The 70,665-nt window shown below is 33.2% G+C and overlaps 7 protein-coding genes across 11 annotated transcripts in view; 4 read left to right on the top strand and 3 right to left on the bottom strand.

Annotated features, from left to right (window-relative positions):
• Positions 1 to 627, top strand: part of LOC147395839 (NAC domain-containing protein 6-like) — a 1,872-nt gene extending 1,245 nt beyond the window's left edge. The window contains exon 3 of the mRNA XM_086451138.1: positions 244 to 627. Coding sequence (XP_086307264.1) covers positions 244 to 393 — 150 coding nt within the window. The 3' untranslated portion in view covers positions 394 to 627. The remainder of the gene's footprint in view (positions 1 to 243) is intronic.
• Positions 628 to 9,707: 9,080 nt separating this feature from the next.
• LOC147395838 (NAC domain-containing protein JA2L-like) lies at positions 9,708 to 10,945 on the top strand. Its single transcript, XM_086451304.1, has 3 exons — positions 9,708 to 9,918; positions 10,199 to 10,452; positions 10,552 to 10,945. The coding sequence occupies exons 1-3, from the start codon at positions 9,762 to 9,764 to the stop codon at positions 10,765 to 10,767; spliced, it is 627 nt and encodes a 208-aa protein (XP_086307430.1). The 5' UTR covers positions 9,708 to 9,761; the 3' UTR covers positions 10,768 to 10,945.
• A 7,102-nt stretch (positions 10,946 to 18,047) lies between these two features.
• Positions 18,048 to 25,200, bottom strand: LOC147395837 (cinnamyl alcohol dehydrogenase 1-like). The gene is made up of 8 exons (XM_086450782.1): positions 24,973 to 25,200; positions 20,952 to 21,037; positions 20,815 to 20,866; positions 20,630 to 20,713; positions 20,503 to 20,549; positions 18,963 to 19,091; positions 18,445 to 18,884; positions 18,048 to 18,300 (listed from the first exon to the last, which is right to left on the bottom strand). The coding sequence occupies exons 2-8, from the start codon at positions 20,978 to 20,980 to the stop codon at positions 18,212 to 18,214; spliced, it is 870 nt and encodes a 289-aa protein (XP_086306908.1). The 5' UTR covers positions 20,981 to 21,037; positions 24,973 to 25,200; the 3' UTR covers positions 18,048 to 18,211.
• A 12,317-nt stretch (positions 25,201 to 37,517) lies between these two features.
• On the top strand, positions 37,518 to 38,805 carry LOC147395836 (NAC domain-containing protein 76-like). Its single transcript, XM_086449429.1, has 3 exons — positions 37,518 to 37,794; positions 38,187 to 38,443; positions 38,545 to 38,805. Exons 1-3 carry the CDS (start codon positions 37,638 to 37,640, stop codon positions 38,803 to 38,805), a joined length of 675 nt encoding a protein of 224 aa, XP_086305555.1. The 5' UTR covers positions 37,518 to 37,637.
• Positions 38,806 to 39,881: 1,076 nt separating this feature from the next.
• LOC147395835 (heat shock protein 90-6, mitochondrial-like) lies at positions 39,882 to 45,816 on the bottom strand. Of its 4 annotated transcripts, XM_086451300.1 has the most exons (8): positions 45,387 to 45,816; positions 43,414 to 43,509; positions 42,382 to 42,484; positions 42,110 to 42,284; positions 41,915 to 42,020; positions 41,719 to 41,827; positions 41,098 to 41,190; positions 39,882 to 40,039 (listed from the first exon to the last, which is right to left on the bottom strand). In XM_086451300.1, the coding sequence occupies exons 2-8, from the start codon at positions 43,453 to 43,455 to the stop codon at positions 39,999 to 40,001; spliced, it is 669 nt and encodes a 222-aa protein (XP_086307426.1). In that variant the 5' UTR covers positions 43,456 to 43,509; positions 45,387 to 45,816; the 3' UTR covers positions 39,882 to 39,998. The 4 variants fall into 4 exon arrangements, with proteins under 4 accessions (XP_086307426.1, XP_086307429.1, XP_086307427.1 ...); XM_086451303.1 differs by lacking the exon at positions 39,882 to 40,039 and adding an exon at positions 40,167 to 40,502 and having other exon boundaries at positions 41,136 to 41,190; positions 43,414 to 45,816; XM_086451301.1 differs by lacking the exon at positions 39,882 to 40,039 and adding an exon at positions 40,167 to 40,502 and having other exon boundaries at positions 43,414 to 45,814.
• Positions 45,817 to 56,016: 10,200 nt separating this feature from the next.
• Positions 56,017 to 57,592, top strand: LOC147395834 (uncharacterized). The gene has a single exon (XM_086451540.1). It carries the CDS (start codon positions 56,088 to 56,090, stop codon positions 57,405 to 57,407), a length of 1,320 nt encoding a protein of 439 aa, XP_086307666.1. The 5' UTR covers positions 56,017 to 56,087; the 3' UTR covers positions 57,408 to 57,592.
• A 4,046-nt stretch (positions 57,593 to 61,638) lies between these two features.
• LOC147395833 (RNA demethylase ALKBH10B-like) lies at positions 61,639 to 65,690 on the bottom strand. 2 transcript variants are annotated; one of them, XM_086451688.1, is made up of 7 exons: positions 65,086 to 65,690; positions 64,195 to 64,325; positions 63,998 to 64,115; positions 63,039 to 63,152; positions 62,778 to 62,893; positions 62,525 to 62,679; positions 61,639 to 62,355 (listed from the first exon to the last, which is right to left on the bottom strand). In XM_086451688.1, the coding sequence occupies exons 1-7, from the start codon at positions 65,561 to 65,563 to the stop codon at positions 61,875 to 61,877; spliced, it is 1,593 nt and encodes a 530-aa protein (XP_086307814.1). In that variant the 5' UTR covers positions 65,564 to 65,690; the 3' UTR covers positions 61,639 to 61,874. The 2 variants fall into 2 exon arrangements, with proteins under 2 accessions (XP_086307814.1, XP_086307815.1); XM_086451689.1 differs by having other exon boundaries at positions 65,104 to 65,690.
• Positions 65,691 to 70,665: the final 4,975 nt, after the last annotated feature.

Raw genomic sequence — 70,665 nt, 5'->3', positions numbered from 1 at the left:
TTTAAAAGTAAATTTAACATTTTTTCTATACAAGTTAGAGTCATTTTTATGTAGTATGTAGACCTATTCATAGTAATTTCAAACAACATTCCCTATTTGATAAAAGAGATTCTGAAACTATGTAGACCTATTCATAATAAATTGACCCCAAAAAGGGTATCCATTCAAATTATTAGAAAGACTAAGAATTACATCCTTTTTTCTAACTTTTTGTTTTGTTTTGTTTTATGTTTGGTATTTTAGGGGATATTTGAAGAGCTGGTGCTGTGTAGAATTACAAATAATGGGCGAGCAAAGTGGCCTGAAGACGCAAACAACAAATCTGATTGGATCCAAAAACTAGATGAAGCTTTTGAGTATTTCGGGAATTGGAAATTTGATGTATTGGATTGAATCCAGTATGACATGGGAGTACATCCCTAATTTACAATATTACCCTTAATAGGTTTGACGTGGCAAGTGACCTTCTAAGTGCTGTTAAGTGAAAAAAGTTAAAAAGTAGTCACATTTAAAAATATTAATATAATGAGGTGTTCTTAGCTAGTAAAGTCTTTTACAATGTTGTGGAGTAATGTACTTTTTGAAATATTAATGGATTTTATTTTGATGATAAATTTTTTCTTACTCTGCCAAATCTTGAACCGGGTTGAAGTGAACTGGCTTGCACTTTGGTCCGCAATGGGTTTGTTATTTGCCCCAATTTTGTTCAATGGGTTTACTATATCCCACAAACCCAGTTAAATGAACCTAATGCACTAAACACTTTGTAGAAAAAGATAAGGACGAAAAATAACATAAAGGGGTAATTTAATTTTGGCTTCGTTTTCTTAATCACCTAAGTGAATTATTAATGAATTTATCAATTATTGTTGTTAACCAAGTTCTACATGTTAATTTACTATAGGAAATTCCAAGCATCTAATGTAATTGGAATACACATCAGATCAAGGAATTTTATAAGTAAATTACTTTGATCGAAAAATTTAATCAACAATAAAATAATAAATTCAAGAACATCAAAACACTAATTTATAATTAAAAAATCCATTTATAATTATGTGGGTGCCTTTCTCTCCTTAATAGTGATTTTAGTCGATCATTTTAAAATTTAACTTCTTTCTATCGATTAAAACAAATAACAAAAATAAATGGAAAGTTGAAAGCATACAAAAATAACTCAATTGTCTTGTTCGAAATTATTCGACTCAACCTGAATCAAATAATTTAGGATTGTTGGATTCTGATTAAGTGAAATCAAAATGATTCAGATATGATTCTATCTAGTAGGATCCAAGGCGAATTTGGATATAGATAAAAAAAAATTGATCTGAATATGGAAATACTCAGATCTGGCTCGGGTCCGACCAATTTAAGCCCTAGTCGTACGGCTAGGAAGGTGCATTGAGCTTGGTACATAGCTCAAGCTCTACCCAAGTCGGTGGGACTAGGGCTTGAGCAATTCAAGCCCAATAGATGTTTAGGGCTACAATAGATTTCAGTGTCTCTTTAGAGTGGGCTTGTGCCAAGCCCACAACAATCGATAGTGTTGGATATAATGATTCCAATCTTAAGGAAAGCCAACAGTCTGACACTTGGTATATTTTGAATCATTGTTTTAAGATGGAGTTTGAGTTGTGTTTGCTGATGTCTTTTTATGAAAGTTCAAGATTTCCAAAAGTGAACTTTGAATGTGTTCAGATCAATGTCTGCCAATCATGTGGGAAGCTGATGTTCTTAAGTGCAACTTGGATTTGGAGATCCAATAAAGTAGTAATTTATTATCAATCAAACTTATCAGATATAAAAGATGGAGTTAGAGTTCTTAACTTTAATTTGAAGAGTGAGAAAAGAAAGTAGTGGTTTACGATCAATCAAACTTATTTGGACATATATATAAGCTTGAATTAGAGTTTGACATTTGGGTTTGTCGGGGAGATGCTTTTCAAGGGCAAAACTTTAATTTGGAGAGTGAAAAAAAAAGAAAAAAATAGTGATTTATGATCAACCAAATTTATTGGACATGCATATAAGATGGAGTTGGAGTTTGAAATTTGGGTTTGTTGGGAGATGTTTTTCAAGTGCAAAACTTTAATTTGGAGAGTGAAAAAAAAAAAAAAAAAAAAAAGTAGTGATTTATGATCAACCAAGCTTATTGGACATAAGATAGAGTAGGAGTTTGAAGTTTGGATTTGTGGGGAGTTGCTTTTTAAGTGCAAAACTTGGATTTGGAGACTTAAAAAGTAACAGTTTATGACCAAACAAACTTATTTGGAGATTCCCCTTTTAGGCTTTTAGCACTCTATTCATTATAATTGAAATTATTTTTTTTTTTTTACCAACTACAAAAAAAAACCAAGTTAAATTTAAAAATATCCTTCCCAAAAATGTAATGTTATAGTAAAATATTAAAGGGGGTATTTTAGTGATTTCGAAAAGTATTTTCTTTTTGGTAAAAAAAATTGACAATGACACTTTGCCTACTCTGTAGATATATTCATTATAGATTGACCCCCAAAGTAGCATATTAAAATTATTAGAAATCCAATGATTTTTATTTTTATTTTTTATTATCGATAATTTCTCTTTAAATTTGATATCCATGTATTTTTTGGTTTTGACTTTCCTTTATGTTTGGTATTTTAGAAGCAATTCCAATAATGGGTGTTGTGTAGAATTAGAATGAGTGAGCATTCAAAATGTTCTGAAGAGAATGAAGTGGTGAATCATTTGGAAGAAAGAGATGGAAAACGACAGAGGCGATTCAACAAAGCAAACAAATTTGAGCAACCAAAAGAACAACAACAACATCATACTGATGATCAAGGCTACATCGAATCAAGCCAGTCCTCTAGATTATTTTGACGATGAAGAAGAATGTTTGAATCCGGAACTCATATCAATCTTGCAAAACAATAATTATTATAACTTTTCGAGGCACGGCAAATCTATTACCCTGGACCACCTTGTAGGGTCCATTCTAAATTTCTGATCCAACAAATATTTGTTTGCATGTTATTTTTGTTTTGGTCAACATTTCTCACTTTGTAATTAATCAATTTTGGATTCAGAATCATTAGGTAGGGTTTAATTTGAGTAAATATATTCTAGATAATTTCATAACAAATTTGGGAAATTTTTAAAAAATATACAAATTATATTTTTAAATTTCTTATCAAAATCCATCATCTTCAACCTCCTTAAAAAATCGTAAAGAAAATAAATTTTTTGAGTGTGGGGGATAAAAATGTAACCATATTTGATTATTCATAATTATTCATTGGGACTATAAATCTCTCTCCAGTTGTGTTGATGAATTGGATCACAACTAAAATCTGATCCATTTGTGATCCAATAACTTGAGTCCATGACTCTAGTCAAGGATTTGGATTCCAATAAGGATCCAAACCGTCTAGAATCTGCTAGGGACCCTATGTAATATGGGTTCTGATTAGAGCCTTGAAGTAAGTCAAGGGGACTGACTCTATTGAATTTTAAGTTGACTCTGTATGTATACCGGTAGGTGTGCAACTTGGTTTGGTTTAAATCGATAACCGAACCAAACCGATAGTTTAGGGGTACTTTGATTTGATTTGGAACAAGTTGTAGTTCTGTTCGGGGTTACAAAAATGGAGAATTGATCAATTTGATTTGGTTCTTGGATCAAGCTTGTATAAAATCAAATCAAACCGAGAATCGAATCCTTATACAATAAATAAGTATATATCTATATAACAATTATTATGAATTATTTTAGGAATTGGAACATAGATTAATGATCTTTTATGGATAAACTAATAACTTTTTATGGATAGATTAGTGATTTATTGTATGAAATTTTATGTTTATTACATGTTTGTTTCGTTCATGAAAAAATATTTCTTACAAATTATAGAATATTGCAACCCACGTACCAAAACTCATAGTGTTTGATAACTTGTATCCATTAGATCTAAGCTCTTGAAAAGAAAAATTAAATGCGACGATTATAAATCACTCTTAAGACAATACTATAACTAATGGATGCACATCACCAATCAAACTAATCTTTTCAGTGTATATTCACCAAGGGATGGACCACAAATCCAGTAGGTCAGTGGGTCACCAAAAATGCCGCGTGGCATAGGGGTGCAAACTAACCTTAGCTAGGAGTGGGACGCCGTTCTAGATCCCTACTCTAAATCTAAATGTAAATCTAAATCAAAATCATTGTTCTTGACCCATAATTTTAGAACGGGACATTGTTCTTAACCCGTAATTTAAGATGGAGTTATAAATTTGGGTTCTAAGATGGAGTTATGCTGGAAATTTGGGTTTGGTGGAGCATTGTAGGGGTCCATTGGGTTACTACATGTGCCAGCCATTTCTAACTTGTTACATGTGGGTCCCATGCATTTGATATACAGCTTCTAAAAGCAAAATGTGGAAAATAACTACGAGTCATAAATAAAGTTGATTGATTGCTTGCGTCACAAGGAATCTTGAAGGGGGATGATGACAATTCTAGAACTTTAAAATATCTTAAAAAAGATTTGGGATAGAGGAATTATAAAATATTTTAAAATGATTTCTCTCTATTTTTGGAGAGAAAGAAAACTCACATTTTCTCCTCTTTTAATTCTTTTCTCTTCTCTGACCACTTAACAATTCAAACAAGAGAAATGGAGAGAAACTCATTATTTTCTCTCCTCTTCTCACTTTTTCTTTTAATTCAAACACAATGTAAAAGTCTTGCTTACCAAAAAACATTAAAGCATGAAGTTTGTGGATATGGATTCTTGATTTTAATGATTATTATGAATATTCAAAAATCCAATACGGGCTTGTTCTTAAATATAAAAGAAAGAGACTTACCAAGTTCTGTTTCATCAAATCCTTAAAGCAGTTTAAATTGCCATCGTTGAATAAAAAAGATCATCCAATAATCATATAATAATATCATAATCAGATAAAATGAAAAGAAAAGTCTTATTTATTATAGTCTCGGCAAGAAGAAAGCTAAGAGGAGATTATCTTGTATCTAATTGTTTGAGTTGTTATGTTAGTGCAGTTATTATGGCAATAAGTTGTTCCACTCGGGGCTTGAGCTCAATTACATCGACCCTTCGCTACACTCGATTGAAAGTGCCGAAAGGGAGTCCACAAGCCTTCTTCCTTGAATCCATAATAAGGAGTTGCCTCTACTTCATATCCTCAGGGTATTAAAGCCGTTCCGGTTGGTGCCCTCTACAAAGAATGACCCTACCTTACACTTGACTTAAACAACCTTTGGCATATGAATTTAACCCACACCGGGTCATGGCCTGGAAAACTAAGGCTTTCATCTAAGATAATTAGTTTCTCGGAGAGTGGTCTACCACCAAAAATATTACTAACATCATCGGGAATTATACTTTGATGACATGAAATGTAAATAAAGCAAAACATAACTGAACTAAATAATCTGAATATATATAAGTATAAGAAAAAGAAAACTTTTATCTTTGTAAATCTAATCAAAGAAAAAATGTCCTTGTCGTGAATTGATCCGATAATAACAACTAAATGAATAGATCTAGTTTCTTTCGAATAAGGGATCCCGAAGGAGCTCAATTAAATAGATCCTCAACCCCTTAGGTGTTGATCACTCAACCTTGACCGGTCAATCTCCTGTCATTGTTATCTTGTGTGCAAAGGATTGCCCATGCTCCTAATTAAGTCCATCCGGGTCTTCCATTTTTCAATTCAGGTTATAACTTTAAGCTATCTAAAAAATTGAACATTTGTAAATAAGGTCAGATATACATTAGTTGGTATATTTCAACAAATTACCGGACTGGGTTATCGGATTGGAAGGATCCAAAAATATGAATCAAAAGTTCTCTTGGTAGAAAATATAAATCTTTTGAGATCCATTTTTTAGATATTACACTTATAATGACTTTTAAAATCAACTCCTAATAATGACTCATTAAAAAACACATGATCCCAACCCTTTAAATGCAAAATCCATCGTTGAGATTTATCCTCGGGATAAATATCTTCGAGATTTGTGTTATCAAGATACTCATAAATCTCAACCATTGGATTTTGTGTTTGAAGGATTGGGATTATGTGTTTTTTTTTCATGAGTCATTATTAAGAGTCAACGGATCCCAACCTTTTATTAAATTGCCTAAAACGACTCTTAAAGCACTAGTGGTTCCTTTCCATAACTTGTGGCTCCACCTTGTTTTGGTGGATAATATAAATATGTCTTAAAACTGAGACCATGCCCTTAATCTCAGTCTTCTCTTATAGACAAATTAAAAATCATCATCATCACCGTCACTATCATGATCATCATCTAAGAGATTGAAGATGATTGGTTTAGGCAAGAAAAATCAAGGTTTTTATATCATTTTCCATATCTCAATAAGAGAAGGCCAAGGTCAAGGGGCATGTCATCAATTTTAAAACATTAGGGTATCTCAAATATTCATCAAAATGTCTTTAAAGCTTTAAAACAGTATATTAGGCATTTTACAAATTGTGTTTTAAAAGGTACAATGTTTTAAAAAATGAGTCTCAAATGGTCTGAATTTTCTATAGGGACACATTTTGGTCATTATTTAAATAAATAAATAAATAATCTTTGAGAATTGAGACTACTTTTCCTTTTTTTTCTACTTCTCCTTCTTTCAAGTTTTTATCAACCTTCAATGTATTGTACTGATTTTAGGATTTGAAAGCATGGAAGTAGAGATTAAAGAACAATACTACTATGTTTCGAGATAAATGGGTCCAGACCCAATCGACTAGTCAAAGAAAGAGGTTGGTGGAATACTAATGGTAATATTCATGATGAAGAACAAAAGTTGATTGGATGCATGCAAGGGCTAGTGTTTTATCACTACAAAAATGACGATAAAACATCTAGAAATGACATGAAAACCAAATGGATGATGCACAAGTACCCTTTACTGCCAGTTATAGACCAATACAATAAGGTTGGTGCAATTTCCCTTTCTTTTTCTTTTTTTTTTTTAAAGATAACTTGGACATATTTTTTTTATAAACATTTTGTATTTTGTATTTTAGGTGCAATTTCAAGAAAGGGCGGTGTGTAGAATTAGAAAAAATGGGTGGGGACGACATTTCAAAGAGAATAAAGACCCCTTAGTTTCAATATGAAAAAGCCCAAATTTGACAGCCCTAGGCCGTCAAATTTCATAATATTCAACAGACCAAGGGATCGAATTGGCATCGAATTTTTCATTGTCAATTTCTTTTTTGACGAGTCGAAACTGTCAATAATATAGATCATTTGAGACTTTTTACGTAACTTGTTGTATGTTGCAAAGTGTAAATTTATAAGTTGTGACATGTAATACAAGTCGACTTTGACTCAGCTGTACTTCAAAATTTTGGAGGAATCTACTTTTTTACATGACAAATGTCCTTTTTCTACTTAAAAAAATATTGACATGACACTCTAAATTTATTTGAGATTACACATTAATTTTTCAACGAGTCATGATAATATAATGCTCTTCTCTGATATACACCCCCCTATCACAGAATCGTTGGCGCTACTTTGGCAAATTTTAATTGACCCAAAATTACTATGCCCAAGTTTAAAGCCTAAAATACAGTTGTCCTCAATCTTCTTATTCTTCTTTACCCGAGTGAGAGAGCATCAACAAAATAGCTAAGCGCAATCCAACACCTCCTTGGTTTCCAGTTACTTCCCTTCACATCCCAACAATGCGAATTCGTTAAGATTAGATTCCAAGATGTAGTTTCAAAATTTTGCAAAATAAACAAAATAAAGATTAATGAACTAGAAGCATATTAAATCAAGGATTTTATTTGATTTATTAACGTGTGCCCTTAGGCCTTAGGGCATGTGTAAAAATGCAATAAATAAACTTTGGAAATTGGACTTGTAACAAAAATGACCTTAAAAAAATTATTTTTTACAAAAATACCCTCACATTCCAATTTTCAGAGTGTATTTATTGCATTTTACTGTGTGCCCTTAGGGTACATGTTAACAAGACCCTTAAATCAATTGAGATATAGAAGAGATTAAAAAAAACAAAAAAACAAAAAAACAAAAAACAAAAAACAACAACATAACTAGGATTAAAGTTAACCAATTGTAGATATGTTTCTTGGCTTTGAACTTTTGGTATTTATAGTGTTCCAAGACTCCCAAGTTGTCAAAAGTAGATCGAGAACCGAACCAAACCAATAGCTTTGAGATGGTTTGGTTCGGTTGGGAAAAAGTTGCAGTTCAGTTCTAGGGTTATAAAAATGGAGAACTGATCAATTTGGTTCAGTTTTCGAATCAAGCTTGTATAGAACCGAACCAAATCGAGAACCGAACCCTTATGCAATATATATATATATATATATATATATATATATATATATATTTGTTATGAATTATTTTAGTAGTTAGAACATAGTTTAATGATCTTTTATGCATAAACTAATGATTTTCTATGAATAGATTAGTGATTTATTTTATGTTTATTTTTTCATTAAAAAATGTAACTTACAATTTATAGAATTTTGGCAACTCATAGAACCGAATAGAACCAAATCGACTTCAGTTCGATTTGGGTTGGTTTGGTTCCGATGGATCTGGTTCGGAACCCAGAACGGACAAAGTGGCGTTTTTAGAAACGCCATTTCAATTGGCATTTTCTTTATTATTTTTCAATTAAATACCGAGATTGCCCCTTCACCAAAACCGCTTATTTGAGTGGTGTTTTTTATGGTGTTTCTTTAAACCAAAATAAAAAATAAAAAAATCTATCATTTTTCTTATATTGTTAGTTTTATGGTTCATTTAATATTTTTTTAGTTTTAAAAGTTGTTAAACATATTATTTATTATAGATTTTTATTTAAAATTGTCCCCTAAGATAAATAATAAAATTAAAAAAAAAAAAATAACAATAACAAACGCGGTTTTGGTGAAGGGGGTAATCTTGGGATTTAATTTGAAAATAACCAAAACCTAATGGCGTTTTCCAAACAGCACTTGCCAGTTCTGAGTTCATTTTGACAGGTTTTTATTGAATACTTCCCCTTTAATTAATTGGTGATCCCTAGATTTCTTTAATATAAATTTTGCTAATCCCTAGAATTTTATTACTAATACTAATCCCTATGATTTCGTTACTATTTCTTATGCTGTACCAATCCCTTGAAGTTTGGTACTGATTTTTAGAAATTCTGTTTTTATTTTTTTCGGTCCCTCTTATCTCAAGATCTCAACCTAGTAGAGTAATTCGTTGTCCCACTTTCTTTGGGCCCAATATATAGTTTTGATTTCTGAGTTCAGACTTTATAACTCGTTGAGTCTACTTGGATTTTGAACACTCAGTCCCTCAAACTCGCTGAAACCATTTGACTAAGTCAACTTGATAAAATTTATTGTAGATTATAACTCTAAGTTATCTACCAAATTGAACATTTGTAAATAAGGTTAGATTTGCATTAGTTGGTATATTTCAACACATTACCGGATTGGGTTATGGGATCGGAAGGATTCAAAATTGGTTCAATAAGTTATTGAGAATATTGGGCCCTTATTAGAATCTAAGTTTGTGATCCAGATCCATCAAACTCTAACTCTAACTCAACCTTATGAAGTTGGATTTGGAGTTTGAAAAACAGTAAATCTTTGAAGTAGTATAAAAGGAGCTAAATTTAACTCTCTCAACTTATATCTCTTACCTTAATTGGCATTTGAGACAGAGAAGAAGAGTAGTAAGCTGTTAGTGTCCATCAATGTCGGACTGCATATTTCCAAACAAAGATTACAAGTTCTCTCCTACGGATGCAGATTTATTGGCCAAACTTATAGCTAAGGTAAATCAAGATGAGGTTGGATCAAAACCCATTAAGGATTGCAACGTTTACGACTTTGAACCATGGAATCTCCCAGGTATGTGTGTGTTTATGTATGTATGAATGTATATAAGTATGGGGGGGATTCAAGGGACATAAATAAAAAACAATTATTTTTCAAAATATGGGTTAGAAGTTTCAGATTGAGCTGATTTTTTGTGAGGATGATCTCTATGATGAGAAGATCATCCTCACAAAAAATCAGCCCAATCTGAAATTTCTAAATCCATCAAAAGTAGTTTACAAATTATTGATAAAAAATTGTCGGTCCACATTCTTTAATAAAGTAATTTTATGGTTTTGTTTTTTTTTTTCAGAGCTTGAGGTGAAAGAAAAGGTTAAAGAACGGTATTGCTACGTTCTAAGAAAACAGAAGACAGCGAACTCAGCCCATCGAACTGTGGCAGGAAGAGGTCGATGGATTACTCATGGTAATGTTAAGAAAATTTGTGATAAAGGTGAGGTGATTGGACACAGGCAAGCGCTAATATTCAAACAGGACAACAGAGAGAACACTGAATGGATAATGCACGAGTATACTTTACCCCCAATTCATGACAAACAGAACAAGGTTGGTGTTTTTTTTTTATTCTTGTTATCTTGTAGTTCATAGAACTTGAAACATTTTTTTTTGGGTTGTTGACATTTCTTTTTTTCTTCTATATTTTAGAAGCAATTTCAAGAAATGGTATTGTGTAGAATTATAAATAGTGGTCGTGCAAAGAATAAAGTGGTCGACCGTAATGGATCGGTTATGAGCTATGGTTTGACAGAATCATCTTGTTCCAACCAAGAATTTCCTACGGAGCAGTTACAACTTCATACTGATCAAGAAACGATGGAATGGAGTTTTACAAACCAGACGAGGTATTTCAACAATGAATAAAGTAGTATCAGCTGGGGAACACCATGTCTCCTGAATTTTTACGAACCTCGACAGGGACAGGATGTGTTCACTATGATCTGTTTGAGGAAGATTTTTACCTGATTGTTAAGAATGAAGTATTTGCAGGGATAAAAAAGAATATAAATAAATAAAATCTTGCTTGCTTTATGATTTAGTTATGGTTTCAGAGTTTCATGATCCTTGGTTGCTTCATGCCAATCAACCAATATCCCTCATGTAGAGAAAATTGGCTATAGCCAGTTAGGATCCCATCTTGACAAGCACTTTGGGAGAAACTAGATGTTGCCAATGTTTAGGGTAATTGGCTATCCGGGTCCCCTTCGGTTAAATAATGTCTTGAATTTTTTACTAGGCAAGGGTAAAGGGAGGAGTCCCACTTCTTAGGGGCTTGGGGGTGAAGCCCCTAGGTAATTGTGTAATATTTTTTTAAGGCTTTTTTCTTTTCTTTTTGGGAGATGAAGCGACTCGTGATTTTATAAATAGTGATCTCTAGGGTTATAAAAATACTCTAGAGAAAAAAGTGATTGTTCTTGATTAGTTTCGTGAATGTAGACGCTTTATCGAACCACGTAAATCCTAGTGTTTATGTGATTTTTATCCTCTTCGTTGTTTCATATTTTTTTCACACCCTCTTCCCACGTGACATGCTCATAGGTGTCGAACCATGAAGATTTTTATCCTTTTCATTGTTTCATTTTTTTTTTCACACCCTATTCCCACATGAAATGCCCATAAGTGTTGATCATGGTGGGGGCCTACCTAACATAGTCAGCTAGGTACCCTTCTTCCAATGTGGCGTGCCCATAATTGTTAGCCATGGTAGAAGCTGACTAGTCAGCCAGGTACCCTTCTTCCCATGTGGCACGTCCATAAGTGTTAGTCATGGTGGAAACCTTACTAACATAGTCTACTTGGAGTTTTTCTAATTACATGTATACTATGCATACATTTGAGAGGTAAGGGAGGAAGGAATGAAGAAGTAGAACATAGAATACGAAAAATCTAAAAGAAAATGAAAAGGGGTCGGGAACATGTTATATATACATTAAAAAAGTTAAGAATTGTAGTAAAAATAAATTAATACAAGATTGAATTACTTCAAGCAGATTTAAAATAGGTGAAAATCAATTGCTTTGCTTAGAGATATAAAAAACATGTTGGTGACTTTGTTCAAGATTTGAAAAACATGAGTTTTCAAAAGCCATTAAAGAGCAGTGTTGGTCTATTACACCTGAGACTGGAATGTCTAATCTTGTTGGCTTAGGGACCCATTGTCCATTGATATTTACTCACACCTGGGTGAACCTCAAAGTCAAAAAGACAAAAAACTAGAGAACAGCTTCATTGATGATTTTTAGTGGTCAGAACTCATTTTGACTATGATAGTTATGGCTATTTGGATGAGAAGCCACAACAGCTAAGGATATGTTCCATGGACTCTCACTAGGTATTTGGAATCCCCTTATTTTGGACCAGAATTTTTGTCCCCAAATATTGCCACCGACCTCTATTTGATAGATTCTTTATTCTATAGAGTATTTGTCCTAAGGAAAAAATTCTAGTAAAATAGAGGATGGGCTAAATAATTATGACAAACAATTTCGTATTGATGAAGATGGTGATACAAAAACTTAGGTACACTTAAATAATGTTTTCCTCTAATCAATTATCAAAACTACGGAAAACAGGATGAGGGCCTCGATTATGTGACTTTTATTTTCTCAGAGTTTGAGATTGGTCCACAAAGAAAAGGGCTTCATTTTTTTGGAGAAAGGCTTAGAGGTTGATCTTCTTTAGAGATGATATGTGATTTTCGCTCTTTGTACACTTAATTTTCTCCAAAGTTGGAGTCAAAATAGTGCTACTGTTGGATAACTTAATTACTATTTGGATAAATGCTTGCTTTTTTTCTTCTTTGAAGAGGAAACTTAGGTTTTTACTTCTATTAATTGGTCTAGTTTTGGTATTTGTAAACTTGATTAAGGTGGATTTGGCTTTTTTAATTATGATCTATTGGTTTAAAGGTCAAATATTTCATATTTTGATTATGGTGATTTTGAAAACTTTTAATGGGCCTCACCCCCCTTGGGAATAGGGCCTATGATTAACCCAGTTTGATTCATCTTATTGGGTGCGTGGTTCCAATAAATTGTATAAACCATTTGGATATGTTTAGACTTTAGGATCTTGTAATGAATTTTTCAAATCTCCCACTCCTCGAGATTTATATTGTTGATGATGTTTTGATCCTCGAATTACGTATTGAATTTTCACTTTCTCCAATCTTCTCTTACTAGACTTTGTTTTTCCGATCATCTTCTCCTTTGGTCTCACTTGAATATACATCGGTGTGGTGTCGCCAAAAAGCTTCTGAGGATCAAGTTAGAACTTGAGAAAATACAAAGCAAAGAGAAGAAGTTTAGAGGTAGAGAATTATAGTGTGTTCTGACTTACCTTGTAGTAGAAGAAGTCTCCTTATTTATATAATTTGCTCATTAACTCAGATCATATAACATATTCCCATGATGTCTATCATTTATGACTCATGATGGCCATAAAGCTTCGTTCTCTTGACTTTGGTAATTGAAAAGATAAGGGTCTGTTCTTTACAAAAGCCAGCTCCAACTCGAAAAGCTGACTTTCGGAAGAAGTAGAAGTCTAGAGCCTAAAAAGTCACATCCAACAAAAACTTGTCTATTACAGAAGCACATAAGCCAGAAATTGATATTCGTTTAACAACTTTTTATTGTTGGATTTTAATAAAATGCCTAGAATACATTAAAAAATGAGCAAAATACCTTAATAGATATATAATTACATTATATGTATGTATATATATATAAAATAAATTTGTATTAAAAAATTATAAAAATAATTATTTTAAATATAAATAAATTTATAAATTTTATAATTCTATCAAAATTTCGATAGCGTCTCCTCTTAAAAATGAACATATGATAAAGAAAATACTTGAATAATACACAATCCAACATCCATATAATGATGAAAGGTGTTTTGGTAATAAAGTAGTGATGATGAATTTATTTTGGTCTTGGAAGTAAAGATAAAGGGTATTTTGATAATTTTCTTTTATTTTTTAAGATTAAATTTGGTTAGAAATTTGATTAAAGATGAAGGGTATTTTGATAATTTACTTATATTTTTTAAGGTTAAGTTTGGTTAGAAATTTTGATTAAAGATGAAGGGTATTTTAGTAAAAATGAAGGATATTTTGGAAGATTAAGGGTATTTTGGTAAGATGAAAGGTATTTTAGTAATCTCATTTCATTTTTTAAAATTAAGTTTGATTGGAAATTTGATTAAAGATGAAGGGTATTTTGGTAACAACACTTGAACTGTTTTATATTTTTGGCTTCCACAAAAGCCATTTGAAAAATCCCTCTTACGCAACTTCTTTTAGAAACTACTTTTGGACTTCAATTGAAATTCGCGGGAGTTAAAATAGCCCAAACGAACATCATTTATCTAGCTTTTTTGACTTAAAAACAAAAAAAAAAAAGTTCGCTCTTGAAGCTCAAAAGAATAGGGCCTAAGTGACTTTTACTCTGTTGTTGATTCAACTCGATGGTTATTTAGTTTCTCGAGTTGAGTGAATCGTATTGTGCTCCTGAGCTTCATTCTGCCAATATCATATTTCTTCCCTATGATATTACTCAGGTAACTTTAGAGTGTAAGTAATAATATTTGTTAAAGAGATTGACTCTCTAAAGGGATTGATCCTTATGAAAATATTGTACTAAAAGGTTGACACATCGAGGAGATCGAACTGCCTTATGGAGAATTAATATGGGGTTGACTCCTTAGGGAGGTTGAATCATCGTATATTAATTAATGAAAGGGTTGACTCTTAAGGGAAGCTGAACCTCCTTGGATTTGAAATAGTTGAAGGGGTCGACTCCAAGAGAGGTTGAACCTCCTTGAGGTTGAATAGGTCAACTCTATGGGAGGCTGAACCTCCTTGAGGTTGGAAGGGAAGGTTGAAAGGTTTGGCTCCTAAGGGAGGTTGAACCACCTTCAGGTTGGAAGGTTGAAGGCGGCTTCATGGGAGGAAAAACCTCATTGGGTTTGAAATCTTGAAGGGGCAAGTCTAATAAGGGCCGAACCACCTTGCGGTTTATATCGATTGACGGTTTCAGCTCCAATAGGGGCCGAACCACCTTGTGGTTTGAAGGTTGAAGGGGTCAACTCTAAAAGAGGCCAAACCACCTTGGGATTTGGGTTAGACCCATGGTTCTTGGTTAATTGGGTTTGGATCGGGTTGAAACATTATCTTTTCCAATCCCTAGGATGAAATATTTTTTATTCCTATACGCTTTGTCATAATTGATGGTCTCAACTAGTGTTGCTAAATATTTTCTCACTCTGCCAAATCATGAATTGGGTCGAAGCAAACTAACTTGCACTTTGGTCCGGAATGGGTTTGTTATTCACCCCAATTTTGTTCAATGGGTTTGCTATATCCCACAAACCCAGCCAAATGTACCTTAATGCACTAAACACTTAGTAGAAAAAGTTAAGGATGAAAAATAACATAAAGAGGTAATTTAATTTTGGCTTTGATTTCTTAATCACCTAAGTGAATTATTACCTGATCAATTATTCATATCATATGTTCGTACTTGATGGGACAAAAACTATCTATTGTTTTGAATATTTACAAGTCAAAAAGATTGTCATTGATTACATTTAATGTTGATGATTAGATAATTACTAGTCAATTAAATTCGAATAAAGATTTGATTTAATCGAAAAATCTAGAACTGAGATTCTCACTATTAGATTTTCTATAAAAATAATGAATTTATCAATTATTGTTGTTAACTAAGTTTTAAATCTTAATTTACTATAGGAAATTCTAAGCATCTGATGTAATCAGAATACACATCAGATCAAAGAATTGTATAAGTAAATTACTTTGATCGAAAAATTTAATCAAAAATAAAATAATAAATTCAAGAACATCAAAACACTAATTTATTAATAAAAAAATCCATTTACAATTATGTGGGTGCCTTTTTCTCCATGAAGTGTGGGTTAGGCGCACGTCACAGGTTCTATTCCCCTTTTGGATTTTCTCATGATTTAATTGGGGGACCATGGCGGTGGGTTGCTGTGATAGTCTTCCTCGAGATTAATCGTGATGCGCGCAAGTTGGCCCGGACACTTGGTTAGCAAAAAAAAAAAACTAATAACAAAAATAAATGGAAAGTTGAAAGGATGCAAAAATAACTCAATTTCTTTTTTTACTTCTAATTCCTCTTTAATTCTTTACTTTTTCGTTCTTGATTGTTGAGTTATTTGATATATCCGAAAAAAATTGAAAAGATTTAGGAGAAATTGGTGAAAAACGAATTTTTGAATTATAGTCGTAGGAGATGGATATTAAGCAAGGGATTTTGAAAATGATAATCACGACTAGCCATTAAGATTTTTGAGGATAGGAGATTAAAGAGAAGATTAAAAAACATGGATGAGAGTGAAAGATTGAATGAGATTAGGAGATTAGAGGAACGATAGAAATTGACAATGATAAATTTGCTTTGGAAATTTTATTTTTAGGTTTCTCAAAATATCTTTTTCTACTACTTTAATACAGCATGAATTCTCATAAAATAAAAGGATTATAATGGTAAAATACAATAGTACTATAGCAATTAGCAAAGAAGAATATCAAACAAACTATTGTCTGGTTCGAAATTATTCGACCCAACCCGAATCAAATAATTCAGGTTGGTTGGATCCCGATTAAGTTAAAGCAAAATAATTTGGATATGGTTCTATCTAGTCGGCTAGGAATGTGCATGCAGCTTGGTACATAGCTCAAGCTCTACCCAAGTCGGTGGGACTAGGGCTTGAGCAATTCAAGCCCAATAGATGTTTAGGGCTACAATAGATTTCAGTGTCTCTTTAGAGTGGGCTTCAGCCAAGCCCACGACAAGTTGGAGATCATGATTCTAATCTTAAGGAAAGCCAACAGTCTGACACGTCTATAACTATGACAAGGAATATTCCACTCCCACAAAAATGCATTGTGGAACAAAGTTTTTATTATTTGGAAATACAATCAAGAACTTGAGTAACACTTGGTATATTTTGAATCATTGTTTTAAGATGGAGTTTGAGTTATATTTGTTGATGTCTTTCTATGAAAGTTCAAGATTTCCGAAAGTGAACTTTGAATGTATTCAGATCAATGTCTGCCAATCATGTGGGAAGTTGATGTTCTAAGTGCAACTTGGATTTGGGGGTCCAATAAAGTAGTTATTTATTATCAATCAAACTTATCAGATATAAAAGATGGAGTTAGAGTTCTTAACTTTAATTTGATGAGTGAAAAAAGAAAATAGTGATTTATGATCAATCAAACTTGTTTGGACATATATATATAAAAGATTGAGTTAGAGTTTGACATTTGGATTTGTGGGGAGGTGTTTTTCAAATGCAAAACTTTAATTTGGAGAGTGAAAAAAATAAAATAAAAAAGTAGAGGTTTATGATCAACCAAGCTTATTTGGACATGGACATAAGATAGAGTTGGAGTTTGAAGTTTGGGTTTGTGGGGAGTTGCTTTTCAAGTGCAAAACTAGGATTTGGAGACTTAAAAATATCCTTCCCAAAAATGTAATGTAATAGTAAAATATTAAAGGGGGTATTTTAGTAATTTTGAAAAGTATTTTTTATTAGGTAAAAATTTTTGAAAATAACACTTTGCCTACTCTGTAGATATATTCATAATAGATTGACCTCCAAAGTAGCATATCAAAATTATTAGAAATCCAATAATTTTTATTTTTATTTTTATTATTGGTAATTTCTCTTTAAATTTGATATCTATGTATTTTTTTGGTTTTGACTTTCCTTTATGTTTGGTATTTTAGAAGCAATTCCTTTATGTCGGAAAAAACGACGGTCAAAACGACTGTTTTTGACAGTCGAAAAAAACGACGGTCTTTAACAGTCGTTTATTTACAATACAAGTTTTTTCTCCTTTGTAAATAAATTATTATTATTATTATTATTTTTTTTATAAATTAAAAAATTATTCAATATCTAAAAAGTGCAAATTGAGACTGTATCATCATTTCTATTATCCATTTCAATGTAATAATTTTTTTATTAAAAAGAATGTGAGATCCAATAGAAGACCCTACAATGTCACAACAAATTGGGTATCACTTAATGAAAAAGGTTCCATAATAGGTTGAGTTCAGATTCCTATGGAATAAATTTGGGAGATAATGTTCTCTGCACCCATTATTTCTTCTCAACCTCCTCTTCATCATCTTCTTCAACCTTTCAACGTCGCCCCAATTGCCATTATCTGCATATAAGTTCGGCAACAACAAGTAGCTCCCTGCACTCTCAAGCTCGAGCTCATACACATTCTTAGCCGCTATTTCTGCTACTTCTTCCTTGGTGATTCGAAGGTCAATGTTTCCATGATTCGAAGCATGGATGCTACTTCTTCCTTGGTGATGCATCCTGACCTGCCTGTATCATACATCCGATGGCCACGTAAAAAACATAGCAGATATTTAAGTCATGTAACTCCAAAAGATTTAATACTCAATAATTCTGCAAGGTTCAATAAAATTTATCAATAGATATATAAAGTAGAACATCAATTAAACTCACCAAGCATCACCATGGGAGAGACGAACTGCAGAGGTGTTGAAATAACGCCCATCAATATCAACCTACCATCAACCTTCAAGAGAGAAAGGTAAGGCTCGAGTGGATGAAATGCAGGAACTGTATCTAGTATATAGTCGAGTCTGTCTACGGCTTGTTGCATCTGAGCCGCATCCGAGCTTACTAGATACGCGTCCGCCTCGAGATGCCCCATCGCCTCCTCTCTCTTCTTATCAGATGAACTGATAACAGTCACGTGATGGCCCATAGCCTTCGCCATCTTCACACCCATGTGTCCAACCCCTCCAAGACCCAGAATCGCTCCCTTTAATCCACTCTTCATCAAACCAAAATGCCTCAATGGGCTGTACACTGTCAACCCGGCGCACAATAGAGGTGCTGCTTGTTCTGGTGCCATCCCATCTGGTATTTTCACAACAAACCTAAAAAAAAGGAATGGTCCAGTGCATTCCAGAGTAGAATAAATCTGTAGAAAAAGCACAAGTTTATGATTGATTTACTTCTGATCAACGACCATGGCACCAGCAAAACCTCCTTGGGTTGGTTTCCCATCAGTATAGACATCATTGTAGGACCAGATTTTCTTGTTACAGTATTGTTCGATGTTTGATTTACATGGAGAGCAATCCCTGCAACATCCAACAAGTGTGCCCACTCCCACAGAATCTCCAACTTTAAATTTGCCTTTAAATTTGGTTACATCAGAACCAACCTCAATTACTTCACCTGTAACTTCATGCCTTTTTTTTTTCAAATTTATAAACAAAAAAAGAACCCAAAATCAAAAAAAGATGGAAAAAAAGAAAGAAAGAAACAGAGCATGCATTTGGGATGAAAAGAAAGAAGGGGTTACCCACCCAGGAACCATAGGATAGTTAGACATGCCGAGGTCATTCTTGGCTTGATGGATGTCAGTGTGGCAGATACCACAATAGATGACCTTGATGTACACGTCTTGCGGGCCAGTGCTCCTGTTTTTTTTTTTTCATAGAAAAAATTGTTAGAGAGGAGATGAGATTGATATAAGAAAAGAGATATTAGAGGAATTGTGTGTTTCACCTTAGTGAATAAGTGTTAAGGAGATAGGATCCCTGTTGGGTCTCTTGCTGCAAATCCTGTTGTCGTTCTCTCCTTCTCAAGGCTACCCATCTGAGATTTTGAGTTGCAGAGCGAGAAAGAGAGGGTATTATGGGAAGAATGAGAAGGAGGGGAACAGGACAGAGAGAATTTCTATAAGAAAAAGGAATAAATAGAGAGAGTAACAAAGCTTTGTTTGGCAATTGGAGCCACGCGGCGTATCTGGTGGAGAGGTGCGGTAGGTGGAAGGGTGGGTCACAATATTCTTACGTTGAAAACTCGGAAAGGACAACAATAGCCAGAGTTACCCCACCAAGTGACTCAAGAAGAAATTCCACAGCTTTTCCCTTGTCCCAGTTAATAGCAGGTCGGACCTCTAAAACCTTTCAACAGAGAAAACAAAGCTTAATATCCAAACCAAGAACAAAATTGAAGTAGAAGACAATCTTCAAGTCGTTAAGTAAAATACCTTCCACCTATGAGCTAATCGCAGACGTGATTAGTCTTTAAGAATGTCATGGACACACTGTGCTACGGTAGTCCAATTCTGATAGGTACACCATGAAACACAAAAATAAATAAGTTCAATTTGAAAGCAACACATAAGCTGCAATGCAGGATTCAATATGAACGGTCTAATTCAGTTGTAGAGATCAAAGCAGCCATTTTACCTTCCAGATATTGTCACCTTCAAAACTAAAATTGAAAAACTATATAAAAATACAAACGATTAGACACATCTATCAAACTATTATTTAAGTAAAGTAAAAGATGAAAATACTATTCCAGATATTGTCACCTTCCAAACTAAAATTGGCTACTAGCTAAACAAGTTTTTCATGTTCTTGCTAAACAAAATTAAAATGCTTTTCTATAATTCATTCCACCACTTTTTTCAACTATCTTGTTGAGGGAAAAAACAAGATTGTAAAAAACCAAAACAAGTATAATGGTGACACTTACATATCAGAGGTAGCAACATCAGGACTAGGATGATCAGTTACTTGTTCCTGTTAGAAAAATGTATCAGCATAAAGGCAGTATATCAACCACAGAAAAAAAAAATTAGAGACCATGAATGTGTACCCACCACATCTTCCATTGTTTCTTTCACAAGTTCCCATCTTTCTTTTTTAAGTGTCAGTATCTCTACATCACCATCAGTGTATAAAATCTGGCATATAAGAAACAATCATCAAACAATGTACATAAAAAAATTAGAAGAGAGAGAAACAAAATATTTGGTGTATAGAACCCATGAGGGGCAAAATCAACCTTATGCTTCATTCTAACAGGATCAAAAGAATCGACAATGCCTTCATAAAACCTGCAAAACATCATAAGTATCAGCACCCATGACTACAAAGTGTAAGAATCACATTCTCATGCAAGAATACAGGATCAGTACTTACGTCTGATCTCTTGGCCACCAAACTTTCATCTTGGAACCAACAAGGTTCTCACCTAAATCTTCCACAGAATCTGGTGTTCCAGAAGTCTGCTAATCAATAGAATGATTTAGAGTACACTCTATGTTACAAACTACTTAACCAAGAAATAACCGTATACGCAATGGAGTGAAAATGTTAAAAAAATTATAAGAACAAAACAATGGGACCCACACATTTTGGCTCTTCCTACGTGGCAGAGTCTTTTTATATTTGGTTTCATTTTCAACCCTTTAGACACCACTGTTTACATGTGACATCCAAATCTTGAATCTTGGATCAGTAGATGAGCTTAACATGGGCACTATCTTTTTTCTTTGGTGTGGGAAACATGGACAGTAAGAATGGGTTCATTTTGATATATATGATTTTCTGGGTAGGGTCCACTATTTCAATGGTTAGGATGGGTATGATGGTGGGCCAAAGTATGATATGTGATACTGGGTGACGAACCTACTATTTTGAACAGAGATTTGCTGTTTTGAAAGTTATGTGCTAAGCTGATGAACCAATGGCATGACGCCATGTGTATTAAATGAGCAAAAGTGATCGGTGAGTGAGAAAATTCCAAAAGAAAAGTTGACTAAAATGGAGTGGCTTACGCCGATGTTTGTGGATCTTTCGTTTTTAACATACAAGCAAATGGCACGTGAAATGCACATGTAGAGAGAAAGTTGTGTACAACACGCTTGTTCAATTTCACATGTATTTTAATCTTACATAAATCCTAATTTTTGTAATACAAGCAAGTTTGTAAATGGTACTTACTAATACCATATCATTGATTCTGATTCGAAATTATTATTGGATCAGTAGATTTGATCCAATCCAGTTACAGTCGTAGATGTGGCTTAGATTGAAATCGAAGTGGAACAAATAAGGTTCATTATTAAGGTCTGGATCCATTTGAAATGTACCTCATGTGATCTAACAGCTAACACATGTGAACTAACTAAATTGGAAATATATGAACCAGAAAGTGATACATATTCGAGCAGAAATAGATATTTAGGTAATGATGAAACAAATGCTCCATTACTTTTTTATAAAGGTATTGTAGGCAAAAAAAATAATTGGTATATTTTGGTGAGTAATCCATGACGTCAAGGCTGATGCAGTGCCATCTGACCTAGACATGGTCTCAAATTTCTAGTAAGACACTGCCATCATCATCAAAATCTTCTCCCCAAATATTTAGAGACAGCTGAACAATCCCTAGGAGAAGGAATGTCCAGTAAAGCATTCATGATCTAGTCTCATTAACCAACATTTATATAAAAGGAAAATAAAAATTATAAAAAAAAAACATTCATTGACTAACACTACATCATCTGCAAACAACAACACCAATGGTCATTGGGCCCGCTCAAATTGTTCGTAAGTGAAAAAATTTCATAAAACAGAAAAAAAGCCTCCACTACGGTACCATGTCCTTCTATCCATATTGAATAATTCTAAAGGATGACACTAGAATAGTCTGACAGCAGTGAGAACAAATTTTTCTTGTCATTTGCAATGTTTTGAATGGGATATTGCCAAATCTATGTCCCCTGAAGGTCCTGCAAGAAAAAAAAATGTCGAGTATTCCCTGTTTTGATCAACTAACAATCAACCGGTCCTAGGTTGTCTTTGCTTCTACTACAGTTTAGCCTTGACAAAACCAAAGAGAGATTTACACATTGTTAGGTGCAAAACCAAGGTGATACCTACATCTTGCCTCTAATAGTTGATGAAAGCAGTGCTTTAGAATCACCAATCTTCCTTATGGAATAATGTGCATATCCCAATGTAACAAGAAAAAGGGCTCACATCAGAAAAGGATGGTGTGAGTCTCCCGAGGCAACAAAAGAATTTAAAAAAAAAAAGAAAAAGGAAAAGATAAGTGATTTCTAGACATACTGAACCTATAGAGAATGAGGATGAAGGTCTCTCTGAAACCTCATTTCCTTAACCACCTAGACATGCTCCACAAGTAAATGGAATTAGTGTTTGATAAAGACCCTAGCTTTGTAAGAAATACCCCAGTTGAATAGCTGTCCAATGCCATGTTAGAGCATGAATCTAACCTTCTACATGCATGAGGGCACGTTCTAACTTTCGCATTCTTCACGTAATGTAACGACGTAAAGGCAGACCTGTTTGAAGTTTGGACCCTCCGTCACACACTTCACAATATATACCTCATTTTTCTATTTCTTTAAGTCTGGTGATCCATTATGACATCCCTTATGGAGTACTCTTACTCTATACCCTAACGCTCCATGCAAGTCACATTTTTTGTTTTCTTATATCTTTACTATTAGCTGTAAGACTATTATACAAAAAGGATTTAGAGATTGGGGAAGATGTTGCCCATAGAACCAGAGTTTGATTGTTAAAATGGAGGGAGTTCGTATATTATAATTTTATTAAGATGTGAAACACCAATCCTAACAAGAGTAGATTACCCAATTTCAACAAATAATTTGGCAATGTGGACGTACTAGATTAAACAAATAATTTCAACAAGAGTAGATCATCTACCTACTGCTTAAATTGCTCTTTACCCATTATGACGTAGTGGAAGCATACCCATTATGACGTAGATCATACAATATTTTGTTTCATATGATGCATACCATTATGCTTCCCTAATAATAAGGATGCTCAAATTGGGTTTATGTTCTTGGGGGCAGTGTTGATAGAAAAGAAGCTTGTAGAAACTCGGATCACGATTCATGTTGTTAGATGGTTAATTCATACAGATTTTTTCCTCTATGAAATAACATTATGTAATAATCTAAAAAATAATCTATATAGAGTCGTGCTAGAGTGACCTCAAGATTGTACCTCATATCTCACTTTCCTGAGTGGAATTATGTAGGAACCCTAGACAATGATTCCTATAGACTTCCACACCAGGAAAGTGAGATATGAGGTACAATCTTGGTCACTTCAGCATTATTCATCTATATAATATAATATATAACTACTCTAACTCATCATATAATGAAAAGGTTTGTATGGCTACTTACAAAAACAATCTACCAGGCAATCTTGATATGCAACATTGAGAGGCATTCTTCAAAACTCAAAGATAAAAAGCAAAAGATCTTTTCTCAAAAAAATCAAAATCGTGTTTACTTAAATAGTCTAAGATGGAAGATTGAGAAAAAGAAAGGAACAATCCTTGTCTTTGGCAGCATTACTTCATCAACAATTTTCGGCATCTCATCAACGTTTTCATTCTCAATCTTTATATTTGCGTCGAAAGAACATGCATTCTTGCCATTCATGTTTAGGTAAAATAAAATAAAATAACAACCACTCGTTATCTTTCACTTTATTTATTTATTTTTATAGAGTTTATAGTTTAAGAAAAGCAAAAAAATACATAGGATTCACTATTTTCACCTGAAAAATATGACCCTTGTTTTTATTCCAATAGTGTAAGATTTGAATAGTGAATGGTACACGAAGAGCAAAATTCAAAAAGAAATAGTTGGGACTTGTATCTAAAGGGTTTCCATATGTAAGATTCAAATCATTTTGGTTAAGATTTGAATTGTAAGATTTAAATCACAAATTGTAGGACTTTAATTAGGAGTATCAACAGGTCCATTTCAGTTTGAAACGTCAATATGTGTGAACATTGTCCAAAAACTCAATCAAGTTAAAGGTGATGTCTTGGTGTTCATTCAGACAACACAATCAAACATTCAAAACCTCTAGTAGATGAAATAATTCAGAAAAATTAATTAAGAATATATTTTTTTTTTCTAAAAAATTAAAATAAAATTCAAACAACATAAGAACACTAGATACAATCAATTGCTCTTCAGATCAAGTACATTAAATGCACTCAAGAACTGTTTCAGATCAGTTTAGAACGTCAATGAATCCAATCAAACCTTATTCGCGAATTAAACTAAACCTCGCAATTGAAGATTTAATAAACTCAATCGAAGACCTAAAACTCTCAGATAAACAATGAAATTGAAGTTACCTGAGCAATTACGGCAGAGATCCCTCCAATGAACGCTTTTCCAGAAAGAGAATCGTTCGAAACAGCATATCTTAGGTGCTCGTATCCGACGATTTGAATCGGAGTGTAGAAAAGATGCCTAAGAATCGCTGGAGATAAACCCTTGTAGAGACCTAGAGAGCCTTCTCTTTGTATAATCTCCGAGGCAACTCGGAAGGCATTGCTGGGCCGAGTCAAAGCAAGATTCGGTCAATCGAACAAAGCCCTAAAATTTTCGATCAAACGCCGATCGATTATGCCCTAAAACTTGCAAATCGAAAATGATTGCGTCTTCAAAATCACAGCTTCTGTGAGTGAGAGATCGAGCAAAGATCTTTCAATCAAACTCCAATCAATTTCTTTTCAAAAAAAAAAAAAATCCGAACGATCTACTTTCAAAAATGAAAAACCTGATCGATTCAGCGAGAGAGAGAGTCGAGTGAGTGAGAGAGAGGGAGAAACGCTAGATCAAAGCTTAGAGTTGATTCGAGAAGATAGATCCGAGAGAGAGAGATTCGAGAATAGAGATCCGAGAGAGAGATTCGAGAAGAGAGTGAGAGTGAGAGAGAGAGAGACAGAGACAGAGACAGAGACAGAGACAGAGAGACGAGAGAGATGAGTTGAGAGTGAGAGGAGCGTTCGACAATGGCGGAAGTCGAGTTCTATCCGAGGACGGAAGACAGAGTTGAGGACGAGAGAGAGAGAGAGAGAGTGAACGAGGGACCAGAGACAGTCGTTTTTCTTTCTGTTTTAGAATGGCTATTGGCACCCCAACTTTTACTTTTTACATAGAAACGACGGTTAAACGACAGATTAAAACTGTCGTAATTAACGACAGCCTTAAGCAGTCGTTTTTAGCGCAATTACGCCGTCGCGAAAAACGCAATATGACGTAGTGGGTGTTGTGTAGAATTAGAATGAGTGGGCATTCAAAATGTTCTGGAAAGAATGAAGTCGTCAATCATTTTGAAAAACAAGATGGAAAACGACAGAGGCGATTCGATGAAGCAAAAAAATTTGAGCAACCAAAAGAACAACAACAACATCATACTGATGATCATGGATACATCGAATCAAGCCTGACCTCTAGATTATTTTGACGATGAAGAAGAACGTTTGAATCTGGAACTCATATCAATCTTGCAAAAAAATAATTAATATAATTTTTCAGGGCAAGGGAAATCTATTACCCTAGACCACCTTATTGGGTCCATTCTAAATTTATGATTCGATAAATATTTGTTTGCATGTTAGTTTGGTTTCGGTCAACATTTCTCACTTTGTAATTAATCAATTTTGGATTCAGTAATCATTAGATAGGGTTTAATTTGGGTAAATTTATTCTAAATAATTTCGTAAAAAATTTGGGAAAATTTTTAAAAATATACAAATGATGTTTTTTAAATTTTTTATCAAAATCCATCATCTTCAACCTCCTTAAAAAATTGTATCTTGTTCTTGAGATTTGAGTGTGAAAGAAAATAATTTTTTTGAGTGTGGGGGATAAAAATGTAACCATATTTGATTATTCATAATTATTAATTGGGACAATAAATCTATCTCCAGTCGTGTGTCGATGAATTGGAACAGAACCAAAATCTAATCCATTTGTGATCCAATAACTTGAGTCCATGACTCTAGTCAAGGATTTGGATTCCAATAAGGATCCAAACCGACTAGAATCCGTTAGGGACCCTATCCAATTTGGGTTCTGATTAGAACCTTGAAGTAAGCCAAGGGAACTGACTCTATTGAATTTTAAGTTGACTCTGTATGTATACCGGTAGGTGTGTAACTTGATCTGATTTAAACCGATAACCGAACCAAACCGATAGCTTTGGGGTGCTTTGGCTTGGTTTGGAACAAGTTGCGGTTCGGTTCGGAGTTACAAACATGGAGAACTAAACAATTTGGTTTGGTTCTTGGATCAGGCTTGTATAGAACCAAACCAAACCAAGAACCGAATCCTTATGTAATAAATAAATATATATCTATATAATAATTATTATGAATTATTTTAGGAGTTAGGACATAGATTAATGATCTTTTATGGATAAGCTAATGACTTTTTATGGATAGATTAGTGATTTATTGTAAGAAATTTTATGTTTGTTATTCGTTTGTTTGTTTCGTTCTTTAAAAATTGTTTCTTATAATTTATAGAATATTGCAACCCACATACCAAAAATCATAGTGTTTGATAATTTGTATCTACTAGATCTAAGCTCTTGAAAAAAAAAATTTAATCCAATAATTAAAAATCATTCTTAAGACAATACTATAATCAATGGATGCACATCACCAATCAAACTAATCTTTTGTGTGTAGATTCACCAAAGGATGGACCACATATCCAAGGTCGGTGGATCACCAAAAATGCCACGTGGCATAAAATGGGGTGCAAACTAACCTTGGTTAAGAATGGGACGCCGTTCTGGATCCCTACTCTAAATCTAAATTGAAATCATTGTTCTTGATCCATAATTTAAGAACGGGACACTGTTCTTGACCCATACTTTAAGATGGAGTTAGAAATTTGGATTCTAAGCTCGAGTTATGTTAGAAATTTGGGTTTGGGGAGCATTGTAGTGGGTCCATTGGGTTACTACATGTGCCAGCCATTTCTAACTTGTTACATGTGGGTCCCATGCATTTGATATACACCCTCTAAAAGCAAAATGTGGAAAATAACTACGAGTCATAAATGAAGTTGATTGATTGCTTGCATAACAAGGAATCTTGAAGGGGGGACGATGACAAGGAACCAAAAGAAAGAAAAAAAAAAAAAAAGACAAATCTCAAGACCATGCAATAGGAAGTAAAGGTCTCAATTTTCAATTCTTCGTTAGGGCCACCCTCGGGAATTTATCCCAAAAATTATGTGGTACGTGGGGTGGGGGGGAGGGGACTGCATATGCCCTAAGGATTAGTCGGGTGCTATAAGAGGCCCAGATGCCTCGATTTTGAAAAATAAAATGTCTAGAAAATAATTTGATGTTTTCCCAAAATATTTGATGTACTCCTCCAAACATGCATTATTGCACATGATTGTAAGTCATATCTGTAATTATCGATGTAGTAAAATTTTGTTTAATCTAGATCGGATGTGTGAAACCTTAATACATGAGTAAACTCGAAAACTAAAGATGTCAAACTTGACAATAATAGAAAAATGATTTGAATTGAAATTATTACTCTCTTGATTTCGTTGTGTATGTGAGCCACTTTGTTTTAGAAGGTTGTTATTATATATTCTATGGTTGGTAAAAGATTTTTAGTTGAATTGGTTAATTTTACTATTTTAAACACCCTACTATTTCGATTTTTGTTTACTATTTTGGGTCAGTACAGTGAGAGTAAATAATAGAGACACATTAACACTTTGTTTGGATTGAGAGAAGTGGAGAGAAGAGAAACTCAATTTCTCTCTACCATGTTTGGATTGACATGAGAGAAATTAGGACAACTGTAGAGTTTTAAAATATCTTAAAAGAGATCTTGGGGTAGAGTTAGAATTATAAAATATTTTAAAATGGTTTCTCTCTACTTTTGGAGAGAAAGAAAATTCACATTTTCTCCTTTTCTACCCTGTCTAATTCTTTTCTCTTCTCTGACCACTTAACAATCCAAACAAGACAAATAGAGAGAAATTCATTTATTTTCTCTTATCTTCTCTCTTTTTCTTTCAATTCAATCACAGTGTAAAAGTCTTGCTTACCAAAAAACATTAAAGCATGAAGTCTGCGGACATGGATTCTTGATTTTAGTGATGATTATGAATATTCAAAAATCCAATATGGGCATGTTCTTAAATATAAAAAGAAAGAGACTTAACAAAGTTCTGTTTTATCATATCCTTAAAGCAGTTTAAATTGTCACCATTGAATTAAAAGGATCATCCAATAATCATATCATAATATCATAATCAGATAAAACGAAAAGAAAAGCCTTATTTATTATAGTCTCGGCAAGAAGAAAGCTAAGAGGAGATTATCTTGTATCCAGTTGTTTCAGTTGTTATGTTAGTGCAATCATTATGGCGATAAGGAAAGTCGTTCCACTCAGGGCTTGAGCTCAATTACATCTACCCTTCGCTACACTCGATTGGAAGTGCCGAAAAGGAGTCACAAGTCTTCTTCCTTGAATCCATGATAAGGAGTTGCCTCTACTTCATATCCTTAGGGTACTAAAGCCGTTCCGGTTGGTCCCCTCTATAAAGAATGTCAATTCCTTACACTCGATTTAAACAACCTTCGGCACACGAAATCAACCCACTCCGGGTCTTGGTCCGGAAAACTAAGGCTTTCATCTAAGATAATAAGCTTCTCGGGGAGTGGTCTACCACCAAAAATATTAATAACATCCTCGGGAATTATACTTTGATGACATGAAAGGCAGATAAAGCAAACCAGAACATTACTCAAAAATCTGAATACATATAAGTATAAGAAAAATAAAACTTTTATCTTTGTAAATCTAATCAAAGAAAAAGGTTCTTGTCGTGAGTTGATCCGATAGTAGCAACTAAATGAATAGATCTAGTTTCTTTCGAAACAAGGGATCCCGAAGGAGCTCAATTACAAAGACCCTCAACCCTTGAGGTGTTGATCACTCAACCCTGACCGGTCAATCTCTTGTCATTGCTATCTCATGCGTGAAGGATTGCCCAGGCTCCTAATTAAGTCCATCCAGGTCTTCCATCTTTTTCAATTCAGGTTTCGACTCAATTGGTTGTCCTCTCCGATTGGTGAACATCGAAGGAGAAGAAGGTGGAGGGGACAAGCCGTGAGGACCTCAAGGGAGGTCCCGATTGTTCATAATAGAGTGAGATTCACGTTGCTTGGCTTTCATTTTTGTACCGGATAGGGGGGGGGGGTAATATAATTTGTAACGAAAATTATAATCTAATGAACTGGCTATAAAAGCTTAAGGATACAATCGATGATTTGAACAACAAAACTTATGAAAAATTCAATGTATTCCTATTATTCTTTTCTTCCCAAAATCAGGTAATTTCAATAGTTTACAATTATGATTAGGTTCATATAAAATCCTAAACCTAAAACATAAATCTCGCAAATATATATGTATTTATTTATTTTGAATATATATTTCTTTCTCATTTTTTTTTTTTTTTATCTTCTTCATCTTGCAAGTTTCCAATGAAATGTTAAGTGAGTTTGTTTGTATAATGGAAGAAGATCCAAGAGGTCACACTTTTGTAAGGTTGTAGAGTTGTTCTAGTTTTTAATGAATCGAGGTTAAACCTGTCCCAATTACCTTTCAATTGAAGAATAAAGTCTTTAATGAATTATTTATATGACTTTTTTTAGGACTTGAACACGTGAGAGACAAAGGAACAAAACAATGCTACTTTGTTTCAAGAGAAAGATCGGAAAAAAAATCCATCTAATCCCAAACCAACTATAAAAGTTACAAATGGACAAAAAGGTTTGTGGCTGACTAATGGTTTCGGGTAAAGATATTCATTGTGATAAAGCACAAAGGGACAATGATTGGACGCTGGCAAGGACTAGTTTTCATGTGCAATGGCGAAAAAACCCCATGGATCATGCATGAGTACACTTTACCCCCGATTTTAGATCAAAATAGAAAGATTGGTTTAATTTTTTTTGTTATTTGTAATTTAAGTTAATATAATGGTCATTTACTCTAGTTAAATCAAAGGTGTATAAAAGTAAAATTTCATTTTCATATACAGTATTTGATAATAAATATTAAAGGGGTATGTTAATAATTTCAAACAGCATTTCCTATTTGGTAAAAAAAATTCTGTTTTGCCAATAACTATTTAGACCTCTTAATAACAAATTGATCTCAAAAGAGAGTATCCAAATTATAAGAGACCTGAAGAATTTAACACTTTTTTGGTAATTAATTTGTCCTTAAATTTGTTATCTATTTATTTTTGGATTGTAACTTTTTTATGTTTTGTGTTTTAGAAGATATTTCAAAAATGGGTGGTATGTAGAATTAAAAAGAGTGGGCGAGCAGAATGCTCTGAAGAGATCAACCATAATGGATCAATCGTGAGCTCAAACTTTGAAGGAAGAGATGCAAACAATAATGCTCAATTAATTAATGTCGAGCAGCTACGACAACAACAACATTATACTGATGTTCAAGAAAATAGCGAATCTGATTTGATCTCAATGAAATTTTTTTACAATGAAAAAGAGGTTTCGAAACTTGATCAATGCGAAATTGTTAGATTGGACTGAATCTGGTTTCCACCAATGACAAGAAAATACATCCCCAATTTATCAAATTACCCTCATTAGGAGCTTGACTTGGTATGTGACTTTTATGTGGTGTTAGGTAAAAAAAAGTTCAAAAGAGGTTATATCTGTAAATCGTCCTTTGTAACGATCAAGGTTGGGAAGTCCATCGGTCCACACAGTTGGTCATGTACTTGTAGAAGTTCAGGAGTATGATAAGTCAATTTCTAATCTTTAACACCAGCTTTGAATCTAACACTTGCTTTAGTCTCTGGTTGTGATGACATAAATCCTTCCTTATAACTCCTGAATTAATAAGTCTTGCAACGTATTAATGGATTTTGATGACAATCCAAGTGGTCCAGGATTAGTTTATTTTCTTAATTTGTGACTAGCATTGAACGGGATTCTTTTTTTTTCTCTAAAAAAAAAACTTCTATTGCCAAATTATCTTTTGCTAAAAGCACCCCAAGATACTTATATTGGCAACCATTTACTTATTTTCTTTAAAGAATCGGGGTGAATAAGTAAAAGTTGGGTGCCAATAGCAGCTCTCATAAAAAATTGTTATGCAAGAATCGCTCATAATAAAAAATTGCAAAATTTATGTAATACAACAATATTTTTTAATTCAAAATTTAGAAAAAATTAAAAACTCCTCATAAAAAAGCCTACCACGAATATGTCATATAAACGAAAGGGGCATTGAAGTAACATTGAAATCAACGTCGTTTCAGGCATTGGTGACATGGATATGTCTATAGAACCATAGATGATCTTCATCGAGATACGAGTGAGAAGCATCTATGATTTTGTGCAAGGTTGCTAAAAGCGTTGAACGGGACCTAAGTGATGGACCTTCTCAAGGCCTAGGTGGGACCCATGCAAGGTTTAAGCAACAAAAAAAGAGTTAATGTTTCAATTTTTTATATGTAGTAAAGGTCATGGAAATAAGAGCAAAAAAAGAAAATGTAAATATCATTACCAAGATAATACTAAGTTACCTAACTACTATGCAAACATGTACGTCAACACAACTAATACGTAAGAAAAAAAAAATATAACCGTAAATATTGAAGTAATTTAATGCACCTCATCTTTATTGTTATTATAAGATAAAGCTGAATTGGTGTTTGTTGATGCCAGAATTTGGAGGACCAAAAATGGCCCCAACTTTACATCCAAGTAATTATTATCAAAGTTATCTTTGTCAAAATAATTAAAATTACAATCCCAAGACCTTATAACCACATTTGTTAGTTTTTACCTTTTTAAAATAATAGAAATATTATTTTATTATATTATCTTTAAAATTACTTTAATTAATACTTTAAATTACAACAAAAACCTTTACAATATATTAAATGATAATATTATCTTTAAAATTTTCTTTGAAGAAATTTTAATCATTCATAAATCCTGAAGTTTGCACTTTATGTCAATTTACATGTGCCCCTACTAGTTTTTTTTAATCTGTGACAACTAAAGATTAGTTAAATATTTGAGACTCCATTTATCTTAAAAATTGTTTAAATAGCCTTTAAAACATAATTTACACAAAATTATTTCATACAACCATCATTTTAACCCGGTTTTTGAAACCCGACTTTAAGCAAGTAAGGCCTAGGCACTTAGATGCTCTAGGTGGGCAGAACAAGGACTACATGGGCATAATTGTAATTTTTGAAAACATAGGCTCAATTTCAATGTATCTCTAGCGCAACTCTTTTCAAAATTCTTTAATAAATATTGGTCCGTTTGACGAATTTGAGAGTCAAGAAACCAAACAGACTACAAAAAAGAGGATGAGTACAATCAATAGCCAAGACTTTGGAAGATAGGATGAGGGCCCAATTATAATGAAGAGTACTTATGTCTTATGTTTGGTGATACAATGATGTGGTGGTGCGCACAAAATCATAGATACTTTTCATAAGATACAAGTAAAAAAACATCTATGGCTATGTATCCGTCACTATTCTTTTTTTTTTTTTTGACCCATGCGCCCCCATTTGTGTCTCTGTAGCATTTGAGGGGGGGAAAAGAAAAGACTAGATAAAGAAAAGAAAATAGTGCATTGTGAGCTTATCTTGTATTTGAATTTTGGATTTGTGGGCCCCACTAATCTATTTTACGTGTGTTTGGAAGATGATTCCAAAAGGCACATAAAAGGTTTCGTACACTCACCCCGTGCGCATTGTTGTACATAAGTATAAGTCATATATTTGTGCATTATATTATTGTTTATTTTATTTGGACCAGTTTGTTGACAACATGATTGATCCGGTCTATCCAAATATTTTAAATTATTTATATATATTCTTTTTTTTTTTTTTTTTTTTTTTTGAGAGGACAATGACATGGGAACACTTTGCACAAGGGAACAATGAAAAAAAGTACTTAAAATTAAAAATAAAAAATAAAAATGAAAGAGAAAGGCCGGCTGAGGACACAACTAATTCATAATAAAAGTCATCCTCTAGAGAATTGTCTATTAAAATCATGTGGGGAGATGCTTTTCAAGTGCAAAACTTGGATTTGGAGACTGAAAATATAGTAATTTATGATCAATCAAACTTATTTGGACATATATATAAGATTGAGTTAGAGTTTGACATTTGGGTTTGTGGGAGATACTTTTCAAATGCAAAACTTTAATTTGGAGAGTGAAAAAAGAATTAGTGATTTATGATCAATCAAACTTATTAGACATGCATATAAGATGGAGTTGGAGTTTGAAATTTGAGTTTGTTGAGAGGGGAGATGCTTTTCAAGTGCAAAACTTGGATTTGGAGATTGAAAAAAATAATAGTTTATGATCAATCAAACTTATTGGGCATATATATATATAAGATTGAGTAAGAGTTTGAAATTTGAGTTTCATAAGCCGACACACACCTAAAAGGGAGGTGCTTTTAAAGTGTAAGGGTATGTTTGGTAATACTTCTTAAGTCTAAAGTTTGAAGTTTGAAGTTTGTTTTTCGAAATCTGGAATCTAAAATTTAAAATCTTAATCTGGAAAAATTATTTATTTATCATTTTTAAAAACTTTTGGTTACAAATAGAATTTTAAAACATAATGATCATTTTGACAATATTACCCTTACCCTTTTATAATTCTAATAAATTGTTAATTGAAAAACATGACATGTTATGCATAATGAAATCATACACACATTTAATTTCGATTTCTAACACATCAAACACTCTAAAAGTATTGTTTTCAATTTGAATTCATACTTAAGAAATTATATTCCAACAAAGTAATGCTCATACAATAAACAATCATTCATTTTCTAGTTGAAATATTTAAGGTTTTAGGGTTCGTATAAAAATATAGGATTTTTGAACACGAAATCAAAGAAAGGGGAGAGACTTTAACAACATAGTTGTAGAGGCAGGAGAGGTAGAAAAAAAATGAGAGCTAGAAAAGTCAAAAACTAAGAGTTTTAGGGTTTGTATAAAGAAATGATAAGTAATATAAATCAGGGTTTTGAAGAGGGTATTTTACAAATAAAAAAAAAAATCAAATTTTAGAACTTTCATCCAGCATCCCTCCATCGCTAGTTGAAAATTTCTAAATTTTGGTTTTGAAATATGAACCAAACCAAACAAAACTTCTCAAGTTTGAATTTTAAAGGTGAGCCATCTCCATTTAGACTTCAGAAGTGTTACTAAACACACACTAAGTTGGATTTGGAGTTTGAAAAAGCAATAAATCTATGATCACTTGAAGTAGTATAAATGGAGATTCTGAGTTCCACTAAATTTAACTCATCTCACAACTTATATTTCTTACCTTAATTGCCATTTGAGACCGAGAAAGAGAGTAGTAAGCTTTTGTATTGGGAGGTTGTTTGTGTCCATCAATGTCAGACTACGTATTTTCAAACAAAGACTACAAATTCTCACCTATGGATGCAAACTTATAGGGCAAACTCAAAATTAAGGTAAACCAAGATGAGCTTGAATCAAAACCCATTAAGGATTGTAACGTTTGCGACTTTGAACCATGGAATCTCCTAGGTCTGTGTGTGTATGTATGTATGTATATATGTGTATATATAAGTTAGTGTTAGATTATGATTTGGACTTTTGAGTACAAGCTTTGTAATATGACTTTAAGTTAGTGTTAGATTGGAAATATCTCTTGATATAGTGATGCAAAACGTTGATGTAACATTTTCAAGTGCTTAGGTTGGATTTGAAATGTTAAAAATTTTCATATCTATAAAAGGGGAGGCTTGATCTTGAAGATTTATTCATTCTTCTTCCCTTAGTTTCCATTGGAGAGAGAGAGAGAGAGAGAGAGAATGTCGCACTACAAATTCTCACCTAGTGATGTCGACTTATTGCACTACTTTGGCAAATTTGAATTGACCTAAATTACCATGCCCAAGTTCAAAGCCTAAAGTACGGTCATCCTCAATCTTCTTATTCTTCCTTACCCGAGTGAGAGAACACCAACAAAATAGCTAAGCGCAATCGAACACCTCCTTGGTTTCCAGTTACTTCCCTTCGCATCCCAACAATGTGAATTCGTTAAGATCAATTTTCAAGATGTAGTTTCAAAATTTGGCAAAATAAACAAAATAAAGATTAATGAACTAGAAGCATATTAAATCAAGGATTTTATTTGATTTATTAATGTGTGCCCTTAGGCCTTAGGGCACGTGTTAAAATGCAATAAATAAACTTTGGAAATTGGACTTGTAATAAAAATGACCTTAAATAAATTATTTTTTACAAAAATACCCTCAAATTCCAATTTTCAAAGTGTATTTATTGCATTTTACTGTATGCCCTTAGGGTACATGTTAACAAGACCCTTAAATCAATTGAGATGTAGAAGAAATTATTAAAAAAAAAAAAAAAAAAAAAACAGCAACATAATGAGGATTAAAGTTAACCAATTGAAGAGATGTTTCTTGGCTTTGAACTTTTGGTATTTATAGTGGTCCAAGACTCCCAAGTTGTCAAAAGTAGGGGAGAAACTTTGTCCAACTCAAATCAAGAATTGAACCAAACTAATAGGTTTGGGATGGTTTGGTTCCGTTGGGAAAAAGTTGCAGTTCAATTCTAGGGTTACATAAATGGAGAACTGATCAATTAGGTTCAGTTCTCAGATCAAGCTTCTATAGAACCGAACCAAACCGAGAACCGAACCCTTATGCAATATATATATATATATAATATTGTTATGAATTATTTTAGTAGTTAGAACATGGTTTAACGATCTTTTATGGATAAACTAATGATTTTCTATGAATAGATTAGTGATTTATTTTATGTTTAATTCTTCATTAAAAAATGTTACTAACAATTTATAGAATATTGGCAACTCATAGAACCGAATAGAACCAAATCGACTTCAATTCGATTTGGGTTGGTTTGGTTCCAATGGAATCTGGTTCGGTTCCAATTTGATCTCAAACCAAACCAAGTTGCACACCTAATCAAAAGGAACCCAGAATGGACAAAGTACCGTTTCTAAAAACGCCGTTTCAACTAGCATTTTCTTTATTAATTTTCAATTAAATACCAAGATTGCCCATTCAACAAAACCGCTTATTTGAGTGGCATTTTTTATTGTGTTTCTTTAAACAAAAAAAAAAAAAATCTATCATTTTTCTAATATTGTTAGTTTTTTGGTTTATTTAATATTTTCTTTTAGTTTTAAAAGTTGTTAAAAATATTATTTATTAAAGATTTTTATTTAACATTGTCCCCTAAGATAAATAATAAAATTTAAATAAATAAAAAAAAAAAAAAAAAAACAATAACAAATGCAGTTTTGGTGAAGTGGGTAATCTTGGGATTTAATTTGAAAATAATCAAAACCGAATGACGTTTTCCAAACAGCACTTGCCAGTTCTGAGTTCATTTTAACAGGTTTTTTTTTTTTTTTTAACTTCCCCTTTAATTAATTGGTGATCCCTAGATTTTGTAAATATAAATTTTGCTAATCCCTAGAATTTCATTGCTAATACTAATCCCTAGATTATAACTTTAAGTTATCTACCAAATTGTAAATAAGGTTAGATTTACATTAGTTGGTATACCGGATTGGGTTATGAGATTGGAAGGATCCAAAATTGGTCCAATAAGTTATTGAGTATTGGGCCCTTAATAGAATCTAAGTCCGTGATCCAGATCCATCAAACTCTAACTCTAACTCTAAGTCTAAGTCTAACTCAATCTTATAGAGTCGGGAGGTGCTTTTGAAGTGTAAGTTGGATTTGGAGTTTGAAAAGTAGTATATCTATGATCACTTAGAAGTAGTACAAAATTAGATTCTGAGTTCCACTGAATTTGACTCATCTCTCTCAACTTATATATATCTTACCTTAATTGCCATTTGAGACAGAGAAACAGAGAAACAGAGTAGTAAGCTGTTTGTGTCCATCAATGTCAGACGACATGTTTTTAAACAAAGACTACAAGTTCTCACCTACAGATGCAGATTTATTGGGCAAACTTAAAGCTAAGGTAAATCAAGATGAGGTTGGATCAGAACCCATTAAGGATTGCAACGTTTACGACTTTGAACCATGGAATCTCCCAGGTATGTGTGTGTTTTTGAAAAATGATTGTTTTTACATATTTTTTAAGTATTTTTCTTACTTGGTGAAAATATGGAAATGCCTAAAACTTTTGGTCTAATTACATTAATCGGAAACAATTTTGAAATATTTACGTACCCTGGTAAATTCTAAATATTTACATAATTAGATAAATTTATTCGGCTGTGTAAAAACTTTTGTAATAAAATTACGTTGAAAAATTAAAGAGGTACAAAGGTAAATTCATTACAAAAGTTTTGTACCTTAACACTCTACCAAATAAATTTACAGGGGAGAGTTTGTCAGGCAAGAGTCAATTTATCATTATTCTTTATTAAAACACTTTCTTTTTCTTCTATGCTTTAATTAACTAATTTTATGGTTTTTTTTTTAGAGCTTGTAAAGGTGACAGAAAAGATTAAAGAACGGTATTGCTACGTTCTAAGAAAACAGAAGACAGCGATCTCGGCCAAGCGGACTGTGAAAGGAAGAAGTCGATGGATTACTCATGGTAATGTTAAGAAAATTTGTGATAAAGGTGAGGTGATTGGACACAGGCAAGCGCTAATATTCAAGCAGGCCAACGGAGAGAACACTGAATGGATAATGCACGAGTATACTTTACCCCCAATTCATGACAAACAGAACAAGGTTGGTGATTTTATTTTTTTATTCTTGTTATCTTGTAGTTTATAGAACTTGAAACATTTATTTTTGGGTTGTTGACATTTCTTTTTTCTTCTATATTTTAGAAGCAATTTCAAGAAATGGTGTTGTGTAGAATTATAAATAGTGGTCGTGCAAAGAATAAAGTGCTTGACCATAATGGATCGGTTATCAGCTATGATTCGGAAGAAAGAGACGGAAAACGATCTACAGAATCATCTTCTTCCAACCAAGTATTTCCTATGAAGCAGTCACAACTTTATGCTGATCAAGAAATGATGGAATGGAGTATTACAGACCTGAGTAGTTTTACAAACCTGAACGAGGAGTGGATGCGTTCACTATGATCTGTTGGAGGAAGATTTTTATCTGATTGTTAAGAATGAAGTATTTGTTGGGATTAAGAATGAAGCATTTGTTGGGATCAAAAAGTTGCTTGCTATATGATTTAGTTATGGTATCAGAGTTTCAACTTTTTTAATTTCTCTCTTTCCTTCATGATCCTTTGTTGCTTCATGCCAATCAACCAATGTCCCTCATGTAGAGAAAATTGGCTATAGCCAATTAGGATCCCATCTTGACTAGCACTTTGGAAGAAACTAAATGTTGCCAATGTTTAGGGTAATGGCTATTCGGGTCCCCTTTGGTTAAATAATGTCTTCAAGCAGATTTAAAATAGGCGAAAATCAATTGCTTTTCTTAGAGATATAAAAAACATGGTGGTGACTTTGTTCAAGATTTGAAAAACATGCATTTTTAAAAGCTATTAAAGAGCAGTGTTTGTCTAATACACCTGAGACTGGAATATCTAATCTTGTTGGCTTAGGGACCCATTGTCCATTGATATTCACTGATGATTTTTAGTGGTCAGAACTCATTTTGACTATGATAGTTATGGCTATTTGGATGAGAAACCACTACAGTTTTTGTCCCAAGGACAAAATTCTAGTAAAATGGAGGATGTGCTAAATAATTATGACAAACAATTTTGTATCGATGAAGATGGTGATACAAAAACTTGGGTGCACTTAAACAACGTTTTCCTCTAATCAATTACCAAAACTACGGAAAACAGGAAGAGGGCCTCAATTATGCAACTTTCACTACGTCATAATCAGCGTAAAACGATGGCCCAAGACTGTCGTTTTTAAAACAAAACGACTGCCCTCAGTCATACGAATCGTCGTTTTAAAAGGAGTTGCGATTAAAATGCGACTGCCGGTAAAAGTCGTAAAAAATGTCGGTCTTAGACAGTCGTTTTCTGAATTTATAATATTAAAAAAATTACTTTTCTGAATTTATAAATTAAAAAAATGGATCATTAAAATTGAGAGACTTGAAAAAAAAAATAATAATACAATTCTAAACCAGTAGTGGTTTGCAAACGTGAATTGTCCACAAAAATAATTGATTATTCAATTACCAAACATCATTAACAATCTTCACACTTACCTCATAGTCCATTTTGAGAATCCCTCACTTTCTTTAAGTATTTCAACTTGATTCATGCTTTCTTGCCTCAATATCTATACGCTACACCTCAGTAATCAAATACTGGGAATTTGTTGCAAAACTTCAATACTGCACAAACCCAAACACACCCTAGAGTTCCGAAACACGCAATATGGTAAGTAGAATGGCATTAAGGGCCATGATCTCCCAACAACTAGTTGGGCTGGTCTAAATTAGAGGAAAACACATTGATATGGCAGGGGAGGCACGATCAGCAATACAATTATAAGATGCTAGTTTAATAGTAGTATGGCCATCAACATTCGAATTACATTTACAGTGCTACCATATAAAATACAGTAACATTGACAAAGGTATAAAAGCTTTGGACCCCAGTAGGAAGCGAAATAATAAAATACAAGATTTTATCCTATACACCATACAACCTATTTCAGAAAATGAAACCAAGAAATAGAATATACCCAAAACCCCGAAAAGATGACACTTGTCAGTGACGTCTTCGACAAAGGTGAACCTAAGGAGGTCTCCTCATATCATATGTATATACCTTGCAGAAACAGAACAACATAACCTTCAAGAAGCATCAGCATTCAAATCAAATAAACATTCAACATTGAATAAAGAGAAGGCAAAGAATCAATCAACAATGTTTCGGAAAGGATTTAGCTATATTTCCTATTCAAGACTGGTGTAAGGATGCATTTCAAATTCTGAGAACCGAATTTAGGAACTGTGACAAAAATTTATTGCACATGTAGTTCAGAGTAAAATAAAGGGGACATTATAATTAAAGAAAGCATTCGTAAGTTCATTTTATCAAGTTAGACTGCAGTGTAAGAAACGCACACTATGTCATCAAACTATTAAAAGAGCCTAAAACTTGAAGCATTCTGCCAACACAGGAAGGAATTTTTCTGACCTAAGACATGCAGAATGGCTTCAAGATAATAAAAAACCTACGCACATGAGTTCAAGATAATGTCAGTTTTTTTTTTTTTTTTTTGTCTATGTCCACAGAATGGGGTCACCTAGCATTTGTCAATAGTCTGTCTAAACCAATGAGATACACCTTGACCATGGTCTTGTACAAAAGAGTACTAAAATTGACAAAAACACCCTCAACAACAAAAAATCACATAGAATAGAAAAGAGGGAAGGAGAAATACCTGAGCAAGTTCTAACATGGTGAATTCCCCAGGGTAACCAAGATTGAAGGGCCCCACATGCTCTCCTTCCATCAACCGCATCAGACCCTCTACCTGCACCAATCAACGTTGACCCATCAAAAAATTATGATCACATTTATTTATGAATAATCAACAAATATGGTAGAAAAGGTCAGTCCGTCCCCTTCCCCACTACCAACCTTCCCCTCAAAATCTGAAAATTCAAAGAAATACAACCCATGCTTTCTAATCTCTACCCATCTAATATTGACCAATCTGACAATTGATCGAATAAATGCCAAAAAAAAAGTGCCTTTGATACACCAAATGGACCAACTACCCAATAGTTCGATACACCATATGCCCAAACACATTGTACTGTTTCTATGATAAAATCTGATTATAATTGCATAAACATCAGAATTTCATCTTCGCAAAACACCAAATAAACTAATTTCCCAATAATTAGTAAGCTATAAATGACGCAGATACTTGTCAGCTTCCAAAATCCTTACTTAAATTAATGTTCACAAAAAAAAACTCAACAAGATTCATTAAACAAACACTTTGATGTCATGATGCATTTCAACTGTACGATTGAAATAGATGTAATCAAAATACCTAACGAAGGGGATTGATCCTTATCAAGGAAACTTCCAATCGTTTTCCCATAAATCTCACAAATAGAAAAGTGAATAAGACGCTTGTTGTTCTCCGAACAGTACTTAACCTAAAGAATTCAACATCACACACCTTCATCAATTTCCACACACATACACACGAATCCACTAAAGCAGATGATCTACTACTACCGTACATTCAAGTTCTTGATGATTGGGTGCTCCGGATTGATTTCAAAAACCCTTCTGGCTCTCATATAGTCCAAGCTAGATGTGTCACCGAGTGATTGTGCCTTCATCAGCCTGCAAGGAATTCGGAAACCATGGATCAGCGAAAACAGCTACAAAAACCCATGGACTGCTGATTACCAAATAAAAGGACAGAAACTCACCTCTCCATGTTGGCAGACCAACCAAACTTCCCAGGCACAAGAACACAAGATGAGGTGGTCAATCGGCTGGAAATTTGAACATTGGCAACTTTGTCACCCAAATGCTTCTTGATCCAATCACAAGTTTGGCCAAACTCCTGCTTGAACGCCTTCTCTTTCTCCTCATTTTTATCACCTTTTAAAACATTTTGATTTAGAGGATTTTAGTCAGAAGTTCAACAGCAAAGAAATATTGAGCACGTACTTTGGAAGCCAAGTTTCAGTTGACTTACCCATATCCAAGTCTTCCTTGCTGATGTCAATGAAGTTCTTCTCTTTGTATGATTTCAGGTTTTGAATAGCAACCTCGTCAATGGGATCAACTAAGAACAGAACCTAAAGCAACAGTAGACATTAACCAAGACAGTTCATAAACAGAAAAAATAACAAAAGGGATTGCAAAAACAACTAAACTAAGCTCTAAAGTACCTAATAAAGTTGAGTATGTACTTCGAAATCTAGTAGATATCCTTCTGCTCAGGTTTCATGTTCTCAACATACTCATCTACACTAATATCATATCGAACACCTTCCGCACCAATCGTTATCTCATAATACGTACCTAGAAAGCAGATGATCTACAACACAACAAACCACATAATAAACCTTTTCTAAACTCCCTTGCACTAAAACATTTTTTACTTGAGTTATAATTGGCTTAAGAAAAAAGATCTCATTTCTCGGAGCAATGAAAACAAATAATACAATTATTACTTGATTTTAAATATGAAAATCTTTCTGCCATGATGTTCAACACATGTACTTAAAGTTTGGAACAACAGAAATTCCAAATATAACCCAAAGCAAAATATAACCAAAGTTATAGTTACCTCTCCAAAAGCCTTGCACTATCAATAGTTAACAACAGAAATTCCAGCTCCAACAGTCATCCGGACTTGGGACCATCCTTTTCCCTCCTCCTTTATCCAAGCTTGGGATCGGCAATGTAAAACATATAATTTTACATTGGTGGAGTTAAAAAAGGATTAATTAACAACAACAAAAATAGTTATAAAAGAAATCATAAAACATAGGTAGGTAAAAAGTTTATGTAGTGAAATTAAATGTACCAAAAACTAAATGTATCGAGATGACATTGGATCTACACCTAACTCTCAACCTAACAATAAAGATAGCAAACCGTCTATGTTTATTTTAATAAATTGATCTGAAATTGGAGTTGATAAATACCTTAATACACTCTAATTGATTCAAAATGGAGAAAAATAGGAGTAGAAAATGCTACACATACATGCTATAGATACCTTAGAAGGTGTTCTATAATCAGTTGATATAGCAAAATCCATTGGGTAGTCCTAACAAATGAGCTGCTATAAGAACACTTAGTGGATCATTACCCTCTAGGATAGGATAGCAAAGAATGCAATGAGAGGCAAGAAAACGCACAATGTTTAGAAGGCTTCTAACCACGACCATCATGCTATAAAAGAATGGCAATAAATCTTTTTAAACTCCAAATAGCATAATTCCAAGTCAGTTTTTCATCATAATCTCTAATCTTGTTCTAGGCCGTCATGGAATTAAAACCTTGATTCAACATAGAGCATCTTAGTCACATATAAGCTGGTTCAATCCAGAACAAACCTCTTTATCCTTCCAATTTCTCTAATTCCACTAACAAGACAACTTCTGGAGTGTCTCCCAAGGGTATTTATATAACCAATTCATACATATGATTCCTCTTGGTTTGTTGCTTGAAGAGTTGAGCCTGTGTGCTTAAACTTTCGTTAAATGCTCTAACAACTGGATGAAGTATCATGACATTGACTTTCCTAGCAGCATTATCCCCTAAAATAATGTTACAAAAAGTGTACATGATATAGCTAACATGATTTAGTATGGCATCTCTGTTGTAGTAAGATAACCTATAGTCCATAGGATCGTTAATGAGTGCAACTATATTTGTTGTCTATATTATTTAATTGCACCATATGCAATTGAATTTAATGGACACAAGCAAGTGACTCCTCATTAAGAGCCTCAATTATTTGATTGGGCACACAAGAAAATTGATGAATCAACTCGTATTAACCAAGTTCTCATAGGCCATTAGGCAATGATTCTCTTGGGTGATGAGTGATCAAGCACATTTGGCTCGACACTGCATAAAACGAGCCTATCGATTGGTTCAAGTGTGAGTGGTGAGACTTTACACAAGGAGATCTAGTGTTGATTAGTTTATCATATTGGTGAGGTACCACCTCAGAATAAATACTGTTGTTCCCTACCTTCACTCATGGTAATCCTTGAAGAATAATGAAACTGGAATTCTTACCATCATTAGAATTATTCATTTTTTTTCAATTCATGACACCTTTAAATTTTTTCTCTGTCATATATTGTTTTCTTTTCTTTTTTTTTCCCTTTTGATTTAAAAATTTCAATGCTTCAAAAATGGCATAGAGCCCTATGCATAATTGATACCACTAGTATTAACTTCACCTAACAAGAAGCACCCATTGCTATCTCTACCAATGAAGCCAAAGGTATGCCCCTATAGATAACAAACAGTCTATGTTTATTTTAATAAAGTGATCAGAAATTGGAGTAAATAAACACCTTAGTACACTCCAATTGATCCAAAATGGAATTGGAAACTTTACTTTGTATCTCAATTCCACCAAACACTAATTCATTAAATAGTAGATTTCCCAATTTTTACAAATAATTTAGCAATATTTCTCACCTGATTAAATGTGAAACAACAAGCTTAACAAGAGTAGATTTCCCAATTTCTTCTACCAGTAATTTAGCAATATCTCTCACTTGATTAGATGTGAAACAACAATCTTAACAAGAGTAGATTTCCCAATTTCAACAAATAATTTGGCAATGTAGACATACTTGATTAAACAAATAATTTCAACAAGAGTAGATCATCTACCTACTGCTTAAATTGGATACTTCCCAGCTAGTCTCATTTTACAAGTTTTCCAAAACATTCCCCCAGAAATGAACACATTAGAACTACTCAATTCTTTCAAATATTAGTTTTAGATTAACTTCTAGTTGTTTAGTCACAATAGTGTTAAAAAACTCAATCGTGGCTAGGGATTTGTTGGTGGATCTTAGTCGATTCTATGAACATGATATGAATTGCAACAATTAGAAATCAGGAAGAGGCGATTCAAATAAGGGTATTTTCCAACATAATATCAATTAAAAACCTTTAATGCCTTCAAACATAAGAAATAATTTGAGATGGGCGAATCCGTACCTCTTTCTTCTTCAAATCTGCTAAAGATGACCCTGGTAATTTGAGAGAGTCGAGTGAGAGATCGAAACCCTAGATCAATGATTTTGAAATCTGATTGCATCTGGAAACCCTAGTTATCTTTCTTCAAAATCCGAGATTCTGTGAGTGAGAGATCGATCAAAGAATTAATGTTAAAAATTAGATCGATTCTGTGAGTGAAAGAGAGAGAATCGATCGAACAAAAACCAGTGTGAGTGAAAGAAAAAGAGAGTAGATCGAACGGAAATCAATGAGTGAAAGAGAGAGATTTGAAAAAAATCGGTGAGTGAAAGAGAGAGGGATTCGATCGCAGAAAAACCAGTGTGAGTGAAAGAGAGAGTCGAACGAAAAAGAGTCTGAGTGGAGTCAAATTTGAGGCGGAAAAAGTAGTTTTTTGCGGGATAGCGGTAGTTGGAATCCCTCGCTTAAAACGACAGCTCAAAGCTGTCATTTTTTTCGTAATTACTTATTTGGATAAATGCTTGTCATTTTTTTCGTAATTACTTATTTGGATAAATGCTTGTTTTTTTTCTTCTTTGAAGAGAGAGCTTAGGTTATCTCTTCTATTAATTGGTTTAGTTTTGGTATTTGTAAACTTGATCAAGTAAGATTTGACTTTTTTAATATGATATATTGGTTTAAAGGTCAAATATGTTATATTTTGATTATGGTGATTTTGAAAACTTTTGATGTGCCTCACCCGTACCCTTGGTAATAGGGCCTATGATTAACCCATTTTGATTATTTGATTGATTCATCTCATTGGGTGTGTGGTTCCAATAGATTGTATAAACCATTTGGATATGTTTAGACTTTAGGATCTTGTAGGAGATTTTTCGGATCTCCCACTTCTCGAGATATTTTTTATTGATGATGTTTTGTTCCTCGAATTATGTATTGACTTTCCACTTTCTTCTGTCTTCTTCTCTTATTAGACTTTGTCTTTCCAATCATCTTCTTCTTTTATCTCACCGAAAAAGACATCGATGTGTTATCGTCAAAAGACTTTCGACGATCAAGTTAAAACTTGAAAAAATGTAAAACAAAGAGAAGAAGTTTAGAGGCAAAAAATGATAGTGTGTCCTAACTTCCCTTGTAGTAGAAGAAGTCTCCTTAATTATAGAAAAATAAAGAGTCACGATAATTTGATTACTTCACGTGGCATACTCAATTAACTACTTGACGTGACAAATTCAAGAATCGTAGATCTGCACTCCTTGGGATACACGATTCTCTGAGATATACTTTTTATGGGAAAGTGCAGTTGTGTATCTTAAAGAGTGCAAATATACGATTCCCAAACTTATCACATCAAGATAGTTGATTGAGTTTGCCATGTGGGGGTAGTCAGATTATCACGTTTCAAAAATAAATAAAGTTAACAAAATTTAGTATAAAGACTTGTTTTCGGACAAGTGACTTGTATGGGTTTTAGGTGAAAAAATAAAAGGTATATTTGTAATATTAATATAAAGAGGTGGCAAGTAAAGTCTTTTGTAATGTTGAGGATTAATCTAAAGGGAAATTTGTTTACATAAAGCCAATCAAATTGACAATTCTATTAAGTGATGAAATTGATTTCAATGTGACTTAGTTCCAAAACTCGATCAAACCAGCTCATCAAGACGTTATTACAAGTTATTCAATTTTGTATCATAATTTAGAACAAGACCACTCTTTACTTGATGGATGGTGTGACACTAAAAGACTCTTTCCAAGTTTTTATCTATCAATCACTTAAGTAAATTATTGATTCAATCAATGACTTAGATCTCATGTTCCAACTGACAACAGTAAGATATGAATAATGGTAATACAAAACTGTATTACTGCATTTTTTTATTAGGAAAGTTTATATAAGAATTTGCTAATTATGAACCTATAGAAAATTTGAGAAGGAGAATCAACAATAATTAAAAAATCATGTCAATCAAAATTTAAAAAATAGTCCATTTTGTAAACTTTTTCTTTCTTAATAGACCCTTAATATCACCTCTCACCAAATCTTTAAAAATTGTCAATTTCGAAAATAAAGGTGTTTTGGTCATTTTACATTAGACTCTCATGCAGGACCAAAGTCAAGGGGTACATCATCTGAATGATAAGGTCCCCTAAAATCACTTTTTGGGATTGTAATTACACAAAGATGATTAATACAAAATTGTTAATTGTCTTAAATAATCATAAATTGCATTAATTTGTCAAAATATTGAAATTAATAGTTTTTTTAACTATTTGCAGGGTAAAAGAGTAAATTCAAAAATAAATATTTTTGTAATAATTTTTGTTACAATGTACAAGTCAAAAAGGAGCATCCAACCAAATTTCGGAGTCAAAATCCGCCACATCACCGTGTCGCAATAGGTCCTTACAATGTCGTAGTAATCTTGAGGAATTTTACCTCGAGATTTGAACTGTAAATTTCAGACTCTTCGACCGTTGTAACAAAAGGTCCTTCTCAAATCAATTAAAGCGAAAACCCGACCCACTAACTTGATTAGAAAATTATAAATTGAAGGGTTGTCCCTAAGAGAAGGGGTCCCTCTTAGTCCCTCTTCTTCTTCCAAATTTTCTATAATTTTTTAATTTTTCTTTGAGAAAAAGAATTCTTGTAGAAGTGAGATCTCAAGAGTATTTTTCTTTCATCTGTATTCTTTAATTTCCCTTTGCAACTCCATTGTAAGATCATAAATCTTGGAATCTAAGTACAACATTGCTTATCTCATCATCTTCTCTACCATGTTATTTTTATTTTTTTATTATTGCAACTTGCTCCTCGCGATGATCGGCTAGACTCTCCTTAAATAGGTCAATGACGTCGGAGTGAGTTCATCTTAATATTGTTATTTTAATTTTATTTGATCTTGCTTTAATTGTGTTCTTGTAAAGCCTCTTAAGATGAGATCATCTAATTTGTACCTCTAATTCTAACTTTGATGATTATTGCTTAGATGAGTTCAAGCTTAATCATGTTTTATAATAAATTTGAGATACAAGTTGGATAATCTCCCCTAAGTTCAGGATTCACATTTATATTTTCTAGTTACTTTTAATTTCTAATCGATTTATTTTTTAATCCACGAACAATGATTTCTTACGTGGATTGAGTTAAATTAGAATTATTCAGCAATAAGATGACTTGCAAAGGTTGATTTGATCTCTTTAAACTCTTTACATTATTTTCAATCTCTATTCTTACTCTTATTTCAATTCTATTTCACTTCTTAGCTGCAATTTTCTAATATGTTTTAAAAATCTATTTTGATTTCAATTCGAAAGAAAGTTGAATCACGATTGTTCCTGTGAAACGAATTTTACTCACCAAAGTTTTATTTTAATATTTGTTTAATCTTACATTTCTGCAATCAACAAAAACTACCGATCACTGAGTATAGAGTTTTATTTCTAATTTTCATGAAAATCCAAGGGTTGTACAAAATTACTTCAAGATTCGTTTTCTTCCCAATCGAAATGTGAAATTTAAGAAAGAGTTCCCTCTAATTCCTATAAAAAGTCTCAAATCTACAAGGATTTCTCCATTGAATACCTTCTGATGATTAAGTTAGCAAGAATTCAAAAAAACTAAGTTTGAAAACAAGTCAAAAGTTTTTTACCAGTGCGTTGACTCTATTATATATAGACCAAGTATTTATCTTCTTTTGACAACATTTTTGGCAAAAATCTTGTTAATTTTCCTACATTCTTTATTTACTTTTCAAATCAAGAGCGTTCTAATCACAATTCTTCCTTCTCTTGGTCTCTTTCCAATTTGGTATAAGATTTTAACTTGAATTAGAATCTTAAAGATCTTAAAATATCTTTTATGGGGATTTGCATGGATTTTATTTATTTCTGTGATTTTCTCTTAGTAATAATCAATTAGTTGTACTCAGTCAAGTATTTTGACATTGCTAGGTGTCACTCGAGTTAAGTTTATTAAAGGACTTAACTAAATTGACATGTGGATATTTTAGTTAAAAATCACTTGTCCTTCGAGTCTCCTCTCAACTTAGATAGTACAACATGTATCTTATTGAACTCAGCATTTTCATATGTTAATGACCATTGGAAACTTTTCAATAGTCCATGTCATCAAACATAATTATCAACCCACAATTTATATACGAGATTGAGTAGCATGGAGTAGGGGTTCACATTGGATCAGGTAAATCCGAGAATCGAACCAATCTGAAGCTTTTGGATTGGATTAGTTCGGATTGAACACATTCACGGTTCGGGTACAGATTTAAAAAAAATCCGGTTGATTTGGTTCAGTTCCGGATTAAGGATATAACAGAACCGAACCAATCCGAAATCCGAACCAATTTTATATATATATAAAAATAAAAATTTTATTTTCTTTATTTCTCTTTACTTCTTCTAATATATATATATATATATATATATATATATATATATATATATAAAAATAAAAATAAAAATTTTATTTTCTTTATTTCTCTTTTCTTCTTCAAGTAGAACTTAGAAGAAGTTTGAAAATCGAAAACCTAGCCGTCGTCATTCTCATTCTCGTTCGTCTCCCTCACTCACCTCACCTCGCCACCTCATCGAAAAACAGAGGTAACAATCTATCTCTCTTTGAAAACCTAGCTGCCGTCGTTCTCGTTCGTCTCGAAAACGAAGAGTTTCGTTCGATTCACAAAATAATGTACAATGGGATTTCCTTTCTTAACTGATTTAGCCAAATAAACACTAAAGAGTTAAAGACAGACTAAAAATTGACATATTTAAAAACCCTATTGTAATTTCTCATCTAGAAAATCATGTTAACCATAATTCATAATTCGTCAAAAGATTTTTTACAGAAAATTTATAATAGAAATTTCAGAACAGAAATTATTAATTTTGTATTTTCAACAAACCAGAGAAATGGAGAGGTGGAATAAAATAGAAATTTTTTATGTTCCTTTTTATTTGAACATAAATTCTAGAATAGAAATTTCAGAACATAAAATTTTAATTTTATATTTTCAACGAACCAGTGAAATGAAGAGGTGGAATAGAATAGAAATTTCTGATGTTCTTTGCTATTCGAACATAAATTTTAGAATAGAAATTTCAAAACAGAAATTTGTTATTTTATATTTTCGACTAACCAGAGAAATAGAGAGGTGGAATTCTCTAATCTCCATTCTCTTTAAAGAAGAAACATTAAAGAGACCAAAAGCTAGAGACTACCTTGAGGAGGTGGAATTCAATTAGACTCTTTCTAATCTCCAAACATATTTCACGATTCACGAATGAATAACGTCCAACAAACTAAATTGGGAGGCTTGATACAAATCCTAAGATCATCCGCTACACTTGGATTTCGTACAATCAGTATAAAAAAAGGTGATTTAAAATAGTACTACAATTTAGAACTTCAATCAAAATGGGGGCATAACTTAGCTACTTAGTTGGCAGAGAATCATTCTAAACATTTAAAAGCCACTACTGAGTCGTTTTCAATAAACCTTAAGAAACAATTTTCTTTAAAATAGAAAACATCTTTTGCTAAAAAAAATATATCAAAAGTTATTTGAACTAGTGTAAAATTTGACCCAACTCCAATACACTCAATGTTTATTTCTCTATTCTTATAATTGGTTGCTTCTTAGTTATATTTTTTAACTGTTTTTTTTTCACAAATATAAATAAATACACCAAAACCATGAGAAACTAACATTAAAGTACTAACTCTTTAAATGTAATACTCTATATAATTGCTTTGATACACATCTCATCACATATCAAAGTACAAACTCTTTAAATGTAATGCACTATATAATTGCTTTAATGTTATGTTTTCCTTTATATAGTATTGTGGCTATTGGTCTTATTGTTAAATAACATTTTCTTTTCCTTTTCATTAATTATGGATCTTTGAATTATAAGAATTTCGCTATCGATCACTCCCCCATCCATGGAATTTTCATTTTTTTAAATAAATTCCAATAATTTTGTATGCATTGATAGACCGATGTAAGATCATTGGTAGTGGCATTGCAACCTCAAAAGTAGATATAAGTCCTACTCGAAAGAAATCTTGTAGATCAAAATCTGATGTTTGGGATCATTTTGTCAAAATAAAAATTGATAAAGGATGCAAGGTAGAAAGGGCTAAATGCAATTACTGTGATACAGATTATGGGTATTCAAGTGCTAACAGAACTACCACATTAAGAAAATATTTGAGTAAATGTTCCAAGTATCAATACAATGATGACAAAAGACAAAAACTTTTATCATTCCAAAACGTAAGACAAGAAGGAAATAGTAATCTTACCGCTTGAAAATTTGATCAAGAGTTGTGTAGAGATGCCTTGACTAGGATGATTATTATTGATGAATTACCTTTTAAGATTGTTGAACGTGAAGGATTTCAATTCTTTTTAAGTGTGTTACAACCTAAATTTCAATTAGTATTTCGTATCACAGTGATAAGAAATTACTTACAATTGTATGCAGCCGAGAAGAAGAAGTTAAAGAACTTGTTGAATAGTTTTGTGCATAGAGTTTCCCTCACAACAGATTTGTGGACTTCTTTACAAAATATCTCATATCTGTGTCTTACTGCGCATTTTACAGATAAAGAATAGAAATTACATAAAGAGATAATTAACTTTTGTGTAGTTACGAGTCATAAAGACGAAAAAATTGGAAAATTGATCAAGTTATATTTGCTTCAATGGGGTATAGAGAATGTATGCATTATTACGGTTGATAATACAAGTTCCAACGATATTGCCGTGGGATACATGAAGAGAAAGCTAAATAAAAGACATGGTTGCATTTTAGATGGTGAGTTCTTGCATATGAGGTGTTGTGCGCATATATTGAATTTGATTGTGAAAGATGAGATGAATGATGTGCATGATTCGATTGTTAAAATTCACGGTGTTGTAAAATACATTAGAAGTTCCCTTGCAAGAGCTCAACAGTTCAAGAAGTGTGTTGACCAAGAAAGAATCACGTGTAAGAGTTCTTTGGTTCTTGATGTTTCAACTAGGTGGAATTCAACATACCTTATATTAGATACTGTAGTAAAATTTTAAAAAACATTTGAACGATTGGAAGAACAATAACCACAATTTAGCAATGAACTCAAAGATGGGCTTCCCACCAAAGAAGATTGAAATTATGCTCGGGTATTAGCTAAGTTTTTGCAAACGTTTTACGAAGCTTCTAAACGCATATCAGGCTCGTTGTATGTAATTGCTAATACGTATTTTCATGAAATTTGTATTATTGAAAGCACTATTTCTGATTGGTCTAAAAGTCTTGATCCTTACTTGAATTCTATGTTAATAAAGATGAATGAAAATTTTGATAAATATTGAGGGAACATTGATAAAGTAAACTTGATGCTATTGGTTGCAGTAATGTTAGATCCTTATTACAAGTTGAAATATGTCAAATTTTATTACTCAAACCTTTATACACCCACGAAGGTTGATGGCTTGGTTAAAAAGGTAAGGAAAACAATGAGTCAATAAAGATGAAGGAAAATTTTGATAAATATTGAGGGAACATTGATAAAGTAAACTTGATACTATTGGTTGCGGTAATGTTAGATCCTTGTTACAAGTTGAAATATGTCAAATTTTACTACTCAAACTTTTATACACCTACGAAAGTTGATGGCTTGGTTAAAAAGGTAAGGAAAACAATAAGTCAAATTTTTGAACAATATCAACTTCATGATTCAACTCCAGTTGCTTTTTCATCTGGTTTTACTCAAAATTCAAAAGATATGAATCTTGATCAACCAATTAATGAAGTTAGTGTGCAAAGAAAATATCTCCAATCCGAATTTCTAAGACAAATGAAAAAAAAAAGTATGGAATGCAAATCAGAAGTGGATAAATATTTGGAAGAGAGAGTGGAAAAGCAAGACTTGAATTTTGAAATTTTGAATTGGTAGAAAATAAAATCTTTCAAATATCCCATACTTTCTAATGTGGCACAAGATTTATTATCTATTCCTGTTTCCACTATTGCTTCTGAAAGTTCTTTTAGCACTGGAGGTCATATACTAGATCAATTTCGAAGCTCCCTAATCCCAAAGCTAGTGGAATGCTTAATTTGTGAACAAAATTGGTTACGTGCTTCACCTCTTTCAATTAACGTTAAAGAGATGCTAGAGGAACTTGAAGAAGTTGAATCAAGTAACCTTTTATTTTTGTTATTTTGTCATTTTAACTCATTTATAAAATTATAGTACTTCTATTTAATGAAAATTCTTTTCATTTTATTTTTACAGTCATTACAGATGATGAAATATTTCCATCTGGTTAATGATTAATTGATTTTCAAATGCCTTTTCATTTGCGATTATAGGTAAATTATTTTTTTAAAATTATAGTTATGAAGTAAATTACTTTTTAAATTCTTATTCAATAATGAATTAATGATGATGTTTATTTTTCTATTTTTAGGTCTTATGGATTGGAGCATGAAGAAGACATGAAATGAATTTACTTGATTTTAGTTATAATTTTCATTTTAGATTGACTTATATTATATAAGACATATGTTCATATGTGTATTTATTTTTGTGTGTGAGGCATTTGTTTTGTTTGATGGATGATTCTTATTTGAATTTATTTTTGGAATTGAAGTTGGATTGACATAAACATGAATTGTGGTTAAATATTTATTTACTTATTCATTTTCTATTGTTTATTTGTTTGATTTCTATATTTTTTTCATATTATATTTGTTTTTGTTATGTCTTTTGATTATGATTGTGAATTTATTTATTCATTTAATGTTTTTACTTTCTAATATTTAATATTAATTAGCATAAATGCATAATTGTCTTCTTTATGTTGTTGTAGATTGATATATTTTCTTGATTGATGATAGATTCAACTTTAAACAAACAACAAGTAGCAAGCAATATTTGAATTTAAGAATAACTTTAATCTTCAATCATCCCTTATAAGATAAGTGTCAAATGATTTTTATTTTCTAATTTTTTCATGATTTTTATTTTTAATGTGTTAAAAATAATAAGTACTTTGGATTGGTTCATGATTTTTATTACTATTGAAAATAATAAGTATGAGAACCGAGAATCGATCCGAACCAAGATTGGATTGGATTAGTTCGGTTCTATAAGGTAATTGGATTGGTTCGGTTCCAAAGTTGTAGAACCGATCATGTTTGGTTCGATTCCAATTTTACCAAAATCCGAATCATGTGCACCATAGCATGGAGTGAATGGTTGCAAGTGAGTTTTTCAAATAACTACATCATATTTATTATAGAAAACACTTCCTCCACTATTAAATCTTCTCAAGTAGATCGTGTAGATCAGTAAATATGTTTATGAGAGTTTAAAGATGTATTTTATATATAACTTTAAAATTCTAATTAATCATCCCGAAAATCGTGAGTAATAATGAATAAATATTTCTTACAAATATTTATTTAAGTAGATTCTAACACTTTGACCATGAATTTCTCACTAAAGCAGTAAAACTTTCAAGAAATTGAAAATTTTCAAAAATAGTAAAAATTTCTAATTTTACTCAAGCTCTTCTACTACCCTTTTAAATACTTTGAAAAATAAAATTATTAAAAATAATAAGTTTTAAGTGAAACGAAAACAATCTTTTCTTAAGATGCGCATCAAAACCAATATTGTAGATTTCATTGTTGACTTTATGATTTGCTATTGTAATAGTTGTTTTGATTTACGATGACGGAGTTTTTAAATTTTTAAGATAAAATGCATGTATCAACAACAAAATTCCTTGATCTGCCTCAAGATACATAAAATAAGTTTGCAAGTAGATTTTATTCATTTTTTTATTATTTGATTGTTGATCAAAGAAGAACACCCCATAGACGAATGTACTAAGATTTGTATCTCCATTTCATCGTATACAATGAATAAAATTTATTTACGATCTTATTTCACGCATCTCGAGATAGATCTTGAAAATTTGTTGTAGGCACCATGTTTAGCCATCAATTCAATCCCATCTACTTTTGACCTTTTTCTTGAAATCTTGTTCTACATTAGTTCCCTCAACTTGAATAACTTGTTCTTGAATCTTTCATTCATTTCTTGCTCTAATTAACATCTAATGATTTTTGTTTGTCTGATTTATTTGAAAAACATTATAAAACCTTCCCACATGATTCATATAAATTTTATTCCTATATTTATATATGAGATTGGGTAGCATGGACTGAATGAAGGAAATAATTTGGTTGGTGCAAATAAAAAAGGAAGAAGAAAATTTTGAAAAAGAACTCAACTTTTGCAAAAATTTCGATTTCGATACAATGTTCATTTTAATTTCCAAAACATATTTTCCAGTGAGATCCCACGTAGTAATTCTAATTTAAAGTGACGATCTCACTAATAAATTACCAGCGAGATTGCATGTAATTTTAAAGACAAATATTCTTAATTTTTTAACATCAAGAGATTGAATATAAGGGTGTTTTAGTCATTTTATACTAGTTTCCTACAAGACTAAAGTCAAGATTTGTTTTCTTCCCAACCGTAATGGACCGGTTGAATCTACAGCCGAGTCGAACCTAAAAACCGGTTCTTGAGATCATGTTTAAACTGAAGCTTCAAACCAAACGCAAATTACAGATTGACCAACAAACGAAACCCTAACCCTAACCCTAACCCTAATTTTTTGATTCTTTTTTCTCATGAATTTCTTCAAATCGGTGTTCTCAGATGATCCAGAACCCTTGGATCAACACAAAAACCAGAGATCACCCGAAATAGATGAAGAAGAAGAGCCAGATCCAGATCCAGATCCAGATCGAGAAGCTCCATTAGATGAAACTGACCCAAACGCTAACCCTAATTCTTCAGTCGGTAGTTCTTGGAGTTTCGGAGGTTTGATCAAAACTTTTGCATCCAAATCTGAATCAGTCATCCAGAACTATCGTCGCGATCTAGAGGAATTCGGCTCTGGATTGAAGAAAGAGACCGAAGCGATCCGCGAAGCTGCAGGTCGAGCTGTTAAAGAGCTTCCGCGATCGATCGATGTTGGGACATCGGTCGCTCAAGAAACGCTCGAATCTGTTGGACAAGCAGTTGATGACATTGGAAGTTCTGTGTGGAGAGGAACAGCTGAGATTATCTCCCACGGTAAAGATACCTTTATCTCTTCTGATCTCGAGGCAGATTATTCTGATAGTCAGCCATTTAGTAATCAAAGTTCGAATTTGAAGCGATATAGTAGATTTGAAGCACAAGTTCATGGAATTCAAACTGATTTAAATACTTATTGTGAGGAACCTGAGGATTTGGAAGAATTTGATAAGTGGAAATTAGGGTTTGTGCTGGAAGAAAAAGGTGAGGAGATTGAGAATCTATTAAGTGAGAATGGGGTCATGGAGGGGGTTTATACAAAGCTTGTTCCGAGTAGTGTTGATCAGGAAACATTTTGGATTCGGTATTTTTATCGGATTAATAAGCTTAAGCAAGCTGAGGATGCTAGAGCTAATCTTGTAAAGAGAGCGATTTCGGGTGAAGAAGAGGAAGATTTGAGTTGGGATGTTGATGATGACGATGAAGAAGAGACTAATGTAGCGGTCTCGAAGGGTGATTCCTCGGAAACTAGAGATTTGGAGAAGAAACATGTCGAGGAATCACAAGTTAGGAGTTCCGACGGTGAAAATGATGAGAAAGTGTCATTGGAAGGAAAAACGGATTTGTTTGAATCAAATTGCAACGAAATGGTTGCAAAATCTGAAGAGAAGTTGTTTTTAGAAGGGAAGAGTGACCAAGGCGAGTCGGGCAAAGATAGTGACTTTTCGGTTGTATCAAGTCAACCATCGTTGCCTGAAGAAGATCTTGGATGGGATGAGATTGAAGATATCAGCAGCATTAATGAGAAGAAAGTCACGATTGGTGGAAGCCCAAATAAAGTTGATTTACGTAAGCAACTTAGTGCTGCAGATGAAGAGGAAGATCTGAGTTGGGACATCGAAGATGATGTCGAGCCGGTGAAACCTTGATGATCTTCGGATGATAAATGGTTTGAAAAATTTATTGCATTGTGTTCTTCCATTGTGCCATTTATGTATTTCTCATGCAAGTGTCTAGTTACGTATGTCTCTTTAATTGGTCTATAATGTAAAAAATGCTCTGTATATCATAATATTTGAAGTTGAATCTCATTTAAATATCTATTATTTCTTCCCATTTATTTCCTTTGGTTTTAAGACTTCTTAATGACTTGTATTGCGTTATAATTTAGCTTCCCGACGGTTGTTAGGCTGCATTTTAGGATAGTTTTCTATAAGCACAGAAAATTTGAAATATAAAGTATTATGGTGCACTATATGTTCATCTCTAACGTACAACATTAGCAGAATTTCTTGTGAACAACTTGTGTTTTATGCAAAGATCACTACTATCCGCACTTGAAGCCCATTATTTGAACTTGTGAGTCTCATCTCATCCATGAACGAGACCGAGTTGTCTCGGACGAGTTTTCCAATACGTCTGAGTTGTCTTGTTCAACAATGAGAAAAATGAAATGTGGTTTTTAATCTCGTCCGATACGTTTGACTTGTCTATCCTTCTCATTGGTGGACGATACCAAGATGTATCGGACGAGTTGTCTAGGACAAGATTTAAAACCATGGTTGATTCAAGACCTTGGAAGTGTTAAAAGTGCTAGCTGTCAATGTAAATTAAGCTTCCAAAATGGTGCCAGGGGCATCTCTCAAGGAAGGATACAAACTTGAGATTTTGTTCTCAGTAGAAAAAGCATTTCTCTTGTGATACACTAGGGTTAGCTCATTGATTGACACACTGAATTATTTTATTTCTTTTCGTCATCACCGTACCCACAACCAATCAGGACAAGAATGGATCCGCCATTTTGTGAAATCTTTCTTTTGGTTCCAAAATCATGTTGTAGTGTGCTGGTCATGAAATAGATTAAATAAAAAAAAAAATGGATTTTGGTTCGAGAATGAGATCAAATCTTCTCTCTTTAATCTCTTATCTCTCACTGTTTAGCTTCCTCATGTTAATGCACAGTAGAACCAATTTTCTTGTCTGCCTTCTTATTGTTGTTCATGTTACTATGTTCTTTCCTTGTACTTAAATGGTAGAAAGAGAACTCCCATTGTACCTAATCTTGGTAATTGTCTCCATTTTCTGAGATAAAGTTTTGATGATGATGAGATATACATTTTCCTATCTTCTTTTTGTTTATATGTGAGAGTTCGGTTTGTTGGGGTCTTTGGGAGGAGAGAATAAAAAGATGCCATTTTTTTTTTGGAAAGGATCAATCGTGCATGCACGAGCCTTTTTTTTTTGGCTTTTCGTTGATCAAGGTTCAAAATATCATATTGTATCGGAATATATTGACCAATACATATTGGCTCTTCAACATTCCGATACGATACTAGCAAGGAATCGTAACATTCATTGTTTCGTGCCATAACTCTCGATTCTGTGGAGATTCCATGTGTGTGTGTGTGAGAGAGAGAGAGAGAGAGAGAGATGGATCCATCGCCAGAGTTGGAGAACCAAGATCCGGTTCGGGTTTGCACTTCTTCTCCTTCTCCTTCTGCTGCTGCCATTTTTTGTTCAAAAAATAAACCCTAATCCTTTTTTTTTTCTAAAGCTGGGAATATGCCCTTGACCTCGGTCTCTTCTTTAAGACTAATAAATATTTGATAGACCCCTGAGTTTTCAAACTGATAATATGCCCCCTGACCAAGATCTCTCTTGAGAGATTTTTTTTTTAATGTATTGAATGCATCAATTGTATCCTTAATGTATCAGTATCGTATCGATTTTTGAGGAAACTGATCCATCGAAACAATATGAGATTTTAAACCATGTCTGTCGTGGATAACATAGAAGTGTATATTTCATGCAGATTGAAAGAATTGTGAATTAATGACCACTTTAAAAATAAAATCGGAAAATTTTGTCACTATGTCCACAGTGGCATAGCCAAAAGTCTTTTGTCATTGAGGCTTGGGCTTGTAACTACTTTCATTATCTCCATTTGTGACAAAAAAACGTCGTTTTACTCTGGATTTTTTCATTTTTCATAGGAAAAATAATAATTTAACACCTTATTTTTTCAATATGGGATTTGATACATAATAGAATTTGGTGATTCATAAATGCGGAAGTATGGGATTTGATGATAATAATTTGATTTTATGAATTTTCATTAGATATATAAATATATATATTTCATAACTTTTGATAAATTTTTTTTTATATCATTTTTTCCAAAGTTTTCCTTTGCCGATTTAAACCTGTACTCCGACTTTGTGACCAGGTGTAGATCATAGCGGTTTAAATTGCGTAAGATTTTTTTTTTTAATAATTGATAGTAAATCATTTGCGAAGGTTATTTTTGAAATTTTAAAAACAGTTGTCGAAAAATGGTCCAAGCCTCTGGTTCTTATATTTTAATTTGTCTCAGTGTTTGGTCACTAAGGATTTGCTTTAGTTATTGATGTCTGCACAGTGGATTGATTCAAGTCCTTGGAAGTGTTAAAAGTGCTCAACTAGCTGTCAAGGTAAATTAAGCTTCCAAAATGGTGCCAGGAGCATCTCTCAAGGAAGGATGCATACTAGAGATTTTGTACTCAGTAGAAAAAGCATCTCTTATGATACACTTGGTTTAGCTCACTGATTGACACACTGAATTTTTTTGTTCTCAGTAGAAAGATACCAATTTTTTTTTTTTTTGTGGTGTGTGTGTGTTTAATGGTGCATGCACGAGCCTTTTTTCTTGGGTTTTTTGTGGATCAAGGTTCAAAATATCGTATTATATTGGCCAGTATGTATAGGTTTTTCAACATTCTGATATGATACTAGCAAGGATTCAAAAGCATTTATTGTTTTGAGCCCTAACCTTTGATTTTATAGTGATTCCACGAGAGAGAGAGAGAGAGATGGATCTGTCATTGGAGCTTCGCTGGAGTTGGAGAATCAAAATCTGGTCAGGTTTGCACGTCCACCTCTTAAGAAAAATCCCAAATTGATAGGTTAGCGTGAGCTTATCCATGCAGTTATGTACTTTTTGAATAGGAATCCATTTTTTGAAAGATCCTGGCTTTCATGCTTTGGTGGGTTGTCATTAAAAGAGAGTTAAATATTTTAATATTTACAAAAAAAAAATTCTATTTCTTCAAAAATTATTAAAAACGAATTAAGTTGTTTGACAGTCTAACTTTTTAATAACTCGTTGGCCTGTCCAATGTTTTAAGTGGAGATTAAATTGTTGGGGGTGTTAAAGCAAGCTATTAAAATGCTGGACTGTTCAGCATTTTAATCATTGGGAGAGCACTTTTGGTAAATCAATGTACTTTAACACATTAAAATGAGGACAGTCCAGCAAGTTAGTAAAACATTGGACTGTCCAACGATTTAATTTGTTTTTGGTAATTTTTAAAAAATTAGATTCTTTTTCGTAAATAGTTAAACCTTTTTTTTCTTCCAAAAAGTAAACCCTCATCTCATGTTTTTCAAACTGAGAATATGCCTTTGAGGTTGGTCTTTTCTTGAAGACTAATTAAACAAACCCCCTCCATGTTTTGATAAATATTTGATAGACGCGAGTTTTCAAAGTGATAATATGTACCCTGACCACCAAGATCTCTGTAGAGAGATTTTCTTTTTTAATGTATTGAATGTGTCATTTGTATCGGAATGTATCGGCAATGTATCAGTATCGTGTTGGTTTTTGAGGAAACCGATACATTGAAACAATACGAGATTTTAAACCATGTCGTGGATAACGTAAAAATGTATTTTCATGCAGAATGAAAGAATGGTGAATTAATTGTCACTTAAAAAGAAAACCTGGAAAATCTTGTCAGCTTTCACCATCTCCATCGGCATTTAATTTTAAAAATCGATTGGGTCTGGACTAAATAGAAGGTGATGATTGAATAGAGCAAAATCAGTTTCTAGATACATTAAATTAAGTTTGTTGTAAGAATAATGTTGAATGCACATGGTTTTGGTAAGCAGCTGACGTGGCAAGGGCATAAAACTGAACACCTTTTTCCTGTGTATCCCGATTTAAAAGATGTATGATTTTGTGCCCTTGCCACAAACCAAAAACCACATGCATTCATCACTACTCTTGTTGTAATTGTAGCTAGTATGGCACGATTATAATCTTAAGAAGATTAAATTTAATAACATAAAATGATACAAAATTCCCCTGAATTAGGGTTTAACACATCCAGCTCAACCATGTCTAAGAAAAGGTTCAGTTGCTAATAAGTAAGCCTCCACAGAGCCCAGATCCGTTACTATCTTTACTAGAAAATGAACGGAGCAAAAGATCACTAGAGACCCTCCAACTTCAAATAAAACTGCTAAAATGTCAACTCATGTAACTTCAGATCCTATTGTTTTTTAGGTCTCTAATGAAGAAAAACCTAGAATATATTGCTGCCTAAGATTGTAATCAAGGGTATGGCAGAAAATGGTCATACATTGGTAGCGGGATTCGAAGTGGACTCATTAACTTGAGCTTCAATTGGAGAAGGTAATGTGAGAAGCCTTGCTCTCTGGGAATGCTGTGGAAGATGCTTTGCAGGTGTCTTGGTTCCAACAGTCCAGGGCAAGAAAACCCCAGTACCGCTACATGGCATCCCTTGGGGACCCATAACCATGGGTTGCACTGGGGCTAACATGAAAACAGGGGCATGGACTCCCCATTTTGGGACTACTTCCATGGAGTCGTAACCGTTGAGGGGTCTATTTGGCACACTGTATGGTTGCGGGCCTTGCAGCACACCTGGTTGCCAGACTGTCATTGCCTTAATTGGGGGAGGAATGATTGATGGTTGGATTTCGTTGGTGTCAGGCCGAACCCTGAAGAATGTGATGCTGGCCCTCTTGTTTGGAGATGGACACATGACGTGTCTTGCCATTGAAGCACTGTTCCCGTGCATGACAAGGAGCGATCTGCATGACAACCAGAATTAAAGTTCATCGATTAGAGAACTTTCTAAATGAGGTCAAGCTTTTTTCTGAGTTTGGCACGGGTTGTAACTCTAATTTGTAGTTTAACAAATTTCGTACACAAAAGGGAAGAAGGAAGGACAGTTGGTAAGAAAGAAACTCAAGAGCATACCCTTCCTTGAGCGAAATCATGAGTGGACCTTTAAAGTTTCCATGGTGATTGCTTACGAGAACCCGTCCAAAAGCCATCTCAGTTTCAGAAAGAAGAAGTGTGGAGATAGGTTGGTCCAGATGTGGTGGTTTAAGGTAAGGCTGTGAGTACTCTCCCTGCAGAAAATAGTGTGACTATTATTCCAAGCATCATGAAAGCAAAATCAAGATTAGAAACAAAGATCAAAATGACTAAAAACATGTAAAACAGATACCTCGTCGAAGAAGTTAATAATGCAACTGTTGGGTTTTCTACTTTCTGGTATCAGATGCCACTGAACCAAGTGATCAATGACAGTTTGGAGAGCTGATGGAATCGGTTCGATATTACCTGTAAACCAAAAAGCATTGATTTTGAGGAACAAAAACTTGGGCTACACAAATAGGTATCTTTGATTTGATTTTCAAGGGACATGTTACAATTTTATGGCACCAAAGCAAAAAAGAAAACATTATAACACAGAAGTCTGTCTCACACTGTTGGGGTCTTTCTGCCTCATCTTTTATCTTGCCAAAAATTGGAACTCCAAACTGAATGAGCTCTTTCTTATTGCCTTTTAACTGTTGGTTGAACAATATAAATGTTTCACCTGCATTCAATCACATAAGACTACTATTAAGAATCACTTGGATGGCAGGAATAACAAACTATGTAATGAAATTCACTATAAAAGAAAAACAAGAAAATTACCATTTCATGTCTGATTTGCTGTTCATTTGGGAATTATTTCACAGTGAGATCGTTACTTTTAGAAATAAATACCGGTGATCTGCAGGGCAAAGCTAGGATTTTGCCCACGTGAGGGCTACCAGAAGTAATTTTGTGTGTGTGTGTGTGTGTGGAGGCAACTAATAGCGATTTCAATGTAAATCTACCCCTGATTTGCTATTAAATATCAATTAATATTTGACTTCAACTAATAGCGAATTTTTTTTTGTGGGGACAATAGCGATGGATTTTTTAATCCGCCGCTGTTATCTGTCGCAATGACCTATACATCCTTAAAGACTGAAAAATCTTGCAGGGGCAAGTGCCCCATTGCCCCCAATGTAAATCCACCCCTGATTTGCTATTAAATATCAATAGATATTTGACTTTATAATGTTTTAATTTTTTACCAGCGATCTCACTACCTCATGTTTTGATTTTTATCAACGAGATAATCACTTTAAAATTAGAATAAATACTTGTGATCTCACTTCCTCATGTTCATGCATGCTTTGGGAATTAAAACGAACAATGTACTAAAATGGGAATTTTAACAAAAGTTGTGCATGTTTTTAGGACTTCTCTCATTTTTCTAAATTAAAGAGGAACAGTAAATAACTTCACAATCAGGAAATCTTAGAGAGTTAGTATTGGTTTAGCTACCAAATAAAATTAGAAACTAATAAAACCAGAGATCTTAGAGACCCAAAAAGATGAAATCCCCACCTGAGAGTTTTCCATTGTGGCCTGCAAGACGGAGTTCATTTACAATTTCAGAGATCTTGGAGAGCTCCGAATTGGTGAAGATATCCTCATACAGCTTTAGACCTTTCACGACGTTGACCTGCAAGGAGCACAATTAATAATTAGCTACAATCAACAATTACGAATCATCGTGAATCACGAAAAAGATTAGAACTTACCATATGCCCTTTAACTTGCTCCTTAGCAACGAAACCTTTGGTCATCTTGATTTGTGAACGACGTAATTCACAGTTCTCATGGTTGGAGCAAATCTGAATATTATTCGGAGGGATTTTCTGTTCTTGAAATCCTTCGAATCGAAACAAAAAAATGATGGATTTATTTATTAATTCTATAAAATAAGACAAAAATACAAAATGTTACTAGAGTTAACAACATTCTCTAACCCATATATCTGAAAATGAGATTGAACTTGAAATCAATGTTCATAATCGAAAATTTTCCCAAACTCAGTGAAATAAAATTGAATTTTACTGAAAGATTAGTCTTTGGTTGGTGAGTCCCAATTAGGGGGATGATTTCAAAATGCTGACTTGAGAGATTTAATATGTATGATACTTAGGTCTGACTTGCTTTCTGATCAACGGTCCTGATCTCATAAATGGTCTCACACATCTCGAGGTGATTTTCTGTATAGTATTTGAGAATCCCAAAAACAACTGAAATTCCAAATCAACCTTTTAAGGTCTCGAAGAACTCAAATTCTCAGTGTAACTTCCAGATAATATTTCATTTTTTCAATATTTTATTCAAAAAAAATTAAAAAATCGTAAATATAGTTTAAAAAAATTTAAAAATAGAAATAAGAAATGAGAACTCGAAATCGAAATCGAATCGAGAATGATAAAATGACAGAAATTCTTATTCGAAATCCAAAAATCACCAATTGCACAAAATCCAGAATTTCTCATGGAAAGCTTCTATCTTGAATTCTCATTCGAAGAACCAAAATTCGATTTTTATCTGACTAATTGCAGAAAATATCGGATTTTTTCCCTCGACAATTCGATTTCCTCCAACTTTAAAAAAAATACAAAAAATCTACTAACCTCCTTCGTCGACCTTACCATCTGTTGAATCTTCTTTAACCGCTACTTCACTCTGCTTCGATTCCTCGTCCGAGATTTCTCTCTCCACATCAACGACCTTGATTTCTTCACTCTTATTCTCCTCTTCTTCCTCTTTCAGATTCATCTTCTTATCTGCAACTCTTCGAAGCTCCACCGCTACGTCCGCAATCGAAAAGTACTTCTGCATTTGTATAACAGGAATCCAGTTCAATCGCCTACGATGAAGCGCTGCGAAAACCGACTCATACTCCGATCCATGATCACCGGCACCGATTCCATCAATCTGAGTCAAGTGATTGCAGAGCGAGTCGATAATCGCATTTGCTGCAGCAAATTCTCCTCTGAACCAGCCGATAATGGCGTCCTTCGCAAAAGTTTCTGGAATCGGAGATGGTTGCATTGGGATCACCATTGGAGGTCGATCGGATGGTGTTGCTACTCCCTCCGCCATCGGCATCGAAGATCAAACAGGTTCTTCTGTGTTGTTCTCGATGTAAGACCGGTATCGTTTCGTATCGGAAATACTCGTATCGGCCGATATATATGTATCCGCTTTCGGGTTTTTGTTGAATGAAAAAGGTTGAAAACAATGTTTGTCGTTTGAAGGGGTTCGCTGTTTATATATTAGTTTTGAGCGGCCGTACGGAGTGGGCCCATCTTCAACGTGTCGCTTGGAGAATGGTTGACGTGGAGCCAGGGAAAGGAGGGTGTTTGACGGGAAGAATATGAGTTAAATTACTTAAACAGCCTCCAGGTGATGATGAAGCCCTAAGGGTCTTAGAGATAATACAAACTGGATCGTCTTAATCATCAATCTAGGGCATGAAATGGTCCATAAATCATGCAATTTGGAGTTATCCGATTTTGGGTTTTGTTTAATCATGTGGGGTTGTCGATAGACCAGATCAAATATTTGGATTTTTAAAAGGACCTGATTTGATAACTCGTCGAATAAGTTTTCACGAAATAACTTACGTCTGACTAGGGAGACCAAAAGAGCCAAGACATATGGAGCACGTGCAATACCCATACATCACATGCACTGGGTAAGTGAGGGTGATCCAGAGGAAGTACTATTTATTATGGGTATCAAACTCATAACCTACGAACTCTTGTCGTTTATTAGATCCAAAATTTCCAGTGAACCATTCATCGGAGTTATTATATTTTATATTTAAGATGTACATTTACCTAATTAAATCGAATTGAATAACAATGTACATTTTCAAGAAATAATTTACGTTCGATGAGGGAGACCAAAAGAGCCAGGATCGGAGCCAAGATATATGGGTCCCTCCATCAGGGCACGTGCAATGCCCATACATCACATGCACTGGAAGGTGATCCTGAGAAAATACTACTTATTCTGAGTATCAAACTTACAACCTACGAACTCTCACCGTTTATTAAGCCATTCCTCAGGATTATTATATTTTATATTTAAGATATAAATTTACCAACTTAAATCAAATTGAATAACGACCAATTGAAAATATCAATTTTTAAGTTTGCGATCAAATATGAAGCAACATATATCATATTGGGTCGGTTTTGAACCATGGAACTTAAAATGAAAGATATGATCAAATCCAAAATGGGTTCGATCATAATAAATTTCTTACTAAATCAACACAACTTAAATCTGATCCAATCCAATCTGAAACTATTAATTACTCTAATGACACGGTAGGGGGTACCATCCTTTGTATTTTTAGTTTCTAATTATGTTTGAAAATTGTGATGGTCAGGTTAATTATGATTATTTAATAGTGGGCCCATTCCGTTGGCCATTATTAAATAACTATAATCCAAATTTGGCATCTTTCTCTCTCCTTTTAATTTGGCATTTGATTAACCATCCTAGGAAATCGAAAATGAAAGATCAACCGTCATGAGTTGATTCTAGATATGATTTTTATACCATTTTCGTATCCACTCTACTACTCACTGAAGAGTTTTTATAACCATTTAACGCTCACAAGTTGACATTTTAGGAAACTCAGGATGTCATTTGTGTGGGTCCCACTTTCGTTGTGGTGATGGTCCATTAGGCGGCTCTATTGTTGGCTAGGAGACGAGGAAGAGAAGGGTGTGGGTCCCACAAGCGTACGTGAGGGTGGTTGGTGGGAGTCTGTGTCCATCGAATCGCACTGCGCACATGCGGACACAAAATAGGAAAGAAGTTGAGCCGATTATTTATCTTTCCAAAGCTCAGATCGGCTTGACTCGGCTCACTATGGAGTTGGGAATTCTAACTTACCTAAAAAAGCTTCCAACAAAGATCTAAAAGGACTATTAAAGATCTTTGGTATCTTTATTCCCCAATTCGTTCACCACGAAAAGAACTATCCTGTACTCCAAGGAGTTAGTTTTGCAATTCTTACAAGGGTATTATGATGGTTTGATCATGATTGTTTAGAGTTCGTAACAAGAAAAAGCCCAAGAACTTCGATCAATATCTCGAGTCTAATAACGAGAAAGGACGCTACTTACATGTGCATGACGAATTCCGATGAGCATCCTAGAGTATAATAAACTCAAGATCTCGATCGATAACTACTTATTGCAGATAAGAGGCGACAATTTAATCAAAATTGATTAATCATCGTGAGCAAAAAAGAACCAACAAGATTGACACTTAGCATGATCCTATACATACGTTAGGAAGGCCAACTTCCATAACCGTCAAGTGTCTTCTTCGATATTTGTGATAACATACAAAGGAATGAAGTTCGAGATATAATATCGTATTATATGACGCATAAACAGAAAAGATGATACATCGAAGGATCTTCGAAAACCTATAAATAGAATTGTCGTCTCTTTAGAAATAGATATGGTATTTTCATTAATTACATCGATTTGACTTTATCATCGAACTTATTGTAGGAAGGAGGCCACATGCAATTACGAAGGATCAGTTTCAAATATGATTGTGGAAAAAGTACTTTAAATCATGATTTCAAATCTCGTTTGGGCGTGTCATCTCGTTCATGAACAAGACTAAGTTGTTCATCTATATATATATACAAAAACTTGCACTACATTGAGATATTTGATGATGGTTTAAAGCCTCTGCATCTTGAGCTCCTCGGTGTGCCTACAACAACACCTCTCCGTCACTCAAGTTAGATCAAAGTACAAAAAAATAACATAGCAGTGTTTAGGGAGAGAAAAAGAATGTCTTTCAATGTCTAAGTCCACGTAGTTAATTATAGAACATAATCCTAGGATCTTTGTAGATCCTCCTACCAATTCCATCCTCCACGTTTTTAAGAAGTAGATCTTGACTAGGAATGCATCAAGTCTGAATTACATATTTGTTCCACCATTTTTATTTAGGTGTTTTCCCCTTTAATTGAGATTCTCTACTATATCCTTGATTTCCAGGAATTTGATGGTTCAACACTTTGCGCCATGTATCCGATTCTCTTTGCCTGACCTTTCAAGGTCCAAACCAATCAAAGAGAGATTATTTGACTTGATGGAGATTATTTATTTTCTCAAACTCAGATATTGAAGCTCGGATTCCACAAATATTCCCTGATCCTTATGTGCTACATGTCGTTTCCTGATGCCTTACAAGAAATATCTCCCACAATATTCATATGAAAATAATTATAAATATTTTTTTGTAAAATAAGGTACATTTGAAGACTTCTAGCCATAAAATCATATTTTATTTAGAAAATAAATTTAAAAAAAAAAAGAATTGATTTAATTAAAATACACAAAATCCTGATTGACTTTGGACGAGTTTTACTAATGTAGATGAGATTTTCAAAATATCGTCCTAGTCACCTCGTTTAACTTGCAAAATTTTGCAGTTGTGGGTTGCCATGCATGTCTATCCATCTCATTCATGGACTATCCAGATGACTTTTACAATATTTAAAACCATGCTTTAATTTTGAAAAACCCTTATGAGTATCATTTGCATGTCACATAGTATTCTCTTTTCTTGATTGATGATTGGACAAATAATATATAACACTTTGAACCTTCCTCCATTATTCATAGAGAAGTTGCATTCATCAACCTTCATCCATTATTCAATCGTAGTGATTAATTAGCAATTAGAATATTGGGAAAGGAGCGATGGATGAATAGGTTCATGGATTTGAACAAGATTATTAGATATAAATATAAGTAGTAGACAATCAAATAACAGATTCCTTTATTTTTATGATTATTTTTTAATGGTAAAGTCATTTTTATACATCGAAGACTAATAAGAATGTTCGGTGATCAAAAAGAAAATTATTGCATGATATCTAATATTTGCTTTATGTCAAAGACGACAAAGGTTTTTCTAAGTATATAAAGAATCGTCGAATGCTTCATGCATGCATGACAATATCAAATTACCGAATCAGCCATATTTTTAAATATTATTATGAAAATGGTCATACAACTGATCTTCTAATCATATTCCATATCAGGATATCTACATAAAATAACAACTTTATGATTTCTTGAAAAAAGATGGTCTTTTAATTTAGGTCTGTACATCAGATGATCTTTAAAAGTAAAAAATAATAATTCTAGAATTGACTATATAACTGTTTTTGTAATTATTTTAAAAGTACTGATGGTTTTCTAATATTTACAAAATACTCAATTATTAAGCATGATTAAATTTATAGAGGGCTTAGGCTTTTCTTGGCTAAAATACTAATGTGAGTGAAGGTAAGCCATGCTGACCAATGTGATCTTGGAAAAAGGCCTGATTCCCATATTTTGCCCTTTTTGGCCAAACTTTAAAATGGGTAAAAGGACTTATTTAATTTATTTACATTTTAGTTTGGACAAAATGAAGGGCCAATGTTAAAAGGCAAGCTAGCAAAAAGTGAATGGAGAGAGCCAAAAAGTGGATGGCACAAGATGTTATGGTCATATCACTCCCAATGGTACTATAGTATCTTACAACCTAAATGTCACTATTGATTTTGAAATGATGACTGTACAAACCTTCAATTCATGTGGGCACAGTTGCAACTTGAAATATATTGTCGTTGTCAAAGTCTTAACTCGAAAGCTTTAAGTTACCATCTGGGGTTTGCTGAGACGGTAAGGACGACTACGTCTGTTCCCCGGGTCACATCTTTGAATCTCTATATGTCCCTTCACATAAAAATGACCACATTTAAATGTTGAACACATGCTAAGGTGGCTGGTACATGCGATCCGTCAAAGTAAAAAAAGAAAAAGAAAGCTCTGAGTTTGGCTAAACAAGTCATGTTGATTCATTCCCTCCCTAGTTTCACTTCTTTCTCGGTATTCTAAAGGTTTGCTCTTCTTGCGATTGTAGCTAGTCTGGGTCTACCTTAACCTTGTTGACCTTTTAGAAAAAACTAAAAATAAAGTCATGTTGATCCAATCAAATTTGCCTAGAGACACGTCTTTTGTCATTGAAAGTGTGTTCATATTAATTTTTCATTGTCTCTATTTATGTCTTATATAATTTGTCTTAATTTTGGACCTCATTTAGAAGAACTCTCATGTCCAAAAACAGTCACATTAGATGATAATAAGAATCAAGTAAATGATTTTTTTTTT

Source organism: Akebia trifoliata, chromosome 8 (genome assembly GCF_017979445.1).
Source record: "Akebia trifoliata isolate Shusen 1 chromosome 8, ASM1797944v1, whole genome shotgun sequence".
Taxonomy (NCBI): Eukaryota; Viridiplantae; Streptophyta; class Magnoliopsida; order Ranunculales; family Lardizabalaceae; genus Akebia; species Akebia trifoliata.
Note: the sequence above shows the minus strand (reverse complement) of the source record. Positions and strands in the feature narration are given on the sequence as shown.

What these genes read in the sequence shown, in the direction of transcription:
- LOC147395838 (XM_086451304.1), top strand. Translation starts at nt 9,762, where the DNA reads ATGTCGGACTGCATATTTCCAAACAAAGATTACAAGTTCTCTCCTACG. An exon ending in TGAACCATGGAATCTCCCAG is followed by an intron (nt 9,919 to 10,198) that starts GTATGTGTGTGT and finishes TTTTTTTTTCAG; the next exon opens with AGCTTGAGGTGAAAGAAAAG. An exon ending in TTCATGACAAACAGAACAAG is followed by an intron (nt 10,453 to 10,551) that starts GTTGGTGTTTTT and finishes TCTATATTTTAG; the next exon opens with AAGCAATTTCAAGAAATGGT.
- LOC147395837 (XM_086450782.1), bottom strand. Translation starts at nt 20,980, where the DNA reads ATGAAAGTTTGGTGGCCAAGAGATCAGAC. An exon ending in TGGTGGCCAAGAGATCAGAC is followed by an intron (nt 20,867 to 20,951) that starts GTAAGTACTGAT and finishes GATGTTTTGCAG; the next exon opens with GTTTTATGAAGGCATTGTCG. An exon ending in CTCTCCCATGGTGATGCTTG is followed by an intron (nt 18,301 to 18,444) that starts GTGAGTTTAATT and finishes TGTATGATACAG; the next exon opens with GCAGGTCAGGATGCATCACC.
- LOC147395836 (XM_086449429.1), top strand. Translation starts at nt 37,638, where the DNA reads ATGTCAGACGACATGTTTTTAAACAAAGACTACAAGTTCTCACCTACA. An exon ending in TGAACCATGGAATCTCCCAG is followed by an intron (nt 37,795 to 38,186) that starts GTATGTGTGTGT and finishes TTTTTTTTTTAG; the next exon opens with AGCTTGTAAAGGTGACAGAA. An exon ending in TTCATGACAAACAGAACAAG is followed by an intron (nt 38,444 to 38,544) that starts GTTGGTGATTTT and finishes TCTATATTTTAG; the next exon opens with AAGCAATTTCAAGAAATGGT.
- LOC147395835 (XM_086451300.1), bottom strand. Translation starts at nt 43,455, where the DNA reads ATGGATTTTGCTATATCAACTGATTATAGAACACCTTCTAAG. An exon ending in CAAGGAAGACTTGGATATGG is followed by an intron (nt 42,285 to 42,381) that starts GTAAGTCAACTG and finishes ATGTTTTAAAAG; the next exon opens with GTGATAAAAATGAGGAGAAA. An exon ending in CCATGTTAGAACTTGCTCAG is followed by an intron (nt 40,040 to 41,097) that starts GTATTTCTCCTT and finishes GGGTTTGTGCAG; the next exon opens with TATTGAAGTTTTGCAACAAA.
- LOC147395834 (XM_086451540.1), top strand. Translation starts at nt 56,088, where the DNA reads ATGAATTTCTTCAAATCGGTGTTCTCAGATGATCCAGAACCCTTGGAT.
- LOC147395833 (XM_086451688.1), bottom strand. Translation starts at nt 65,563, where the DNA reads ATGCCGATGGCGGAGGGAGTAGCAACACCATCCGATCGACCTCCAATG. An exon ending in GGCAGAAAGACCCCAACAGT is followed by an intron (nt 62,894 to 63,038) that starts GTGAGACAGACT and finishes TTTGGTTTACAG; the next exon opens with GTAATATCGAACCGATTCCA. An exon ending in TTATTAACTTCTTCGACGAG is followed by an intron (nt 62,680 to 62,777) that starts GTATCTGTTTTA and finishes TATTTTCTGCAG; the next exon opens with GGAGAGTACTCACAGCCTTA.